The 54,574-nt window shown below is 40.0% G+C and overlaps 2 protein-coding genes across 6 annotated transcripts; both read left to right on the top strand.

Moving 5' to 3' along the window:
* Positions 1-3,467: 3,467 nt before the first annotated feature.
* RAB29 (RAB29, member RAS oncogene family) lies at positions 3,468-22,725 on the top strand. 3 transcript variants are annotated; one of them, XM_044446146.1, is made up of 6 exons: positions 3,468-3,521; positions 4,060-4,286; positions 12,501-12,572; positions 14,141-14,322; positions 18,394-18,515; positions 19,180-22,725. In XM_044446146.1, exons 2-6 carry the CDS (start codon positions 4,160-4,162, stop codon positions 19,304-19,306), a joined length of 630 nt encoding a protein of 209 aa, XP_044302081.1. In that variant the 5' UTR covers positions 3,468-3,521; positions 4,060-4,159; the 3' UTR covers positions 19,307-22,725. The 3 variants fall into 3 exon arrangements, with proteins under 3 accessions (XP_044302081.1, XP_044302064.1, XP_044302075.1); XM_044446129.1 differs by lacking the exon at positions 3,468-3,521 and adding an exon at positions 3,545-3,775; XM_044446140.1 differs by lacking the exon at positions 3,468-3,521 and adding an exon at positions 3,555-3,598.
* Positions 22,726-28,022: 5,297 nt separating this feature from the next.
* Positions 28,023-49,248, top strand: NUCKS1 (nuclear casein kinase and cyclin dependent kinase substrate 1). Of its 3 annotated transcripts, XM_044446109.1 has the most exons (9): positions 28,023-28,268; positions 28,869-28,956; positions 34,864-34,913; positions 36,923-37,028; positions 39,962-40,014; positions 40,750-40,899; positions 41,830-41,982; positions 43,038-43,187; positions 44,174-49,248. In XM_044446109.1, exons 2-9 carry the CDS (start codon positions 28,925-28,927, stop codon positions 44,392-44,394), a joined length of 915 nt encoding a protein of 304 aa, XP_044302044.1. In that variant the 5' UTR covers positions 28,023-28,268; positions 28,869-28,924; the 3' UTR covers positions 44,395-49,248. The 3 variants fall into 3 exon arrangements, with proteins under 3 accessions (XP_044302044.1, XP_044302052.1, XP_044302034.1); XM_044446117.1 differs by lacking the exon at positions 28,869-28,956 and having other exon boundaries at positions 28,024-28,268; XM_044446099.1 differs by lacking the exons at positions 28,023-28,268; positions 28,869-28,956 and adding an exon at positions 28,306-28,525.
* The last annotated feature ends 5,326 nt before the right edge of the window (positions 49,249-54,574 follow it).

Genomic DNA, 54,574 nt, shown 5'->3' with positions numbered 1-54,574 from the left:
GCATATAAAATTTATGCAGATTGACATCTTTTTCTCTCTCAGTGAGTCACATGTAACCATCCCAATAATAAGCAGTTAACTTACTGCTATTTTCCTTTCCTGTTACCTGCAACTAGGCGAAAGTAAGTCTTGGGATTCTTTCGTTGTATTTTAGGTTACGTCCAGTTCCAGACCAAACTACAAATTCTAGAACAGGATTCTTAGTATGACTGTAGGAAGGGCAATTATGAGAAACTCTTGTGAAAAGGGCTCCATTTCACAGCAAAGATGTACTCCATCTTTTCCTTTTCTTTCCCCACAAAGTCTTCCAAAAACACTAGTAAAATAATTCTGTTCATACTGCAGGAACTTTGGTGGTTGATATTTCTAAACAATCCCTGGTTCTTCTAGAAAACTACAGTGGGATGGACTTTGAGGCTTTTAGTAAGAAAAAGAATGCTACTCTTAGAGGTAAAGGCCATTTCAAGGGTGCGATGGTAACTTGAACTGTTCTGTATACTAACAGCTCAATCATATAGTTTGTTTCATTTTGACTATCATTGAAAAGAATGCAACTTTCCATCAAATGGTAGATCTGGTTTCCAGATCTTGCTTTACACTATCGGGCCTACTTGTTGGTCTTTTCCATATAGGTTTAGATTTTCTTCCTCAGTCACTTTTGGAATCTTAATGCCTGGATCCTCTCTCCAAATGGATGCATTAGGTTCCTGATATACTGAAATTGCAGTATATTGCAGTATACTCTTGCAGTTCAAGCAGTAAAGAGGTGTGGTATGGATGATATTTCAAGCTGCATGCTGTCAATGACTCCCTAAACATGGAAGAGAGTTGTTATCCAACTGAGGATAGAAGGAATTGCCTCTGCATTTCTCTCACCCTCCAGAAGATTTAGATGGGCAATTCTGCCCATCTTAAGTCTTTTGCATCTGCTCAGGAAAATAGGCTGAGGCACCACTAGGATACATCATAACCCAGCACAGCGTCAGTCCTTGTCTCCAGACTAGAATGCCCATCCCTCCTACATGCCAGTTCTGAAGTCATTGTTGCAACCTCAGAGCCATAGCCAGCAGACAAAGAATTGCACTGATTGTGAGAGCTTGGGGAAGAGTACTCCAAATTGAGTCCCAGCTCTGACCTTGAAGTCAGAGCTGGGACTCTGAATTCTCCCAAAGACCAGCCAACAGTGTCTACCAACCAATGCATTGCATCCTAGAAAATTCTATGATAATTAAAGCCATAGAATTATGACTTTAATTCTAATTAAAGTGATAGTTCATAGAATCATAAAACAGTAGAGTCAGAAGGGGGCAGCTGGCCAGAGGTCTAACCCGCTGCTCAGTGCAGATCTCCTAGCTAAATCATCCCTCTCAGATGACTGTCTAGTTGCATCTTGAATGCCTCTAGTGTGGGAGAGCCCACAACCTCCTTAGGCCATTGGTTCCATTGTCACAGTACTCTAACAGGAAGTTTTTCCTGACATTCAGCCAGAACCTGTCTTTCTTAACTTGAGCCTGTTATTCTATGTCCTGCATTCTGGGATAATTGAGAAGAGAGCCTGGTCTTCCTCTTTGTGACCACCTTTCAAATACCTGAAGCTCTGTCTTCTCTTCATGAGACTAAAAATGCCCAGTTCTTTCAATCTCTCCTGATAAGGCTTTGCTTCTGTTCCCCATATCATCCTTGTTGCCCTCTTCAACTGGAACTGAGTATATTTTAAATCTTAAATAAAAATCTGAGAATACTACTTGTATAGATATTCTATACTACTTCAAACTCTTTTCCTTTCTCTTCCTTGTGCTACACTTATTCACTGATCTTGTAATCTTAACCTTTACTTATTACTCAAGTGAATGTGTAATGTGGGAAGGGTATAAAGAGACACAGAAAACAATTTTTCCCAATTTAAATCCGTATTTAATGCACTTAATGCATGTTTCCCTCCTTTTCTCAGATAATACATTTTGTATTTCCTGCCCATTTGGCCACAGAGTCTACAATTTTGGAGTGTATGTATGAATGCATCTCTCTATTCCCTGCTAACTGAAGAAAATTTGACAAATGCAGGAACCTTAATCCAGAAAAGTTTGTCCAATATTTGTTAATTCTGAAGGTGCACCTATTTCATGCTGGTTAGCAGTATAAAAGAGGTTCTGTTTGATGGATTATTAAATTGCTTTCTTTCATAATGCTGAAATCAGTAGTTTTGTTATTCTGTCCCCCTGGGCCATGTAGCTCTATGTTGTGATGCTTTAGGTTTGTAATAGGTACAAAGTACTTATCTTGCCAGAAATTATGTTCACCTCATAATGTGTGAAATCTCTTAAGCTACCAAATATGAGTTGCCCTAAAGCCCTCAGAACCCGGAGCTGGTGCTGCTGCTAGGTAAATGAGGATAAATGAAGCCAGGCTGGCAAAATAATAGGAATATCTGAAGTCTAGAATACAGGTCTGTGGCAAATGAAGCACACAAAGGATTTTTTTTTCTAGGCATAGAGTGACTTGGTAAAAGTACATCTGCTCCAGCTGTTCTTTTTTTCCTGCCTTTTACCCTGGTCAGCTGGGCTTCATGGGAATTGGGCCACGGACAACACCTGGAGGACAACAGGTCCCCTCCCCCCATGTAAATATATACACATGTGCAAATGAAGTGCTGTATAACTACCATTTTACCCATGCGTGAAGCTCATTTCGATATCAGATTGTAGTACAAGGTTTGTTTTAGGGCATATTTAACCAAAAGAACAACACCTTGTTAAAAGAAGAAAAATAAAATATGGCATAAGGCAAGCTATTGCAGATAAAGCCGTAAGGAGGAGTTAGATTACAAGCGTTTGCTACTTTGCATCTATGAAAAATGCTGGAGGGAACTATTTTTACCTGCTGCCTCGTATGCACAAGGTACCATTTCTGCACGTCCGTAATGGATGCTATTACTACTTCACTCCTTTAAGCAAAAAACTTAGCTGCATGTCTGCTCACCTAAAACACTAGAAGAAGCAAAGGTAATCGAGTTGATCATAACGATTTTCTGAGTTAAGAGCGGGATTGTTTTAAAGGACGGATAATCAGAGGTCTGCTTTTCTGTCTCCCAGCAGCTCCAAGCGAAACTTGAAACCATCAGATTACTAGCTAGAGCTGTATATGAACATCTGCAGACCATTCCTCTTTATTCTATCTCATGATGATAAGCATGCAGAGAACACCCATGATTTTACTGTCCAAGTCATCTCCCTCCTCTTCTGTAACATCTTGCTTGAGAAAAAGATCTGAAGGTCTTGTAAGCTTGCATACTTTTGTGATGAGGCAAAGATATTACACTAACAGGAATTCTGAAAGGGAGCACCACATTTCCCGTGGGGCAGCTTCAAAGCTATGGAACAACACCCCTCTTCATATGCATGCCGGGTAATGTAGTTCCCCTTAATGGAGCAGAGTAGCCGCCTGGCCCCTCACGTGACAGTCAGGGGAATGCGGAAAGGAGTTGGTGAAACGGAGACGGCGGCGATTGACATGCTTACTGGGTGAGGAAGTGCGTGCCGTATCATCTCGGGAGGAAGCGCAGCCTAAATCTCCTATTTTGCACTTTTCTTGGCACACTGTAAACGCTTTTCTTTGAATCTGAAAGGGACCTGTTGCTTCCACGGAGCGACAACTACGGATACAGATCTGGCTTTTCTGCCAAGCAAGAGTGCTTGATTGAATATTCTTTTGCGCTGTTAACGGGGTGGAGAATTCTACTTGAGACTCGTGTGTTTTAATGAGTAAAGAAGGGCGGGTAGGTACAAATTGCTGAAAACTCTGCATCGTACCCTTTCTCACTTATCGAGAACTATAGTCTCAAGAGAAAGTGCAAAATTGAACATAAAAGCAGGACTGAGTGAGTGTGTATGAGTGAAGGGGCGGGGGGGGGGAGTCCTTGCCCGTCTAAATTTGGGGACTGCTGGCAAGCGCACATGAAAGTGATGCCTGCAGATGGAAAAACCAGGAAGCGTTACGTTCTGCATTTCCTGTTCTTTCGGGGACTAGCGATGAATGCACAGATTTTTTTTTTCTCTGCAGGGAAAAGCGAGGTGTCCCGTTTTCACGTGGATGTCCATTCTGAAAACCGAGGGGAAAAGGCGGAGTGTGCTTTCATTAGTTGATTTGGCCCTTTCAAATCATGGTGGGCCATCACGACCATATGTTCAAGGTGCTGATTATCGGGGATGCCACAGTTGGGAAGACGTCCTTGGTCCAACGGTATGCTAACGATAGTTTCAACAAGCACTACAAATCTACGGTAGGAGGTGAGTGTTTGGTTCTCCTCGTTTCCTCCTCCCCCGTTGCTCTGATAAATATTTCTTTGTAAGAGAAGGCTGATGAGTTCTTCTTAAGAGTTTTTTTAAACAAAGTATTCTATTCTCTTGGTGCTATGAATTGTTTTATTGACTGTAACATTCTTTTCTCTCCTGACATTCTGTCTGATGAAGAGGGCTATATAATTCAAATGTATCAGTGACAGAAGTCAGAATTAAAGAAACTTAGTTAATTATAACTTTCTTATAACTTAAGTTATAAAGATGTTCATTTCTTTTATTTCCTGTTTTTTTGCATGTTGCATATCTCAGTTCCTCTTTCTACCTCCTTTGAGTTCCCACCCTTTGAAATCAAACAGCGTTTTTGTCACCTTGAGAGGCAATGTGCCACAGAGGTGTCCTATTAATATGTCTACATTTAGTCAGTCTACAGTCTCCATCCTGAGATCTTGTCTGAACAGCAGACTTCATGGCCAAACCATCCCATCTATTTTTAAACTTTTCTATTGCTTCCTCCATTCCAGTTTTTTTGGATTTTAAATACAGCTACTCAGTTATATTGTAGTTTCCAGTTCTTAATTACAGTCTGCCACTCTGGTGGTTTAACTTTTTGTTCCATATGAGAAAGTGACTCTGGCAAACAAGCGTTTCCTATGTCAAGGATGAGCTGTGTCTCATGTGATTTCCTTTTTAAAAAAAAAAAAACTAGAACCCCTTTGGGCTATCAGAGTGGAGCATTTACTTCTACTCTCTCCTCCATAAATTATGTCTTTGGACCAAAATAAAGATTGCAATTTCTTTTAGGCAAACCTCTGTTACTGTGAATGGGAAAGAGAATGTTTAAGTCAGTGCAGAGGGGTGTATCTTTTGTGACAGGAAAACAAACTTTTACCACGTCATCAATTTGCATGTGACGAGACTGTTGGCTTCTTGATGGGTAGGGCATCTAAGGACTGGCATGAAGGGTTAGATATGGTCATGTAACATCTAACCTAGTACCTCTTTGAAAGTCTGCTGTGACTTACAGCAGAGTTGCCTTATACAAAGCAAGTAGGGCAACACAGCATTTCATATTACAGGGAATAAACACAGGCTACAGCCAGTTGAGAAGTTGGAATCAACTTACTTGATTCATGCTTTTATATACATAATTTAAGAAAGCTAACACTGTGTAATGACAAGCACCCCCTAAAGGTGGGTATATGAGTGTAAGTCAGCAAAACGTCATGGTTACTTGCTTCCCTCTGGGAGAAAGCACATACTGGTTATTGCAGAGGCAATGAGGGAAGAGGAAGAGTAGGAGAAAAGAACCTACCAAAACTGAAGGAATGACCAAGACACGCAGCCATTGATACAGCAAGTTGTCTATTGTTCTCTGTTGTGTCTGGAAGTATGCAGAGTTCCTTTTATTATCCAACAGTATTGTCACTGGATACTGCAAGATGAGTTGTACATTCCTGAGGAAGTGGTCTGCTTAGTCACTGTCACTCTCAGTTCCAGTTACCTTATAGAGCCTAGGGGTTAAATTTCATTTCCAAGTCCTTAACCCAGTATCAGTCCTGATGTCTACAGCTGCAGGCCAGATAACAATTATGTGGGAAAGTGAGCATCCCACTTTCCAGGGTAGTCCCCCCCTCCCCCCCGCCCAACAATCATCAAGTTAGAAAGGAATGCTGAAGATCATCTAGTCCAACCCTTTGCTTGATGCAGGCTCTGCAATGCAGGATACAGCTACGGCATGTCTGACGGATGGCCATGCAGTCTCTGTTTCAGTACTTTCAGCAAAAGAGAAGCTACCACTGCCTGAGGCTATTTGTTTCTGCCTTCATTGTTACGAAGTTTTTCCAAATGTTTAGCCAGATTCTACTCCGTTGCAACTTCCAGCCATTTGTTCTAGTTCTGCTCTCTAGAACAACCGATTCCAATTATAATGTTGTAGTTTGCCTTTTGAGTGGTGGATTCTGTCTTGAAACAAGACAGCTAACCTGATAGCATGAACATTTTTTCTGTTGTGTCATGGCTTGAAGAATTGATAATTATATTGATAGGCACAGCATGGTTGTAGACAGGGCAAATAGTAGGCTGACCTTCACTGGTGCTTGGCAAACATGTTCAGTGGATGACACCAGCAGTATCTGACCTCTTCGGTTAAGAGTTTGGCAGAGCATAACTTGAAAATACTTGACAGTAAAGCAAAAAAAAAAAAAAAAAAACCCAGCTATAGTATAGAAAGAAAATGTACCGACATAATAGCCAAGTGGCTCTTGAGCCATTAGACTGTAATTTTAACAATACTTAATGTGGAATTGGTACTAAATAAATAGTTCATTGATCAGTTCAGCTTCTTTGCATTGGGTTTTAATGATTTTAGATCAAGAGGTTAAACTTCTTTCATTTTGAGCACCAAATTCAATTTTGGAGAGGCTCTTGGGGCCACATTCCATTGCAGGACAAAGCTGAAAGCAAAATGGGGCAGAAACAAAATACCATAAGCAACAGCCTTTCTAAAGCTTAAAGTTCTTACTGCCAGTCAGTAAACCTTAGAAGAGGCATTTTAGAATCCTCTTAGAATGAGGAAAAGTTGGGAAACTGGGAATCCAACTGATTCGGACCAGGGGAAGGGCCAGATAGGGCCCCAGGGCTGCCAGGTTTTGTCCCAGGCTGGCTGGATGTGGCCTCAGGCCTAAGGTTCTGCACCCCAGTTTTAGACACTTACAAATAAACAAGCTATGCTTTGGAAGCACCACTGAAATAAACTTTACCCACTGATTTCTTTGAAAATTATAGCTTCTTTGGTTGCAGAGCTAAATATAGCTTTATGGTACTTCAGTTGGATTCATGAAAGTATTGTGGTGGTTATTCTTTACACGTATGTTTCCTAAAATATCTTTGACTTTTTTTCTGACTCTGTAAATTGAAGACCATAGCACCAGATGAATTTCTGAGCACTTATGATATGAGAAGTTAATTCAGAAAGCCAGTCTAGTATCATCATCTTAAAATGTGTGGTTCATTTCCATTGCCTATGATTTTGCAAAGACTTTCAGAACCAGCATTGTGTAATATGTGCAGGGATGGGCAGAAAGTTGTTTGATCTACTGAAAGATCTCTGGATGAATTACAGTAGATTCTCAATGCTTAACAATAGCAGCGACACAATCACTTTCTCAACTATATTGGTAAAATAAAGTACCCAGACATGGATTTTTGTGTGAAATAATTCAGTCTGGTGCTAGGACAAAGTTCTGGATTTAGAATTCTTTATTTTAAGTGTGTGCATTTTACATCAGGCACCAGTTTGTGGTTTTCGGTGAAAACAAAAAACAAAGACCCTATGTGCCCACCCCTGACACAGTAGATGGAGCACTAGCCTCAGACCAAAGAGACTTGTTTTCCAGTTCTTGCCCAGCCATGGAATCACTGGAGCGGGGGCAATCACCATCTTTCAACCTAATCTACCTTGGGCGTTTTGCTTGTAAGGATGAAAGGAAAGGGAAGCTTCCCTTTTGCTGCCTTGAGTTCCTTGGAGGATGGATGGGATACAAATATAATAAATATATAGGTAGATATGGTATATTGAATTACATGCCTTATATCATACATTATCTAATGTTGACATGACTGAGATAAAGGAAAACAAAATTAAAGAGGAAGTGGGCATGTTTTGCTGTGATTGGGAAAAGAGCACTTTTGACTCTGCTTGCAAAAAAAACCTGCTGTCTTGTTGTTTCCTTTTATCTGAGAAGCCTGTAGTTACTTTTAATTAATTTGAATGTGGCTGCAGAAGTAGCAACTGCTTTAGCCTTGTATATAATTGTAAGCCATTGTGCTTCTAATGTCTAAAAAGCAAACATGTTATGAAGAGACCCGAGTGGGCCCCAAGGCCGAGATTTGCTGTAGCCCCCACGGTGCAGCTTGTAAGCATTGCTCCATAAGATGTACTTTGAGAGAGGATCTTCTAATTACTATGATCTTCTTCTAATGAAGGGAGGGGAAACTCTTAAATATCCTGTATAGCCACCCCTTTACAAGTCAAGCAGTGGTGGGTGGACAGAAGCAAACAGTGAGGAGATGAGGGGTGGAAAAGTACAATGACCACTTGTCATTTTGAATGGTTTACTGTGTCATGGAGCTTAGGTGCTTCCTGACGTATCTGTTAGTCTTACTTCAGTGGGTCTACTCACACTGGATAATCCAAAGCTTTTGTCTTTCAGTCAATGACCCTTAAACATGGTATGGGGCGGCACAGGAGAAATCATTCTTCACAACTCACCTCCCACCTCTCGTTAGTTTTCCCCACTATTTCAATCTTTAAAAAAACGAACTACCAAAAATCCACTAAGGAAGGAAAGATGGTGTAGCTGCAGGATTGCCTTTTGATAGCTCTAGCACCTGACTGAATGTTCCCATAGCTGATGGGGCACAACCATACAGCAACCCTCAATTTGCCTAGGGTGGGCTTTTGCATCAAACAGAGGACCTTCCTGAGAATAAATCCACTTGGTATTGAAAAGTTCTATTAGAGGCTCCTAAAAGCTTTGCAGTGACTATAGCTGGATAATTTACAGGCTGTAAAGAAGGTAACAGATTTCTGGTTTGGTGTGATATAGAATGGATATGCATAGTTTGTGAGAAAGTTCTTTCCATGGAGCCGATGCCATGGCAGTGAATGGTGAGGGAAATGGCTGCTTCACAGAACTCAGGTGGCCACTCTTGCTGCAGCAAATGCCATGGTGGCAGAGCAGCTGATGTGTTTTTCCGGAGCACCTGTTAGAGGTGGCAGGGCAGTGATGACATGCCTGCCTGGGGCAGAGGACAATTTGCCTCTCCTGCTCTGCCACCTGATGCTGATGCCTCAGTTTACTTTGTGGGATGGCTGGCTCAGCGCTCACTCCAGCAAAGGGCCCACTTTTCTCCTGCTGAAAGGTTTGTCCACATTCCACTTTGATCAGTTTTCACTCTTCTCCTTCCAAGGTGGAGAAAAATCAATTTAATAAAATTGTATTTTTTACTTAATATTTTTTATTTAAATTGGATTTTTTTTAAATAAAATGCTTTTTGACAAAAATCTATCTAAAGATAGTTTTGTCTTTAAGATACATTATAGCCCAAAGGTCATTCATCATGAAATAAGTATTAGTTTTTTATTATGTAGCATGAGGCTGTATATTCATGCAATGTTTATTTTTTTGTTTTGGTAAATGAATTTCATCAATCCATTCAAAATGTCATGCTCTTTCAGGGGTTTCTGTAAGATTATTGGGCAGTTTTTCTATCTAGAAGATATTATCACAGGTGCTTGGTTTTAAAATTCTCAAAACTGTGAATTTATGTCTGCACAGATCACATGCCTCTTCTTCTCAGAAAAAAAAACTTAGATATATACAGAGTTGAGAAAAGGACCTTAATCCCATGGTTCCTTTGCAAATCTATGCACACAGAATCAACCCCTTACCTCTTAAGAACTAAGTTTCAACAAATTAAATGAATAAAAGATTGTTGGGAGTGAAATAGATCTGCACAAGAAGCTAAGAGAAGTGGGGGGGCAATCAGTAAAAATGAAAGTGAAACCCTTTGAGCACCATTCAGCAGATGTCTTTGGCTCTTTTGTGTATAGCCTGAGGTTTATCATATTATTCTTTCCCTGAAGGAGAAAATATATAATGGCAGCAGGCTGTAAAAGAGACCCAGTTCAAGTAAGGCAGGGACATGTGCAAATTATGTAGAAAACCATGATTTAAATCCAGTCTGCCTTTAAAAAAAGGATTCCTAGCTTAAAACATGACTGACCTAGCTAACAGCTATTAACTAGTTTGGATTTTTTTTTTTCCGATTTATATCCTGCATTTTTCCTACGAAGGGTTCAAGGCAGCTTACATCATTCTCCTCCTTCATCTTATCCCCACAACAACAACCCTGTGAGGTAGGTTGGGCTGAGAGTCTGTGACTGGCCCAAAGTCACCCAGTTGGCTCCATGGCTGAGCGGGGACTAGAACCCAGATCGTCTGAGTCCCAGTCCCATGCTCTTAACCACTACATCACACTGGCTCTCACCAGATTTATGTATTTCTATACCCCACCCCACAGGTGGTCAGGGGAAGTGTAATACTTAGGGTGTCCAGCTCACTGACTTGCAGGAAACTTATTTTTATTACTTGGTTGGTGAAAGGGAACTGGTTGCAGTAATATTATTCAAGTAGTGCATACAGGTGGTGGTTGGAAATTAAGGTTCAAGTTGCCCTCCAAACAGAACTTTGATTAGTACTTTTTGCCTAATTATTATTTTTAAAAATCTTCTTGAGCATAATCTTTCAATGTTTTTCTTAGTTTTGCACTAAGTCCATAAGTTGATTAGTTAAAGAACAGAATCAAAGTAGGGCAAGATTAGCAAAGCTAGTTGCCTAGTTCAAATTATCCCCATTGTATAAGGCTGACCCTAATCAAAATTATCTGATTAACTGTAGAGTTTCTAGCGGGTCCAACATTTCAGATATGAAGTTCTAACTCACTTCACTGAAGTCCAGGGTACCTTGAGAGTATATGATGTGACAGTTGTGGTAAGAATTAAAAGAGTCTTTCTGAAAGATTTTCCATTGGGAGGAAAGGTTTTACCTACATGGTATTTTTTAAAATCTGTGTGTATCAACTAAATGTCTGTTGTTACTCATGTGGAACACAGAGTCAACACTCTGCTTGCCCCAGTTTTGCCTCCATTCTGGGATGTTGTGACCTGGTTCTTGTGTAACAGTTGTGTATAAATTGAACATAGTCGGGGAGGCACAGCTGTAAGGAAGTGCAGTACCCTCTGTGCATCCACTGGCATCCATTTTGCTTTGGTTCTTGTGACCTCCAGCTCTGAGATGTTGAGGGACAAACAACCCAAAGTTTCAACCCCACAACAAACCATAAGTTGATATTCCAGCTTGTTTCCTCCACAGCAACCCAGAGTTCCAGGCCCATGCATTAGAATCTTGCTTGCTTAGCAAATTCAAAGCAAGTAGTGTGTGTGTGTGGGAGGGGGAGTCCTGACCCATAGTTAGTCATTATATGAGAACAGGGTCAGTATGTTCTTGGCAGCCACGGCATAGTGTATTATTCCAGAAAAATGTGTTTTGCCCAGTTCATACCGTGATTTGTAAATCAAACATAGATTGAGATTGCACAAGTGTCAAGGACATATAATTTTGAATGTCATCTAAAACTATTTTAATTTTTTAGTGCTCTGTATTATGATAAGCACTTATAAAGCACTTTCAGGTGTTTCACATGGACAGTCACAATAAACTATGGACTTGGACAGGGGTGGACATGTGGCGTCTTCCAGATGTTTTGTGTTACATCTCCCATAATCCCTGGCCATGCTGGATGGGCCCTTTGGGAGGTCTTGTTATGTATTCATTTATTGTATTTATATCCTGCCTTTCTGCCTTCTGAAGAACTCAAGATGGCTGCTGCTAGAGACGATGGTCCTTGTAATAAAGCAGATAAGTACTAAATCTGTAATAAAAGTCAGTAAGATTGCACTGAAGATACCATTGTAGCTTATGGATAAAATAAAAATATTGTTATGCTAAAGATTTCTTGAGAAACATGGGAGGCTTCTTCCTCAGGACAAACTAATTGTCTTCTTATTTCAGGTGCCATAACTTTTTATTCCAGGCAGGTAGATGCAACCACACAGGTTTTAGAAATTGTAAGTGTGTGCATGTGCATTGCGTATGGAAACATGCATGAAATGTGTTCAATTTTCTGATGGAAAGCTTTCTGTGACAGCAACTACTACAGAAATCTAGAGAAGCAAAGGAACTTGGTGTTTAGCTTGTCAAATGGCTGCAGACTCCAAAGACTCACTCTCTATGTGGTTACAACTTTTCAGAGGCCAGGGAGTTTCAAAGCAACATTCACATGCTTAGTAGTTGCCTGTTTCCACCCGTAATCGGTGTGATTTACTGAAGCATGAACGTGTTCCATTTAGCAATGCTAAAATAATGCTGTGGCTTGTGCATCGTGCCCCACACTAGTAGGAAGATGGGGATAAATACTGTCAAGTCTACAGGGCCAAAGCAGCTGCTGTAGTTGCAAATTTCCTGTGGTAGCCTACAGTTGTATATAAAACCTGAAACAGGATTGCTTAGTTGGACAAGTACACATGTGCAGTGTTTTTGCTTAGCTGCTAACCTTCCTTCTCTTTCTGTGATTGCTTAGTTGATTTTGCTCTGAAGGTGGTGCAGTGGACAGAGTCTGAGTCAGTAAGGCTGCAGCTATGGGACATTGCAGGTGAGTTTTGAAATGTTGTGTACTTTCTTTGGTAATGGCATTTTTGATATTTATTGTAGTTACCTTCCTGGTTCATCCTTTTTCAGATAGGCAAAGATCATTTTTAAAAGCAGCACCAAAGGGGAATAAAGTCCCCACATCCCTGTATCATATAACTTTCTATGAGCATATTTTCTGTCTTGGTTTTTTTGTTTTGTTTTTTGTTTGGGTTTTTTTGGGGGGGAGGGGTGATGTGGACTGTGTAATTTCCCGGATAATCTGGCAAGACCTGGGGGTGGAATCCCAGTGATCTGTCATGATTCCATCCCCTGCCAGTTACTGAATCCTGCAGTCTCCCATTTTTTGAGAGTTTTTACTTGAAGGTAGGTGTTTGGCACAACATACATACTTCAGTCTGGGTTAAGGGCTGGTTATGGGAGAGGGACTCCTTTGGTTGTCTTGTAGATGATCTACAGGGGGAACTGAACAGGAGAAGTGTGTCCCTTTTGTTTCTGCTGGACCATGGTATCTTTCTGAGGTATCTGTTGAAGATGGGATTGGGAGGCACTGATCTATGCTGGCTGTTTCTTTTTGGAGAGGCAATTTCAGAAGGCGATGCTGGGACATTCCAGTTTGCTGCTGTAGTCATTGGGCTATGGTGTTCTTCAAGGATCCATCTTATCACCCAAGTGGGCGTTCTCTCTCTCTCTCTCTCTCTCTCTCTCTCTCTCTCTCTCTCTCTCTCTCTCTCTCTCTCTCTCTCTCTCTCTCTCTCTTGCGGACGCGCGCGCACACACACACACACACAGTCCAGGCCTTTAGATCATCAGTAGATGCCGTTTTTTCAAGACTAGCACCTTTGGGAATATGTTTGATGGCAATAAGAAAGTGGTTTTTCTCAGTGGTAATTCCCTGCAAAGGAAGACTAGTTTTGCTGCTTCTTAGGGAAATTTTTTTTATTCAAGCAGGTCTTTGCCATGGAAGTGGGTCTGTTGGGTTGAATGCCCCTTCTTTTTTGGCTAGTGTATTGTTTTACATTGTATTTTAATGCTTTTGTTTTATTGTTGTTTTAATTATTGTGGTCTATCTTGGTGGAAAGGTAGGTTACATATCACATGAATAAAGTAAATATTATTGAAAATACCTTAGGAAGATTGCTAATCTTTCAATTAACACATTAGAGAACTTAGATGTACAAATGCTCAACTCAGTGAACCCTGATCTGATCCAGCATGGCTCTTCTAATGTTGTTATCCTCCCCTTACCTTCCATAGGTGGCTTAAAACTTGAGCCATAAAATATGGTTATGCTACCTATGAGCTTTCACCGCATGCTGTCCTTGACCTACAGATTAATCCTCCAACTTATTAAAATAAACCTTTATTATGGCCCACACTGCTTCTTCCTTTATTTTCACTGTTCTTGCCCAAGTGAGTCTACGAATGAGGCAAGACTCCATTTGTTTTACTTTCTCTTGGATCATATTTTTTTCAATTTGCAAAAATGTAATATTGAAATACAGAAGAGGCAGTTCACACAGTGACCGAATCTGACAATCCCTGCCTTTATTCCCACCTTAACACCTTCAGGACAAGAACGCTTCACATCAATGACTCGGCTGTATTACAAAGAGGCATCAGCCTGTGTGATCATGTTTGATGTCACCAGCATGAGCACGTTCACCAGCTGCCAGAAATGGAAGCAGGATTTGGATAGCAAGCTGAAGCTGCCTGATGGGAGCCCTGTCCCTTGCCTGCTCCTGGCTAATAAAGTGAGTAAATCGACATTTCCTGCCAGGCCATTTGAGATGGTCAGCAGAGCAGCACTTTTGCTCCCATAGAAGATGAAAAGATTTCTGTTTTTCTGTTCCTAATGGGGAGATTCACCCAGATCTTTTAAGTGCATAGTAATGAACTGGCTAAGGATGCTTTGACCTTCCCTTGAAGAACTGGCTCGCTTGCCAGGTTCTCTAGTGTCATTTGTTGTGTGCATGCTCTTTCTGCTGTATACCTGCTGCTCTCTGCCTGTGGATCATGGTAATCTGCACAGTGTACTGGGTAGGCAGTATAGTGACCCTGGGTGTCTGCTGAGGTCCCCTACCTCTCCCTCTTTAAAAAAAAAAATACCAAGGCTTTCTTACTAACAGCTGGGATTGCTTCCAAGTAAAGTGTGAGGCCTCTGTGGCTGCCTTCATTTCCCACGGATACTTCTGGGCTGCACCTGGAATTTCTTAGGAACTGAAGATGCTGGGTGACTATAGATCAGTGCTTTCCCCTTCAGCATGCCTAGCCAAAGGGGTGGGGGGAGGTCTGGGTGGGGTGTGAGGGTGCACAGGGGCTAGGGAGGGCAATAGTAAGCTAGTTGAGGAGGAGGAGGAAACTGTTTCCAGGAGGAAACTGTCAGGGAGAGGAAAGCAGTGGGAAGCTGGCAGCGGTGGTGTGGGGACTGTGCGATTATATGGTGCTGGGGGTGGGTCTGTGTGCATGAGGGAGGGAGGATTTGGGGATATCTTGAAAAGCAGTGAGTGTGTTTTTTATTTGAGGCACATCCGTGCATCTAGATACGATTTCATCCATGATGGATGAACAGGGAGTGTAAATGAATGGTTTGGGTCATGTGGTATCTGTGCACACGCGTGTGAGTGAGAGAGAGCGCGCACACGTGCGCGCACAAGAGTGCCAGGGTGAGAGGAAAAAAACAGACAAATGAATGAATTGACTGGCAGGGGGCAGGGAGGAAAAGGAGTTTGCCTGGTGTGAAATAGGGTTCTGTTGGCAGAGAAAATTGTGGGATCAGAGAATTTGTTTAGTAGGTTGGAGTGTAATTCCCACTTCTACCCTGTACCTAGTCTTTGGATAGGTAATATGACATTTCTGACTACAATGACAGTCATTTTGTGGAGGTGTTCAGGACAATTTCTCAGATAATCACATGGGACTCAAACGTTTGCCTTCTCTTATCTGTGAGGAGTTGTGAGTAGGCTATCTTGCTTTTAATTACTGTGATGGAAACCAGTGTAGTCATGTACCTGTAAAACGTTTGACCTGGACAGGAAGACCTGGGTTCAAATCCTTACTCAGTGGAGTTCACTTAGGATACTCATGTCCTCTCAGTTTCATAGGCGAGATGGGATACTTTGTAAGCTGTCCTGAGGCTTTTTTGCAATGAGGACAGCGCGCGCGCGCATGTGTGTGTATGTATGGTGCAATTTCAGTTGCAAATTAATTCACAACTACCATATCATGCTTCGGCTCATATTACCTTATTATGCAAATATATGACTATTATCTACATTCAGCTTAAAGAGGATTTGGGTATCAAATATTCATTGAAAGTTCATGGGGGAAAGTGGATGATTACATGATGTCAAAGGAGAGACAGTGAACAACACTGGACTTATATTTCCTTCTAGAATCAGTCAAAGGTATTTAAATAGCAGTTCTTAACATAGTTACACTTGCTATCTGAACAGTATAGTGGTACTGTGTATTAATTCCATATGAAGCAAATCCCTCCAAATGCATTGATTTAAATTTTCTTGGTGGAGCCTGATTTGTTCCTGACAGATGAAACCATTTCCCTCCAGGTCTTACTGTCCTGCTTCTAGAAGAACCAAACAGTTTAGGGTACAATCTTATGCAGTCAGGGCTTTTTGCCATCTAAGTAGCCTCTAGTACCCCCAAACCAGCATGACTGTCAGGAACATGCTAGGATTTGTAGGGTCTAAACATGCACAGGATTGTACCATTCAGTATTTTAATTGCTACTATACAAAAACACATGTTTTTCATTATGTTTTCAAATTCCACTTCAACATAGCATCGTATGCAGACTTGCTGTTCTGTGCACAGAAGGACTTCTTCCATTGAAAGGGACCGAGAGCCAGCAGGCACTCGGGCTGGAGGAAATGGGGAGGAAAGTGGTGATTCTCACTGCTTCCCCCTGCAGTCTCCTCCCCAGTTCTCTCACTCTTTCAAAGTGACTACACTAAATTCTCGTGAGCAGATTTCCAGGAGACACAGCAGGCCACAAAAGGAAGGAGGAATTAGTGGTCCCCCTCCTATCTTTGGTGGGGAGTGCATCTTAGGAGTGGAGTTACACCCAGGCATGTTCAGGATTCAGACTGCAATCTTTTGGGTTTGTGGGATGCGGGGGTGGTCCTGAAGGGTGACCTCTCAGACATAATTGTTAAAAAACCTCAGAAGCTGATTTTAGGCTGCAGGGCACTCTGCAGTAACTGAATTAGCCCACAGGGTACACAGCTTAAAGAAGATCCCCAACTTTTATATAATTCCATTTTTGTCTCTGTCTTGTCTGACCAAACTTGAGGAAGCTCTCATCCAATTGGACTAAAGCTTAGGCTGTGTCTTTTTATATATGTTAAGTCCTCCCTTCTTCTGTCCAGTGTGACCGATGTCAAGCTTTGGGCAAAACAGAGAGAGAAAATGCTTTCTGAAAGTGTGCAAAGCTGGAGTGTTGATCCTTTAGCCTGCAGGCTACCCAGTCCTTTTCTCTAACCACCTATAGTCTGGTGGTATCCTGGCTTTTCAACCATTGTAAAAGGTTGAAAAGCTTTTCCTACAATTTAACTACAGGCAGTAAGAGTTTTGAGCTAAAATATGCTTCTATTTTTGCCCCCCACCCCACTTTTACCTTTAACCTTGCTCACAACTGGGATGTAGCTCCTGAGTGTGTCTCCAAAATTAAGTCTGACACTCCTGCTAAAAGAGGTTCACAACTCCTGATGTAAAGGGCCTCTACTTATACAAAGAGAAGAAGCTCCTTCTGTTCTCTGATTGCACAGCTCCCTTGTTCTTTATGGCTAACTCTGGGACTGTAGCCGTAAATACCACAACTACTACTACAACAAAGAGAAACTTTCCCAATCTTTTGCAGTGTGTAGCTACTGGGTAAAAGCTTCTCCTCCAAATGTGCAAATTTTAACTTAGAAATTGGGAAAATTCAGCATAATTCTAGTTCCGTCTAGTTGGGATCTGTCTTTCTGTTAATAGTTGTCTGAAAACTAGATAAGCATGTTGGCTTATTCTAGCAGAAGATTAGTACAGTGGCGGCTTCTTTGTGCACGCTGCTGTCACTGAGCTCCAAACAGGGTATAGAGCGATCCCTAAAGAAGGGAGAATTATGAAAAAAAATCATGCTTAAATAATAAATAAATAGGCCTTTAAGCCATGATTTAGTGAATGGTCTGGGAGAATCTGATGCTGCAGCCCTGTTGAAGTGAAACAGATGTAGGGCTTGTTGGGAGACTGTTGTTATCCTTAGGTAAACACAACATTTAAAGAGCCTGAAACTCCCCTAAATCAGTGGAGACTCGGAATTATGCAGGTGTACTATCACTGATAGCGCTGGTGAACTGGTGGACACTCAAAGCAGTTGGGAATTAGGGTAGGACCTAAAAATGAGGTTGTATGATAAAACTGAGTATGAAGAGTAATCATGTTTACTCACATTCTCTGACCCAGTTGCGTCTTCCCAGAGAATCTTTAAAGGCTTAAAGTTAATGGAAAATTAGTTCAGCAATGCACACACATGTTTAGCACTGAGGTTTCCATCAAAATAGAAAATACTCAGGTGATTTTTCTTTTCCTTTCTTTTTAGCCAGAGATTACAGCCACAAAATGTGTGCCCTCCATCTGTGCTTTACTACAGCCCCCAACATTCCTTGCCACTGCAGCAGCTCAAATAGAATTAGAATATTACCTCATCAGTGTGTTAGAAGTGCTGTCCTACCATGTAAACATCTGCCGCTGAGACGGAAAAAGGATGGGGTTATTAGTGGCTTGACAGTTGAATTTGAACACTCCTAAATTGTTTTTTCCAGTGTGACCTTTATCCATGGGCTGTTACCAGAGAAGAAATTGATCAGTTCAGCAAAGAAAATGGTTTCACAGGATGGACTGAAACATCTGTCAAGGAAAACAAGAATGTTAATGAGTCTATGAGGTAGGCAGGACTATTTTAAAATGTTTCCCAAAGGTAAACTGGAACCTAAGAACTGAATATTGTTAACATGTGGCAAAGTGGTAGCACTACTGATGTGTTTAGAGAGAATTCCAATTTACCACAGTTCAACACTTTCAGGAATATTCCCACTATGTTATGGTGGGGGGACTTAAGATGGGGTCAGACTTGGGGTGGTAAAAGTGGCCTGCTTACTGGTTGACTTCAGTCCAGTTGCTGATTCTCACCTAACCTACCTCACAGAAATACTGTAAGAATAAATTTTGTATTTTCTGTAGGTCAGGCACAGTGGTGCATGCATTCCTTTGTTCACTTGTTTTTGGTTCCTATTGATCCATACTGGTGTTCATTCTCAGCTTTTCAAAACTTCCCATACAACAACTTCAGGTTTACAAACCACATTTTTTACCAAGATGCTCTGATGATACGTCAGAGGTTTTGACGTAAAATGCCACATAAACCGTGCAGTTCAGAATCCCACTGTGCAATGTTCTCGATAGAGCAAGTCCAGAATGGAGCAGCTCTCTTTTGGTTCCAGTCTATCAGTTCTGGACTGCGTATCATTTGGTTCAAGACCTTTCTTGGGCCAAGACTGTGCTGAATGAGTGCTACGATTTCTCAGTAACCAAATTCTGTTTCCTCTTAGAGTCCTTATTGAGAAGATGATGATGACAACATCCTTGAGCATTGGTGACACAGAAAACTCAGTTTCAGGCCATGGAAACTACATCAAGTTAAAAGATGCATCCACACCCAGCTGGGGCTGTTGCTAGTTGCACAAGTTTCTATGTCGGCTCAGAGGTCAAGAATGCCTTTCAAACAAATATATATGGTTGTTTTGTTAAAGTGATAGCATGCCTGCAAGCAATGAGAGGGAGTCCCTCAGCCTAGCAAAGATAACTAAAACCACTGTCTTTGCTCCTTATGGGCCATGAGGGTACACTTGCACTATTCAGTTTGGCATCATGGCTTGAATTAGCTCTGAAATGAAGAATTTTCCACTCATTGCAACCCACTGCAAAGTCTGCAACTCAGCTGGTCAAAGTTGCCATTTCATGAAGAGTGGCTATGGGGGACATTTCAGCGCTCCAAAAGCAAAGCCAAAGCGACTTAGCCATGTGTTGACTAAACCATCCATTGCTCTTAGATTGAAACAAGCTGCCTTTAACGTATCTATGGGAACAGGCTTTGGCCTGTGGTTATCTTGTGACACAGCTGTGGAATTCTCTTCATGCAGCTTTTCTAGAGGTGCCATTTTTGCCATGGGGTACCTTTGTATATATTTGCCAAAGACTGCATGTTTAAGCTGAAGGGGAAAGTACAATGAACTCTGGCCTTTTTTGACCTGTCTTTTATGTGGGATACACAACAGTTAAGTGTTTCCTGATACCTCCCCCCACTTTTTTTGAGAAACCATCAATGAATGGAGGCAAAAGCTGTAAACTGCCTTACATTGATGCACCTTATTAGAGCACCAGCAGTATTCTTTATTTTTATAGCCCTTTCCCTAGCAAGATCTAATTTGCCTCTTTCAAATTCTGATGAATTACTTCCCCTTAGCTGTCCTACTGTGTGGGTGTAGATAGCCATCATTGTAAGGCTTCCTGAAAGGCCACCTACTGGTTTTAGTGATCTGAAGGAGAAAACACAGAATAGGAGACTCAGTTGGACAAAATGCGAGAGTCAAATCTTCCCTGTGGGTTTGTTTGTTCGTTTTTTTTGATACCAAGTACATCCCCTTCATCTTTTTTATGAGATCATAGCTGATATAATTTTATATTTTCCATGAAAAACCAAATTCCAACTTTTTAGGGTTTAAAACTTGCTATAGTTCAGACAAGTTAAAGTTACAAAATAAGAAGATGCATTGAGGTGTTTGAATTTTTAATCTTCCTTTTAAAATAATCAACCAAGGCAATAAGTGTTATGGATAAAAAAATTACATAAATGAATAATATGTCCAAATTCTGGATAATTTAGGAGATGGGTTCAAAGCAGAACTTTGAAGGTCTTAACAGCAAGATTTATTAAAACCCTTCACTGTTTGCTTCCAGCCCCGATTACAGTAAATTTTAAACTATTAGTCCAGGATGAGTTATGGGCACATTCGCCAGGTAAATATGAAAGAGACATTCTAGCTCTTCTCTGAATTATCTAGAAAAGATACTTACTACTAATCTGTTGACCTTCACCTTGTAATGTAGGCATTCCAGGATGACATTTTGAAACAAAGGTTATTAAACAGCTGCTGCTAAGTAATGATATGAATGCTGGATAGATACTAAGCTCTCTTTAAAATTTAGAAACCACTATCTCCAATATTTTTAAAGGTGGTAAAAGCTGTTGATGAATTTCTGTGCTGTATCTGAAAAAAGGTACTGAAGTGCTAAGCACTGTGGAATTCAAACTAAAAATCCCTTTAAAGGGATGCTTTTCAGATATAACAGTTTTAGAACTTGGTTGTTTTGGTGCATTCAGGCACCTCCTTGTAATTTGTGAAATGGGAGACAAGAAAAGTGGCCTAAGGTTGTTACAGTAAAATGAAGTGCAATTTTTTTTTCTGCTTATATCCAGCAGAAACTGATAGGAAAACAAATAAGGGCTGCCAATTCTCCAGATGCTGGAGGTAGTCTTTATGATATGGTCATACACTTTTCATCTGATAATATCACAGTAATTTATGCCCTTAATACTATTTTTGAAAAGCAGTATATAATGAATTGTACAGCAGAAATTAATGTCTAGTAACTGGGTACAAAGACCCTTTCGCCATGTTTTTCACATTATTTCAAGCAGATTCTCTGACATAATTTCTGATCTATATCAGGACAGTAAACCATGGAATTTGTTGTATCATCTTTCACTTTATGTGTTTGTGCACTGGCTTAAAGTTATTTTTATTGTCTATGGTTAGAGCATTTTGGTAGTGATCTATACAGAAACACTTAGTGCTGTGTTGGAAGACAATGCAAATTGATAACCTTGGTTATCTGGCTGTGTGAACACAACTGTATAATTTTACACTTGAAAATCTATGCATGTTATCAATTCCTTTTGTGTATGTGTGACTTTGGGATAATTATTAAGCAAGCTTTTTATTTTATTTTTTAACCACTCAAATTATTATCACAGGGAGCTATTGTAATGGCATGTGAATGTTTAAAGCCCTGGCAGCTTGGAAAACAGCTGACTTTCCTAAGGGTTGTCTTGAGAGGCCCAACTAGAATATGAAGTATATGATTAAAACACAAACACAAAACCACAGGAGTTCTAAAATTAAAATAGTGTTCTTCAAAGCAAGTGTTGGCTCAGTGTTTAAATCCTGTGTGTTTGTGTCTGGATCCAAGTTTCTGCAATACGTTTTCTGCCAACATACTCATATTTGCTATAAAGGACTTACTATGTTTTACTTACTTTGTTTTAAATTATGTCTCTTTAAACATACATCTTTTTACAAGTCATGCTACATACTGATTGCCTCTCATCTAAAACTTCTTTACCATTTTCCCTAACTAGATGCAACCCCAGTGCCAAAAAACTCCCTATTTAATAGAAATAGATTCAAATATTTTACATTGTGCTAAAACAGGTGTTAGTCTACCTCTTTTTAAAAAGTTATTAAAGTAATTAAGCAATAGTTACTACAAGTAAAAGCACTTTAGCACAAATTGAACAATTGATTTATGTAATTAATAATAAAGCATATAACCTTTAAATGAGAGCTTATTTTAAAATACTCAGATTTGTGTCTTCTCCACCCACATGCCAGGTTGCCACTTGGGTAGATAAATAGACAGAAAAAGTCTTGCTTAGCCCAGCTCCTTGAAGTGTGAAAATTCAACTGCAATTTTGCATGTAGTTTTTAGAGGAGGAACAATGAATGGAGAACTCTTATCCTGAAATTGCTTCCAGTAATGAGCCTCGGACAGCTTGGAGTTTACATGATAAGAGTATATGGACCACATTCCATCAATCTGATCAGTACTATTCGAAAACTCTGCTCAGTTAATTGGTTATACAAAATCTCACATTTATATGCTTGCATTATAATTGCATTATTTTAATATGTTAACAGTATTTGCTTTTATATATAGGAACGAATGAGATTTTTGCTGTATCATTCAATAACCAGTGCAGTATTGAAAAAAACTAAAGCCCATCTGAAATAAAAAGTTCTGACATTGCTTTCTCACAGCTATTGCTTTCTCATTGTGACAATCTAAAACATACTTTGATACAGCTGGAGCTGTGCATCCTTCTGCAAACCCCACCATTCACACTCATGTTACTGGCCCATTTGGGCTACTATACTGACATAAATAGCTAGAATTGTACTCTTCAAACCTGTGCATCCTAAACATGATTAGGATTCTATGCTAGTGATTTCAGAAGGATGGACAAAAATCTTCTGGAGAATTGTGGAAACCTTGAAGGCCTGCCTTCTTGTTTTGGGTATCTAGGTACTTTTTATGGCTTGGTAGATATTGGGATGAAGTACTTGTAACAGCTACAGGCAAAATAAATTGTTTGCTAAAATGGCTGGTGGATTTCTATATGTTGTTTTCCCCCAAAGAAATGCCAAAGCTTTGAAAAAATCCCATCAGCCCCCTTGGCTCAGCTCCATCCCAGGGCACACTGCTTCTGCCTGCATCATGTGCCTCTCCCTCACTGGTCCACACAGTCCACTGGGAGTAGCAGCTGTCTCTTTGCTGCTCAGCAAAGCAATTCCTTATTCACTAGAGTAGCGCTAGAGCACTTCTTTCTGCTGCTGCCTTGTTCTGTGCCAACGTGCAAGCACACCCACCCACACCCCACATCTCCCCTGCTATCACTGCACATGTGCCCACCTATGCACACGCATGCGTGCATGTGCATGCATGTGTAGGGCTTATACCCACTGCAGCTGGCCACATGCAAGGCATCAGTGCAGGCACCTAGGGCAGGGATGGAGGCAGTACCTTCTGCTGAGAAGACTTTCCTGAGGGAGAGTGTATGGCCTGCAAATATTTTTTGGCTGGTGACTAGGAACATGTGCTGCAGCTGTGGTGGGGGTCATGGTAGGGGACAGCAGGGCTTGCTGACAGTCCTGAGGATGAGATAGTAGCAGAGTGGAAAACATGAGTTCTCTAGAGGAAGCACCCAGTTGGTGATGCCCGTGTGTAGCTGGTGTGCTCCTCTTTTGTGTAGGCAACTTTTGCAAGAGGAGAGTGCTGGCTGCATGGGTAGACCAGTTTCCAAGTGTCACCCAAGCAACATACAGCAACCAGACAGGAGTGCCAGGAAAGGCTGTTGCTGGGTCAATGCCCTATTGCCACCAAAATTCCAACGCTGCAGGTGGACATCTAAAGGCAACACACAGAAAAATGAAAAAGGGAACACCAAGCCACCAACCAGAGTGCTGCTGGCTGCCAGTTATTGCTAGGCAGAACTGTAACAAGCACAGGCAGGAGCATGTGATGCAACCAGGGCAATTTTATGCTCAAAACTCTGTGAAAGAAACATGAAAATCATATAGAAGTATACTTTCTCTGTTCAGGGGCAAAAACAAGCCATGGTGAAGCATAGAAACAACATAGTTATTGTGTGGTTACTATGCTTCAGCATGGTTGCTGGGTTCAGACATGACCACAAGCCATGCCACCACATTTTCCACCATGGGTTGTATGTATGTATGTGTTCAACTTGTATTCCACAGTTAATTAGTCCCAAGGACTGATTCTGCATAATTCAGACTGATTATGTCTGAACCTGGCCGCATTCAACCCCACCACCCCAATTTAAATGTTCAGGGATGCTTTCATGTACATGTTTCAGTACCTTTTAATTATGGGAGAACTTTTATGTGTCCTATAGCTTATTACATCCCACAACTGCTGCCCTAGTTTTGTCAGTAGCCATTTAAATATTCTTGTTGGGGATCAGTAAGCAACATAGACACTGAAAATGCAATTAGAATTTAGTCATCCTTGGCTCCTAATGCTGTGCTGAGAGCATTTGCTATCCAGAGGTAATGATGTGGGAAGGACATCAACAGTACTACAACAGGGCAAGAACTTGGCCGATGCATGTGACTATGTCATCATTGTCACTAAATCATGATTAATCTATCTAAAAATTAGGTGAGCTATCATGTTGCTTCCTCACTGGTAGCTTTTGGCTAGTGTCACATTCTTCAGTCCAGTAACACAGAACACCAACAATTCCTCTGACAGTAGTTTCCATCTCGAAGTTTAGCATTCCTACAATAAATTGCTCTGCTCCTGTGCAAACTGAAACAGGAATGACACAGGATAGAGCCTTTTTTACTTTGGCGCACACAGTGTATTATAACTGTTTTCCCATGGAAGATTCCTGGTGCTACCTTGTTATTTCAGTTCCTGGAGAGATTTTATTTACTTAGAATGTTTAATTTCAATGATTGTTTCATCTGGCATTTTAATGCTCTTCTGCTGTACCATGTTAATCTTTATGAGACAGTTTTGTTTCCAAATTATGTAAACTACTTTTGGAAGTGTGTTTACTAAAAGCAATATACATTTTCTTTAAAAAAAAAAGTAGTCTAAAGTTTAGAAAGTGAGCTAAATAGGTATCCCATGCGTTGGCTTATGTACTTCCTAGACAGAACTTGGACAGCTGCAGAAGAGGCAGTTGTCAGTATGTTCTAGTTCACACAATTGTGGCTTTGGAAATAACTGACTTATTTTCCTCACCATGCATGCCAGGGGGATTAGCATAATTATCCTCAACAGGATGGCTTGTTATGTCATATGAAAGGGTTGGCTTGTTGCTATGGTAAACAAGCCATCCCGAATCCCTGAGCTGTTGTAGGGGCCTAGGGTGTCTTGTCAACTTTGGCAAGAAGCCATCCTGAATGGATTCACATGACAGGACAACCCATGGGTAATTATGCTAATATCCCTAGCACAAAACCACCACTGTGGCTTATTAAGTGTTCGTGTGAACCAGGTCATGGATTCCAGGAATTTGGTACACAAACTATCTGGACGGAAAACAGTTGTATAAAGGTATCCTAAAGGGAATGGACAGAAATTGTTTAACACTTCCAATGGTGCAATTCAAAACACATTTTACTGGGGAACAATTCCATATTCTGTAACTTTTGAAAAGAGGCCATGGGAAAGAAAATATCCTACCACTTCCAGAATGCCGCAGTGGCAATCAAGGAAATGACTGGGCAAACAAGTGTATTTTCCATTGTCGGCAGAAAGTAGAAGCCTGCCCTATCCCAACTGACAGTTCATTCCACAATTGAAAAGGTCTCCTTCCACACTATAAACATGTGAGGTTAAATAGTCTGTAGCATGGCCAGCAATTCCTCCTTCTTAGAATGCAGCAGGGAAGTGTACAAGGAAAGAAGGCAGTAATAGCAATTACTTTATCTTTTCTTTCTTGTCTTGTCTGTGTACCAAGCCAAGAGGATTCAGTTCACAGTGCCACCGAGAGACAGAGTGCAAGCAGCCGTCTCTGCCTGCTTGCCTCTCCTCCTCTCTGTGTGGTGCAGCACAGCATGGTGTAATGGTTAGAGTACTGGCCCGGGATTCTGGATTCTACCTGCCACTCATCCCTGAAACTCATTGGGGGACTTTCAGTCAATCCTGGATTCTCAGCTTAATCTTCCTCACAAGGTTCTTGTTGTGAGGATAAAGAAGAGAAACTTGTAAGCTGCCTTGAAAGATGGAGTTTAAATGAAAAAGGAGTATAAATGCAATGTGCTGTTGCTGCTGCCGCCACCGCCAACAACTGAATACTGAAGGATCAGACAACTCGTCCTCACCCTAATCCTCCAGCACTATCATTAGGCAGAGTTGAGGCAGGTCAGACTGTGTGCTAAGAGCACACTTCCTTACCACTCCACAGCCATTGCAGGCATTGTGGAAATAACTGCTGGCTGCTTCTTTAAGACTGTAAGAACAATCTTGGAGAAGGTATTTAAGGGCTATTCCAGGGGCTGGGGTGGAGACAGGTGTCATCTAGTTACAAGATATTCTAGCAGCATCATGTCTCCCTCTCGTGTTTAAGTGCCACTACAGAAAGCTGCAGGAGTGAGAGGTGACTTTTGCCTTTATATTCTTCCCACCCTACATAGGATGCTCTTAATCCTCTGAGCTTCAAGAGTTATTTGCAGTCTACTGGATTGCAGCTTTAATATATTATTGTATTTTACTGCCATGGATACAAATGAGGCTTTAATCCTGCAATTGCACTGCCTCAAACACGGAGGGAGCAAGCATTCAGTCTTCAGTTTTTGATCTTTCCATGTTTCCCCACCACTTGACTAGCAATTCTGTCAGGGCAACACATTGAAGTGGATTTTGCAGTTAACCAAATCTTTGCTCCTGTGCCACCCTGAAAAAAAGAAAAATGAAGCAGAGGTAATGCCGGCTCTACATTATCCTTTTTTAGGCAGCAAGGATTGGGAAATGATGGTCATGATTGTCTTTGCTTGCCTGCCATCTCTCCCTGCAACAGCAGCCTGTTCATTCCCCCTCAGAGTGAGTGGGGCAGGGCAGTTGGAGTGAGAAAAAGGTTGCTGCTCTTGGGAAGAGCAGTAGCCAGCGCAACCTGCTCACTCATCTTCTTTTATGAGCGATGTGGAGATCATAGGTGCACAGCCATCCTTCCATGCTGTCTTATCCTGCGAGTAAAGCTGTGTTTGCATTCAAGTGGTATTGTGGGCCCAATCCTCCTTGTGGCGCTCAGAGCAGGTGAGCAACTGCTGCTTTGTCTTACTTGCACACTTCATCAGCCGTGGCAATATTCAAAGGAGGTATCACCACACGGAGGGGGTCTTTCGGGGCTACGCCTTCTCCTCCTCTTCCAGGTTTTGCTCAAGGAGCGAGGCAAGGGAGGAGAGGTTCCTATCTACCGTTTGGCACGTGTAACTATGCCCTGGAGGGGGATGAAAAGAGGCTGAGGATAGTATTTTAGGTAATTCCCTTTTAAAAGGGAAACTATTCTCCCGGGTACCTCCAAAATACTTTAAACTCACTAGAATTCATAACGCATAAGCAGTAATTACGGAAGTATCGCGATACGGTGCCACATATATGGGACGGGACTGAATCCGATTTTTCTTTCCCTCCAAAAACTAGCCCAGCTTTAGTTATCGAATCTGCCGTTTACTTGGGAGCCCACCGTTTCTTGTGTGCCCAGTAAATACACCTCGAGACTCATTCTGTTGTGTACGAAACAAGGCTTGGCTCTTGAACTGGACGAGAGTTCAAGCGGACTCCTTGCGAATCTGCCATCACCAAGTCCCACCAGGTTTTTTTGTTGTTAGCTTCAGCTCTCATATCAGCTTTAACGAGAAGGGGCTCTCCTCCCGCTCTCAGGGAAGGAGGCGGGCTGACGCTTCCGTGATGTTTCGAACGCCCCAATGGGACACAGCAACGCCACCAGATACCCAATGAGAAAAATAGGGAGGAGAGTCCAGCCGAGTAGGTTGCACCGCCCTCTCAGCTAGGCGCATCTCCTCTGCTGGACGAAGTGCGACCATTTTGCAGGGGGGAGCGGCGAGTGGTGGCGATTGACGGTGCCAGAGCCGAGTCTGGGGCGCGGGGCGGCGGACTGAATCGCTGGACCCGGGGCCCGACCCCTCCGCCCGGGAGGGCGAGCAAGAACGCCCCCGTCCCTGCTCGCTTATTTTGCCTTCTGAGCCGCTAGCGCCCGCCTCAGGGCCTCCCTTGAGTCAGCCGAGATGTCTAGGCCTGTCAGGTGAGTCCTTTGCAAATGGAGAAAGGCCTGAGGCTGCTTTGGTTTCTCTTCTTGTAGGCCCTTTGCTGGGAAACGACTGGACTTGGCCTCGTCCCACGCGAGGGAGGGAAGACGGCCAAGAGGGGTATGGCGGGAGAAGCGAAGGGAGGGGCGTGTGCAGGCATGCAGCGTGCTGCTGCTGCTCCTCCTCGCAGTAGGCTGCACGCTGCTGCCGCCGCCCTGCAGGCCCCTTACAGGATGCAATGCTGCCCCTTAAGGTTAGTGCAAGCAAAGTCCGTGTCTCTTCGGGGAAGCGGCGTTTCTCGCCGACGCTCTTTATCTGTACATCGCTGGTGTAGCGTGAGTGAAAGCAAGGCCTGCGCCTCACTAGCTGAGAGAGGCGTGTGTCTTTGCTTGAGATAAGGGGGTGGGGTTGAACACGCGTTGTTAGCCTGCCTTCATTGTGTTATTTCGTATAGCAGTGCTGGTCCATCGGTCTTGGGAGACAGTTTGTTCGTACGAGAGAGGAGTTCGTAGTCGAAGATGCTCTTTTGGGGAAGGGGTGCATATGCGTGTGGTGTTCAGCGTGTTATTTTGCCGGGGACGGGGGTCTTTTTGCAGTAGTGAATTGATTGCGAAGCACTGATGAAGATAAATTTGTTTTCACGAATGAAGGGATGTCTAGTGTCATCTCACTCTTCAAGGAGCAGTAAGTAGATAGTGTGCATTTCTGTGCTTCTTTATAGATGTTCTAGCAACAGTACTGTAGGTTAGCTTAAGATAGGTTCAATCTCTGCAGAAGTATAATTGCTAAGTACGGATTTGAACACGCATCTCTTTGGGCTTTGTGCCCATGACTGTGTCCTTGCCTTGCCAGTTTAACTGAACTTAGTCAAAATGTTGTAGATGCCTTGTTCACACAACAATCGAGGAAGGCTCCCCTGCCCCTGTTCCTGCAGGAAAAGGAAGTGAAAAGCGTATTGGCTTAGCTGAGGCACTCCAGGCCCAAAGTTATTGACTGGAATGCTTCCGGTCTCAATTTCTGCAGCAAAGTGGGACAAGGGGCTTCTGTTCATACTACTGTTCCGGCCACACCATCGTATTCTCCACCTACAGTGGTAGAAGCACAGTAGCCAGGCAGTTTCTTGCCACTCTGGCTGTTGGTGATTACAATGTTGCTACTAACCACAGTTTTTAGTTTTATTACTAAAGCCAGGCAGAAGTTGTGAACCTACTTAATGCATTTCTATCCTTTCTGGATATTTTAAATTATTTTTGTAACTATAACCTCTTTTAGAGTAGACTGAAGTAATGACTTGGCCTAGTCTCTCATTTTAGGGGCTGGAGAGTCTGCTCCAGTCATAGTCCACTGCAACACTGACCTTTGAATCACACTGGTTTTATGCAGTCTTTGAAGCAGTGTTTTGCAAAGACTTCTTTGGTTTCCTATTATGATTCTGAACTGTCACAAAATAAATATCTGTTTTGTTTGCTTAGATCAGTTACACCTGCAAGTTTTAAAACATAGGACTGTTTAAGCTTGATTAGTAACTGTAATTACAGTAAGATTCCTGCCCCAACTTGTTCACCAGTACCTTAATTGTGTAGTTCTTCAAGGGACTGTTATTTAAGACAGAATAAGTTGAAGTATAGTAACACATCTGCTGGGAACTATAAACCAATATTAAACATATCTTTGCAAGGAGAACAACTGAGATGCTGATGAAAAGAAAATGGAATTATAATTTGTGTACCTGTTAAAATGCTGCATAAGTACTGCATACAAAGGTGTCCTATTTATATTGTCATCGGGTGGTTCTAAAGATGCTTTGGTCTTAAATCAGCATTAATAAATGCAAACTAAGATAACATAGCATAGATTCTAAAGTGGGGCTGGCAGTCCTTGGAGTTACCCAGACCTGCAGAGAAGTAAACCTTTTAACTCACAAATGCATCCTAAATAGCAGATCATATCACTTAGCATTCAGTAGAAAACTATATTTCCATTGGCCTGGATAGTTATCTTCGTAAAGTGTGCTTCAGTGTCCCATTTAAAATAAATTTATAGTACCATTTCCATTCTTAATTAATGTATATATTAGTATTAGCATCTTAATTAGAAAGTGTGCACACTCATCCCTTCTTGGAGATAGAGTTTATGAATGTGAAATGTAAATTTAATTTATAGCTGAATAGATTGATTTGAGTGGTTACTTGTGACATAGAATGCAAAAGTTACCTGTCATTGTGATCAGTTTGAGACTTGGGTTATGATAGGCAATGAGATTCATTCATCTTCAGTAACATGTGAAAGGAATTATTCTGTTGAAAATATATGCATCAGACTAAAGTACAAGCTAACATGGTAAAAGTGGAGCAGCTTGTTTCATTCTGTACAAACTTTCAATCCTTTTCTGCTTTTGATTAGAGAAAAATAAAGATAGCAGTATATTCTGTTCAAATAATATTTCGTGGGCTTGGGGGAGCTATTTTATCCATAATTACTGTAATACCATGTGGTGGTGATGGTGGTTATACTAGTAAAGATTTTAAAGGATATCTCCATCCTACTGTGATTTGTTAGGGGTATTTTTCAGAGTTGGAAGCAGTTTGAAAGGGATCATTGCTTCTAGTTGTACACTCATGCATTGTTATTTCCACGTAGATAGGTGTTGCAGGTTTTTATATTGTGTTTCTGGCTGTATTGTATAGAAAAGAGCCTATTTTTCAACAACAGTTAATTAAAACTTTCATTGGGTAATTATAGTGTTAATTTCTCAACTTTTATTTAATATTTTTAATTTTTTTACTAGAATATGTAGCTTAAGGATGCAGCAGCTTTCTGCTACATGTTAACCATCTTGATTCATATTTTTAAATTGTATGGATCAGATAGTTCAATTTGTATGATGTATGTTCTTAATGTAGTCAAGATCATTTTAATAACTGGTATGCAATACTTTTTAAATAGCTGCCAATGTCAAATTTTCTCTTTAAATAACGCACCCCATCCACCCCCAGTAGATTCCAAACTTCTGGGCATTTACATTTCTACTTTCAGGTGAACTTGTGGGTATTGTAGTGGTGGTGGTGGTGGATGAGTTGAATGAGCCAACTAGGAATAGTGTGTTTCTAGGTTATTTAACTTAATGGGAACCAAAACACACTCTTGCTGCTGTTCATTCATGGAGTAAACATTTAAATCCTGCATGGCTGTGACATCTGAAGTGAACCAGTGTCTGTGCTTCCACCCACACGCTCCCTATGCAGTGTTTCTAGTTATATACTACATGGTGATAGCTTTATGCTAAAATCATGATTAAACATAATATCTCTATTTAGCTCATGGATTTGCCCTATGCTGATCAATTATGTAATGAAATTTGATAAATCATGAACAGTGGGGATCCCCACTCACACATCTGGAAATCTTAAGGAATTACAGGTTAAATTCCCCATTCATATTTGCTCTCATTAAGTTGATTATCAACATCCTAGATTATATAATCTAAAGATTTAAAAGCCATGCATGTTAAATACAACATACATTTAGTGTTATTTGGAGGTAGGTCCTTTGCAAGATATCAGACATTATCCATAAGAACAGAATCTAATGACTTTTTCAGCAAAATTTAATCCATTTTTTTTTCAAAACAGATGATTTTGATGCCCATTATATGCTAGGCAGGCTCTTCTGATAGAAGTTACTGAAGAAGCTGAATAAGATAATGTTCAGCGCTAATTCGTATACAGGATCTTGTCTAAGGAAACAGCAGAAGGAAGAAATAAATAGTAAAGGAAGTGGACTGGATTGTATTCTGTACCAAGCTACAATCAAAGGATTTTGTGCACTTATTCCACAAGGCAGACCATAGCTAAGAAGAGGACTGCCATGTAAAATAAACATATAAACAGCCGAATTCCAGTGGGTGTTGACAGGTGTTGCAACTAGCCAGATTTCATGACTTTAACAAGGCTGATCTTCAGACAATCCAGAGAAGGGAGGTAGGTTTACATGGTGAGCATTGACCAAACTAGCAAGGGACTTTGGCAACCACAGGTTTTTGCTTCACTGTGAAGATCAGCCAAAAATTGTGGGTCCCTGTTGGACTTAAAAGGTTTTTGTCTGAAACTGCTTTCAAATACATCAAGCTGTAAGGAAGATACTATTGGCTGATGCACAGATGCAGTAGAATTAAGTCATCTAAAAAAAACCAACAACAGCAGATGTAACTCCCTTTAAATCAGTTCGTAAAGAGGCAGATTGGGTGGATGTAACACCCTGGCATTTATGTCTGAGAGATACCAATGGCCTTGTGTTCTTGGCATCTGTTTTCATTGTGCATGGAGAGGAACCTTCTAGATAATATCTGGGATGTTACAAAATAGATGTTAGATACTCATTGAAGAAGTATTTATCAAATTATAAAAAGTTTCAGCAACAGCATTTATATTGTTTCCACAGATTAATTGGTATTTAAACAGCTTGCTTCAACTGGGGGGTTGGGCTGTGTTGTGGAGCTCCTCCCCCCACCATGTGACATTTTCCCTGGTCTCCATGCAGAGTGCCAATGTCTGGAGGGGAAGAGCCAATACACATAGAGCTGTAGCTGTAGGATTGAGTGGAATGAGACATTCATACTAGTTGCTGAAATTTCTTTCCAGACTTGAAAAAGGGACGTGCTCTGATCCTACAGGAAATGGATTGTTTCCTGTTTAGAGCATTGCCTTTCTTGTAGCCTGGGAAAAGTCTTCAGAAGCCTTTGAAGAACTCATAGGAGCAATCACTCTGAACACTCACCTATCTGCCCTGTAATAAATCCAGCATGTCAACTGTGGATGAAAAAAATGCATCAAATTGAAGATGGCAGGTTTTAGTATCCTGTTATATTGGTTTATCTCAAAAATAATTTTTTTTTTGTGATTAAAGTTTACTCCTTTTTGCTATCTTACTGGACTAAAAGAATAGAACCATCATAATGCAGTGCCACTAACCCAGTCAGTCCAGAAAGATATACTTTATTGCATTGCATTTGGGGAGACTTAATAGGCTACATGCTCACAGTCTCTAAAAGCATTCATCAGCTGGCATGATCAAGACATGTACTATTCCTAAGAGTCTTGGATTATTGATGTTTCGAAGTGATTGAAATACTATTCAGTTTGTGTCAGCTTTTAGGGAGGATGCATTTTAGTTTAACTGCTACCATAGCACCCCATAAAAGATAGATTGAACTTCAGAGCAGATTTGAAGTTTCTCTCATTTTGTCTAAATACAGAAATTGTGGTTTTTGCAAGTCATTTTTGTTAACAAACTTGGTATTTGGGCAAAACAGGGAACTGCATTTTCCCCCCCAAGCTACAAAGTAAAGCTTGCAGTTTCCTCACCTAAGGGGAAAGAAGGCAAAGTATGACCTGAGACTTGTTGCAGCACATCCACATCATAACAAACCAGTTGTTTGTTGTGATCTCTGAATGTAGCCATTGTGTATGTGCCTAAAATGTAGAAAAATGTATGTGGAAAAGACATTGCACTTGCAGCTTTGTATAAACATCACTATTTTGAGATATTTGCATTCCTCAACTGTGCATATGCAGTGGTATGAGATAAAAATGCATCTTCATTCATTTAATCTATCAGGATTTGGGACACTATTTTAATGAAGACTTCCTTTATCAGTAATGGAAAGACGGTTTCCACAATTCACTTTTTTTTTTTTTTTAAGAAAGTTTTCTTTTACACTTTACTAAATCCTTAACCAGTTTACAAAAAAGGGAAAAAATAGAAACACTGCTAAAATAGTGGCTTCTTTACAGCAAGTACCTGAACTGGATTATTCCAAATTATTAATGAAAACGCCAGTGTTTGCAGAACATTGTGTCTCCAGCTATTGTTGTTTGACTATTTCTTGATTGTGCACAAGCAAGTATTCCACAAAGCCAAGTTCTACACAGTGCCATTCCTGACCTTGTGGAATACACTGTAGATGACAGTTTACATTTGTATAGTTTAAGTTAAGTGAAATCTCAAGTGAGAGCTCTTTGCCTACAGCATCAGGAGCAAACCTAGCAGCATTGCAAAATTGCTTCTGCTGGCCCCTTTCTCTGAAAGCGAACACACACAGTCATCGCTGCCCCTGACTACTTGGTTGCAAGGAACCTCCCATGTAATCTGGGTTTCTGTTCACAAAGCTCCTAAAGCAGAGTGAAAGGACTAAAAGAACCCACTATTGAAAGTACTGAAATTGCGAATTGAAGTAAAATGCATGTGATAGCCTACTGAGAGACATTACATCATGGTAGGTTGGGGAAAGCCAAAATCTGTTTTGTTGTTCTGATACAATTAGTACTTTAAAATTCTTGACCATTATTTAACTGGTCAATAATTGAATCTTTATAGAATTGTCAAATTTTCCAGTATTTCAGGAGAATGGGGCAGTTCCTTTTGGTATCTGCCTCTGTCTGTACATTGTGTATATAGTGAAGCTGCAAAATCAGGACAGCCTTACTTAGAATCTATAGGTGAAGAAGTAGTTTGTCTTTGTGTTGTAAAACTGATTGTAGATGCTATAAAATTTAACTCTATTCAAATGAATATCTTTTTCTGCCCTTTTAGGAATAGAAAAGTGGTAGACTACTCACAGTTTCAGGAATCCGATGATGCAGGTAACTATCATTCCTAGGCCAAAATATAGACACTGTTCAGTAGCTACTAAAAGACGAGGAAACAAATGCTTGAAAGACTAGAGGTGCTTCTATTTTGTATGTATGCTTTCAACTGCATAGTAAAATAGACATTTTAATAGGAGGGTGATACTGAGGTGCTATTTGGAATAGATCTGATGGAATTACTAGTATGTACAGCTTGTTTTAGTACAAGACTTCCATGATTTTGAAAAACTTTTGTTTTGGCCTCCTCCAAGTGAAATATATTAAGGTTTCCTGGGGGTGTAGGGTTGTTGTCTGCCCCCTTCTTGGAAAGCAGTCATGCTGTTGTTACTGTCTGATGAATGCACCAACAAAATATGGTGCATTCCTATGTTATTTCCAATTTTATTTTGTTGGCTTAATCTATAACTTCAAAAAGATCTGTGTCAAAGTAGAATCTGCAGGTCTTTCCAACATTTTCTTCTTTGTATGTTGTTTGAGTTCAAATTGTTGTAATTTCGGCCTTCTAAACTATCTATGTACCAGATATAGGTAGGGTGTGTATAAAATACTGAGTGTGACATAGAGGCTATAGCAGAGGACCACTGTGGAGTGCAGCATCTTTGAAAAAAATTAAGCCTTGCATTTTAATTATTATCTATACTGCAGCCTTTAACAGGCTTCTAGGGTGGCTTTAGGTTTTACACCAAGCATTGAATACCTGGCTTTTCCCCCAGGAAACACTTTGTCATCTTCCATTCAGAGGGCATGTTAGCTTGTATCATGAACTGTCTTCCTTGCTTGTGTCACAGAAAAGACTCAGAAACTCCCACAGGTAGTTACCTACCTTTTTAAGAGAACACTGCCTTGTCTTTCATTGAATCCTTGTGCAATGAATGGATCCTGAGATATTCAGTTGATTCACAAGGAACTAACGAAGTCTCTTGTATCTCACCATCGCGTTGTAAAAACGATGTATGTCCTAGAGCAAGCCCAGCAATCCACCATGGTCTCCAGCTACAGGTGATTGGCTTTGGTGGGCAAAACACTGGGAAAGCTTGTACATGGTCATTGATCTTCATATGTTGGAAACACTTCTACTTTTCCAAGGGATCTCTGTTGTAGGACACTACTCTTCACAAAAGTGTTTTTAAAAATATGGAGAGAACCAGCCACTGCTGCTTTCTACAGCATGGGATATAAACTAAATAGCAAAAGGCAATTTCCTAATCCCAGGTGTATATATACTTCTATTCAACTGATCACATAACCCTGCTGACCCTGTGAGCCTTCATCTAGCATCTTAAACAGCCGGATTTAACTTTCATACTTAATCAGACACATTTGAAACATTTAATATATCTCCTACCACCACCATCACATACTCACCCACACACTTGCTTTTTGGCAATGCCTTCTAATTGACTTATAAATGTTAACACACCTTACAGACAACAATAAAACATAATAGAGCACAACCAGTTTATTGAAACAAATCTTGATAACAAACTATACATCTGCATCTGGGAAAGCATTGATCTTTCAACACTTTTCAAGCATTCCATTGCTTATTTAAAACATTTATAACCCATCTATACCAGCAGGTCTCATGACAGCTTACAGTATAGCAACATAATTAAAGAACAATACAAAAACATATAATAAAATCCTACTATTAAAATACCATTAGACCTAAAAATACCGGGTAGATAAAATGTTTTTGGCCTGGTGAGCATTGGCATCAGGTGCACCGCTCTGGGAAGCAAGTTCCAGATTTGGGGCACTGCCACAGAAAAGGCCCTTCTCCAAGTAGCCAGTCTTCTGCTCTCCCTCAAGGAGTGCTCCTGAAGAAGGACCTCAGAGAAAAATCTTAAGATTCAGGCCAGGTGTATAGGGAAGGAGATGCTGTTTTCATGCAGATTTAGCAGAATGCTATACTTGGTGCTAACTTTTCAATGTTATATCATTTAATATTTTAAATTGACAAGCTTTCCCATTAAGCTTGTTTTATCCTGTTTGTTATGTAGATGAGGAATATGGCAGAGATTCAGCTCCACCAGCCAAGAAAATCCGTTCCTCACCAAGGGAAGCAAAAAATAAAAGGCGTTCTGGAAAGAATTCTCAGGAGGACAGGTAAGTTGGAAATTGACTCCTGAGTAGTTAGTCTTTTACATACAGGTTCATAGATTAGAGCTTCTGTATTTAAAGAAAATTCTCTTCCTGTGTATAGCGATCCATGCCCTAAGACTGTCAATAGCAGTTCTTCTCCCAGTGACCCCTCCGCATCATTTGAAGTAAAATAGTTGAGTTGATATCAAACAGTGCCCCCCTCCTTAGCTATGGAACATCCTCTCTGGGAGAAGCTTGCCTTCACTAATACCTTTCTTGAATCAAGCAAATACCTTTCTCTTTCCCCAAACATTTTAATATAATAATACATTTACATATTAACATTAAGATTTCACTTTTTGTTTTTATGGTGGCTTGGATGTGTTTTGCTCTTTTAAATTATTTTAACTGTCACTGGGTAATTTTCTTTAGCTTCTGGCTTCCATATTTGGGCTTCTGCCTTTGTCTAGTGCACGTTGCGATTATGTGTTGTGGATTTCATATAGTGTTGTCTTCCACTTGTAACCCTTCTGGGGTTTCCCATGCTTCTTTTTCCTTTTCACAAAACAAACAAACAAAAAACCCTCAAGGAGAAAAAGATGTAATAGTAGACTTCCTAACTTTTTAAGTCAGCGAGCAGAATTGGAATTTGAGAATACCATGGCACTCTCACAAAATGGCTGTCAAGGGGGAGTGTCATATTTATAAAACACTTGCTTTATGGGTATGAGCACTCACAAAGCATTATTTTCCCAGGAGGCAAACTAGTGAGAGCTGTAACTTGCCCAAGAACTAAGTACAAGTTGGAGATGGAAACTGAGCTTCGAAAGGCATTCACTCCCTTCCATCCAAATAAAGATACTGCTGAAGCACAACACTTTTGCAGCATACCATTTTTTAAAAATGCTTTTACTTTTTAAAGAAACTTAAATATCTGCCTATCCCAGAGCTAAATGATGTCTTTTGTTAGTGAAAGGAGTTCTCTGTTTGGAAGGAGCCCTAGATATAAGTAAATTAGAAAATTATCTTGGAATTAATAATAAATATAGGGTTCCTTGGAAAAGCACTTTGCTGCTTTTGAAGAACTCCTCTGTCCCCTCTCCACTGACTTCTGCAGGCAGGAAAGCTGGCAATCTAAAACAACCACCACTCTAACAACAGAAATGCTGCTTCCTAGTCTTTTTAACTTTTGCATTACTGTGTCCTTCCCTGCTGATTGGTGCACAATGAGATAGGAGAATTGAAAACCCCATGTGGCTTGGAGTACTTCATGAATGAGATAGGGCTATAAAACCATTGTTCCCTGGTTTTGGCTCACCAATGTAACAGTTCTAAGTTACTCCGTAGGTTTCTGTGTTCTCCCCTGCTTTGTAACTAGAGACATATGCTAGAATGTTCTGCACTGCAATTTTCTGACAATAATGGCAGGCGCTTGGTCTGAAAAAGACAACCAGTGAGACAGCCTGTGTAATACACGTTATGGACTTCAAACTAAAAGTCTTTAGTACCAGGAGTACTATTCAAGGCATTGTTCCTTCCACTGAAGTACATTGCTTCTGAAAGTGTCACTTGCTGGACAAGCTTACTTAACTAATTGAACATGAAACTTCTCTTCCCTTAGTCTGGTTACAGAGAATATAGACATAAAATATTTTGTCACTGCTATCTAGATATGAAACTATATCAAAGTTCTCAGTAATATCTTCTGTAGGGAGTTAAGCAGGACTGTCTTTTTTCATTGAGAAGTGCCATTATCGCAGGACTAATATGTCAGGGGCTTTATGCTGGCTGTGATCTGGGCCCAAGCCAGCCCATACTCTTTCTCAGGACCATCACTACACATTCTTTATCTCCATCCATCACACACAAACACACACATACCTCTACCACTCTTTTCTCATTCTCCTCCGGAACTGAGAAATGGTGTGAAGGCTTTTAGCTAAATATAGTGGAAGCTCCCTCCACATTATTCTGGCATGTTGTACAAGGCTTTTCCTGTTCCCTTCCCTATGAGAATGGATTAAGGAGATCTGAGAAGTATGAGGGAAAGGGAATGAGAGCATTTGTTTGTAGAAAATGCATAATATGATAGGAACCATTAATAGAACACACTTTTTCCACTCCTTCCCCTTCCATCAGGAAGGATGAGAGGGAAGCACTCAGTTAGGGGGAAGCATTGTAAGTTGCATGGCAGACTAAAGAAGCTGCATAGGACCATGGGGGTGAGGCTGCTGACTGAATCTGGCCAGATTCCCAGCCCCTGTGTAAAGTATAGAAGGGTTTGTGAAATACTGTGAGTGTAAGTTTTACATTATCCTTAAATGGGTATGATGTTTGATAAGATGATTTATTCCTTTTTACCATATCAGTGCTTGAAGAAGTAGATTCCTTTTCCCTTAACAGCCCAAGAAGGAAAAGGACAAAAGTTAAAGTTGCACACAAGCTGCACATTATAATTTGTGCAGTGTGTTTTTTATTTGTTACGGTCTAATGTTAAATTCCTTGCAACTCTTGTTTCACAGTTATTTTGCCTAAATGTTTAAATGTTCACCTTGTAAATCAGTTTTTACAGTGTTGCTCCAGTTCTGAACAACATAGGGTGTTATTAAACTTGGTGTGCAGACTTTATAGTTAAACTGCAGTTTGTCTCCCTTAGCATCCTGTGTAACACCTTGGGAAGTATTATCATTGTTTTAGCAATTAAGTGAAATGGATCGTTGTCCTTAGAATAATATCATTTAAAAGTACTTTGGAAGATGATGTTTCAGAGAGAATAGTAAAACTCCACAGAATTAAGAACAGGTATAGTCAATTCCTTTTGTTCAGGTGATGCAATCTAACTGCTTTCGTCCTTTTCCTACCATAGAGATATCTTCTACTCTCAGAAGACACTATACTTAAATAATCTGTGACAGTACATAAAGTAGAACTGTTGAAATTTGTTTTCCTTTTTACAGTGAGGACTCAGAAAAGGATATAAAGACAAAGAGAGACGATTCACATTCAGCAGGTAGTCATGTGTATCATACAGTAGAGGTGGAGAACATCAGGTCTGGGGACCACACACAGCCCTCTTGGGGGGGGGGTGTTTCGATTTGGTTCCCCAAGAGTCCTCAAATGGCCATGATCCTTTGCCCAGCCCCACTCCCTCCCTTTCCCCCAGTCACCAATGGTTTGGTGATTTCCTGGATTTTATCAAGCTTTTTCTTAACTCTAAGAAGTTGAAATACAACTTCTATGCTAAGGCTATAATTACTAACTGTAAGAGCTTTAACACTGGCATTTTTGGTATTTTGGTCCTGTACCTTTAGCTTTTGGCCCTTTTCCCATTGCTTCCACTACTGGAATGCCCCCCTCCCCCCACCCAACCTTCTGCAGGATGGAATTCAGCTTGAGCTGAAAGATTTTGTATCCCATCAGTTAACCAACTGAAGGAGAATGTATTTTATAGTTTCAGTTGTTGTGAACCATCCAGAAAGCTTCAGCTATTGGGTGCTGTAAGAATGTAACAAATAAAATAATGGCATCTGTATCAGAATATGCAGTTTACTGCCGTACCATTACTTCAGCCTGAAAAGTCTTAATGCACCCTGCCTGAAATCATAATAGGATTGAACTCATTTTGTTTTTGTTCTGCACTTGCTCACTGTTTATTTAGCACCAACTCCTGACACAGAGCCTTATTATGTGTTTCCCTGTAGTAGATAGACATCTAAAAGTCATTTTCCCCATTGTTTTCTCTCAGATGAAGATTTTGGTAGTGAAGATGACTTAGGAGCAGATGATGGCAAAGCTGATAGTGACTATGAGAGTTCACAAAAGAATAAAAAAGGAAAAAAAGTCAAACCTGAGAAGAACAAAAGAGCATCTTCCAAATCCAGGAAAAGAGCTGCAGGTAATGAATATGTAAATGAAGTTCTTTACTCTCTGAAAGTTGAGTTTTCCTATTTGAATAGGGAAACAATGCAAATAGCATACTAAATACATGTTAACAGCTACTAAGATATTGTATAGACATATTCAGATATCTTGGATTCAGTGATGCCACTTGTGGAATGGAAGCTGCTGGTGGAATTCTCTCTCCCCATACCCAGCAACCTGCCAGCACCACCTGCTGCCCAGTCTGTTGTATAGGGTTGGGGGAGCCTGTAGAACAGATTTGGAAGGTTGCAGTGGGACGAGAGGACACAGAGGTCCTGTTGTATGTCATGCAAAACTGGATTTAAACCAATTTATTTTAGGAAAAAACTGAGGAAAATAAGCAACTCGGCTTATATAAGCAAACATTCATATTAACTGTGAGGATGGATATGCAAAGTGAGACTTGAACTACTTCTAAATAAGTTGTTTGAGACATTGTGGAGACTGAAGGCATTTTATTCTCACACACAGGGTAGATTGGAGGTTAAAAGTGGATCTAGCCAATTGCCATTACCCCAGTATTCTTAGTCTCAGTTTTAACTCTCAGTTTTTGTTCATATTTTTCATATGTGTATATCCCACATATCTTTACTAAGATGAGAGAGCCATAGAAAGGACAGGAACAGTGTGCTCTGAGTGAAGATATGTCACAATAATTAGTTTGCCTTCTGACTTACAAGCTGGAAAGCAGCATGTTAACCAATGCTGGATGTTCTATTAACTTTACAGATTGGTATCTTGGATTGAGACATCACAAATTAGACGCTTTCAAATATTTGGTGTACAACAAATCTCAGTTACATCATAGACAGACTTTTATTTCTGCCTAGTATTTTCCTTGTTGCTAGTTGGGAATGTCTGCTAAACTGTCCATTTTCATTGCTTTCTGGTGACTTTGTAACAGAGGACAGTGAGGATGAGAAAGAAGACCACAAAAATGTGCGTCAGCAGCGACAGGCAGCATCTAAGGCTGCTTCCAAGCAACGAGAAATGCTCATGGATGATGTGGGCAGTGAGGAGGAAGATCAGGAAGAAGAAGAGGCAGCATTCCAAGAAAGTAAGTGGCATTAAATGGTGCACACACACATGGAGAATAGGAATAAGCTTGATAAACTACACTGTGTTTGATACTGTGTCCTGGTTAAGTTGCCCAGACAAGTAAACCTGCTGTTTCAGCTTCTTGGACATTGAGTGCTACCCATTTTTAATGTATCAGTTTTGTCTGTTAGCAATAGAGAGAGAAGAAGAAAGCCCATCCCTTCAGTCAAGACCTTTTAGATGTAAGAGAAGTTTTTGAGCAGTATTTCCATCATCAAAGACAAACTTACCATAATAGCCACTGTTCTATCTTCAACCTTGGACAACAGACTAAACAGACCAATATTCTGTCCTATGTTAAAGGGCTTCAGATACCCTCATGTTCTTATTTAGTTAACCCCAAAGTTTCAAAGTATGTGTTAAAATATCTGCATTTTAAATATTGCTCTCTAGTTTGACTGTTGGATGAATGACAGGTATTTGTTATGAATGACAAAAGACGGGGACTCATGAAATTTGCCATGTTCAAATAGAAACCCAGTGAATCAGTGAACTAGAATCATGGACACCAGAATTCAAAACCTGGAACTCCTATTATAGGAAGCAGTAAGGTATCGCTATGCCATACATAATACACCACTGGCATTGGCACCAGAGAGTGCTTTTACAGTTTTCTGCAAGATAAAAGACCATATTAAATAAGAGCAATCATAACAGGCTGGGAAGGGTGTTGATACAGAATCTGCAACAGCTGGTATAGGGAAATGTTAGTCTGATTCTGGGCAATTTGTGGGAGGAGAAATTTGCCTCTGTGTGTGTGTGTGTGTGTGTGTGTGTTTATTTTAAATAATATGCCACTTTTCACAAGTCATTACATTTATGTAAGGAAATACAGAGACATAGAAGTCATGATTTCTCCAGATTCTAGCAAATTCTGTTCAAGATGCAGAAGCCAAGTATGCTGACTCCTATCCCTTGATCAACCTACCAGACTCTCTCCCTCATTCTGTCTCTCTTCCAAGTGAACAAGGACAACCCTTCTTAGAGACATTTCATTCCTCTCTCTCTGCACAGAAGATTCTGGCAGCGATGAAGATTTCCTTGTAGATGATGATGATGATAGTGACTATGGCAGTTCAAAAAAGAAGAACAAAAAAGTGGCTAAGAAATCCAAACCAGAAAGGAAAGAAAAGAAAATGCCTAAACCAAGGCTAAAGGCTACAGGTGAGCTCAGATAACCTTAAAAGTGCTTCTGCTAGGAATGACATAATGGAGTTTGATTTGCAAGTGTATGTTTTCTCAGCTTTTCATACCTTGTGCTTAAAATAATATGAATCAAATTACTTCAGTCAAGCCATTTTCAATTTCACATCATTGCATGCCTTTTAATATTGTAGAGCTGTATGGTTATCAGTGTTTTGGAATAGGTCTTTTTTCCAAATTTTCAAAGAAAGGAGTAATCTGGAATATCTGCTTGGTTGCCATTGTTGTGTTCGAAATGCTTGCTTGGTGATGTCTGTGCCCTACCATATTTCCTTTCATTCCATTACAAATGAAACTGAGACGGTGAATTCTGACTTAAGTCCAGATTTACCCACTGCTATGCACATCTTGAAAAACTGTACTAATTTGGTTAAACATTGTCTTTAGAAAACTGGGTAGAAATGTCTATTTGAATACTTGGTTTTAATTACTGTTTTGGAAAGAATTGCTTGAAACACAGGTATATTTGATTAACATATTGAGAGGGAGGGAGATGAAACAATGTTTCTAACTTTAAGCCCCTTATGTGTTTAAGAGTTAATCCTTACAGTAGAAGCAGAAGTCATTCTGTATGAAAACTGCTTTTATCATAATTTTTGGCGCTCATACTTGTTGAGAAGACTTGAAAGGCAAGCCTCAGTTCTAAGAGTCTTGATGCCACTTTGAAGGTAGAATGCAAGCAAGAGCACACTGGGTTGCTGAAACACAACAGACAAGGAGCTCAAATATATTGCATACTTTTGTGTTAACCCTGTTACAAATTCTTCTGCATAAGGATTTCACACCAGTGCATGCTTTGTTCAGTAGCAGTATTGCAGTCTTGTTCCTAGATTACTAGACAGCAGTTTTAAGAAATAGGGAAAAACCTACTTATGTATGGATTGTGTGCCCAGGACTTGATCTTATTTATTAATTGTAAGATGCTTTGTTACCTTTTCTTCCTTCAGTTACACCTAGTCCAGTGAAGGGTAAAGGGAAGGGAGGCCGATCCACAGCTTCAAAGACATCGAAAGAAAAGACACCATCCCCAAAAGATGATGAAGAGGATGAAGATGAGGATGAATATGAGCCTGAAAGTCCTCCACGAAAGAAGAAATCTGCTAGTACTCGTCCAGACAAATCTGAGGATGAAGGGTCTGAAGATGAAGTCCCATCTGGTGAAGATTAAACGGTGGTATGGGAGAGAAACTTTTTTGAGAGAGAGTAAGAAAAAGAGAATATACTTAGGGGGTAGAACATGGATTTGGTTGTGGCTTGACTCATGGGCTGTGAATGCCACCTTTACTTTAGCTGTTTAAATAGTACAGTTCTTTCTTCTTTTTTTAAAAAAGAACATTTACACAATAATGTTTTGATGTCGCAGTCTGTTGGCCATTCTGTTCACCCCAACCAAATCTGAAAGCCATTTAGATTTAAATTAACAACTTACTAAAGATATATTTTTGAAGGCTTACTGCAGTTGTAAAAGCAATAAGGTTGAGGCTGACACTTGGAGGATCAGAGTTAACAAATAGCATAGGTTTTCCAAATTGGGAAACTGTCTAAGGCAACTTGCTTAATTGAATCCAAAACAAACATATTCTTGCACATAGAAGTTCTGTTGACATAAATTCATCTGTAGAATATGAATTATTTTGAATTGTATCAAGGGTTTTACGTTCCAATATTCTGAATGTTTGGGGTTCCACAATTTATTTCTAATGGCCAAGGTAATTTTAATGACCACTGGGTCTTTTCTGTATTTCAGTCTTTAGAAAGGCCCTATCTGTTCATGCCATTGATAGTCCTTCCTTTTCCTGGTTAGGATAGCATTCCAGCTGGCCAAAATACATTTTTTCCTTCCAACTCTTGCTTTGAATTTTTCATATTTCTATGCTGCTTTGAATCTTTGTGTAAAATGTATAGTCTGGTTTCAGGGAGACATTGGAAGCTGAAATTACTATTTTAAGTTTGGGGAGGGGGCTGATGTAGGTTTTTCTTTACAAATTTAACCATTTATACAATTTCTATAATTTTGCAGTCTCTGTTTCAACAAGTGTTACTTTACCTTGATAAACATCAAAATATGAGTCACTTCTACCAGCAAAGGATATAATTTGCCCTTATCCATCAGTCCATTACTGATTTTAGTTCCCTTTCTTCCTTCAGAACAAATGCTGCTTCACTGTCAGGTGTTATCATCTGATTATCAGAAGCCATTGTATCGAGATTAGGCAAAGAACAGGGTATGAACTGGAAGACATAAGGGATGTAGCAGATAATTGGTGCATTGTGAAATAGGATATCCTGCCAGTGCACAGTATATTTGAGAGAGGGGCATGTCCTTGCATCATTATGGCTATTGTAAATAAAAAAAATAGCTTTAAATTTCTGCCCTTGATAAAGAAACTGCAGTATTTAATGTAAGTTGGAGTGCCACCTACATTATGCTTTAATCTTGTACTGTTGTATTAAACACTTTCAGTTGTAATCTCATTCAAATTGAAGTTGAATATTACTGTTCTGAAGCCAGATCATTTGACATCTGTATATTACACTGAAAGGTTAATTAGACTAGTGGGTGCAATTCATAAGTATTGGTTTCAAGGACCGGGGTTGCCTGATTAGTATTGGAAAGCCAAAGTGAAGGATGAGTAAGTAATGACATTTTTTTTTACACATGCTTGCCCACAAACATAGATATGCATTTTTAAGCCTGGGCCTCCCCCCCCCCCATTAATAGTATATTCATGTCTAATTAATTTCCCTTATAAATCTGTTTCTGATTTATCAGAGGAATGCAAATTCATCCTGGTTTGAAGTGACAGTTTTGATCTAGACAATGGTTCATGTATATTGAACAGTACCTACAACATGAAAACAACCTGAATTGTTCTTGGACAGAAGTAAATCCATGTTGAATCACTTTTACCAATTTAAGGCTGAATAATTTTGACACTTCAGGCATGAAGATGGTATTCTCCTTTCAGGGTGTTGAGTCCAAAATGGTCTTACACCATTCTATAAGTGAAATATTTGGTGATAACTTGTTCACCTTCTCCAGATGTAGAACTGTTGGCATGGTTTCCTCTAATCTTTGTAGTCAGCCAGTTGTTTATTAGTGTCTGAATATATATCTGCTAATCCAGAATTGTTTTGTAGAATATCCATTTTCCTTAGTATCCTTTGTTCAACAAATACAACTGTGTATAATAGTTATTGAAGAAGTCATTAAGACTTTGTTATTATCGACTATTTGAAACAGTTATAGCCTTTAATTTTGTGAAATAATTCTATCAGATATTATATATGATGGCAAACAGATTTCTTTACCTTGATCCTGTGAAACCCAAACTCTGGCTAAGAACTATGCTTTTACTGGAGTTTGCTAATGTCCATCTTAGAACCAAACATTTTAGAAGGCCCTGAAAATACTAATGTAGTTAATAACTGCTTGTAATAGCAGTAAAATAATGTCTATATTAAAACATTTTACTCTTTTACAGAATTCAGTTTTATACTCTGTCTCTCTGTGCATATTGCTTTTGAATGCAGTATTTTAGGGATGCAATAGCAGTATCAGTTCATTACTTTGTTCCATGAAATAAGCATTGCCAGAAAACAAACAGGCATACTCTAGTGTGCATTACTCACCCTACATCATTTGCTTTTTGGGAACGGGAGGTTATTTAATATCCTAGTATAAGCATTTATTGCAAATTTGATGGAAAATCAAAAGCAAATGTGTTTAGTGTATCTTAAGTTTCACAAGTAATTGGGAGAACAAGAAGAGTATAAACAAACATTCAGTGAGGTTTTTAAAGGGTATTTGAAGCTTACCTTTTGGATATGACTAGATGGTTGTCATAGTGCTGAAGAGAAAGCCTGGACACCTGGAAAGTGAATATCCAATATTCTTTTTGTAATGGCTTTTCTGTTCAGTCCATTGTGTTAAGACAAATCAAAGCAGCTTAAGCACAGTGATTGGTTTTATTTACATAAAATTTATGTTTTAGACATTTTGGAAGATAGGGGAAATTTTATATACTTTCAGGTGGTCTGTAAACCCTTCTCAACTCATTAGACATGTCATAAAGTTGCTGAATATACTCCATAATATGTCTGCACCAAGAACCAAAACTGTTAATTAGATGGATTGAAATACTTTTAAAATAGATTTTAAATGGATTACCCCCAAGTACAACAAACAGCTAAACTAAGGAGTGGAACTTGGCAAGGGGAAAAGCTGTAACATGCTGGAAGCTTATGAGCTGTAGAAATCGGTGCTTTTGCTTTATGTAATTTTTCTGTGGAGTGTTTATTTTTTTATAACAAATCATAATGTTGGCACATGATTTTATAAAATAAAAGGAAATTGATTCCCATGATTTAGGTATTTGGGAAGTTATATTAGTACTTTGTGAGGGAGAATGACTTTCCCTCCCACCTCTTCAAGTAGGCACTCTATGAGGCCTGCATTCACCCATTACTGAAACCTGGTAGCTCCTCTCATCTCCCCCCCCCCCCCCACATTGATCCACTGCATTCAAAGAAACTACTTGTGGAATTTGGGGCCCAACGCAAACTGGATAGTGAATCCCTCTTGTGTTTGTCTGTGATAGTTTACCACAAGGCAGTTTCTGGGTATGGACATACTGGTAATGTTTTTAAAGACTGATAATTAAACTAAACTGACACTTGCCTTGGGTATTCCTCCTTCTCTTCATAGTCATTTCAGTTTTCTGCTTCACCTTTTGTTGATCTCTATTCAAGTCTCTATTAACTCTTAAAGCAGAAGTTTCCCCTTTTCAAGTCAGTTCAAACATTTGCTGCATGCTGACTTAATGTGTTGGCCACTTTGAACGCTTTGGTTGCCCCATCTGCCCCTGTACAAAACTGTAGACAATGAAATGGTTCCATCAGTTTGAGCATGCTTGGTGTGACTGCAAGATTTGTGCATATGCTTTGTATATCTGGGGAGGGATTTTTTTAACAAGGGGGGGACAGGGGTTTGGGGCAGAACAGTACACAAACTTGCTTAAGCCACAATTAATGAAAACCCCTTCAAGTATCTTGTGTGAGTGGGAGTGAGTGCGCATGTGTGTGTGCATGCGTGGATGTTCGTCTGACAATTTATGTGTGTTAGAAATTTGTGAATTTTACTTTTCCTGCAGAAACAATTATTACAAAAGTGTATATAAGAGAATTACATAATTTGTTTACTAGGAACAAGTCACCATGTAAAACCCTGAACTATTCTCAAACATAAGAGATAAAAGGACTCTAAGTGGGGCAAACATCCTTAGCATCAGCTAGGAGTTGCTGATAAGGAATGCAGTGGATATTTGTCTTGGGTATTCACTACCCTGTTGGATTCTCAGCTTCCCCTGGGATTTTTCATGAATGGCTGTGAAAGACAGATTGATGACTTAAGGAATATTCTTAAACCCAGGTGCCAAGGTCAACAGTCATGATAATAGCCAGTAGGGTTGTCATTCCCTTGACAATGAAATCTGCAGCATGGTACTAGGAGTTCAGTTTGAATGTAACATTAATGCTTTATTTAAAAATGCATTTTTTAAAGGGGGGGTTGAAGTGAACATGACGTTGTTGACCATGTTCGTGAATTATAGATGCAACATGCATTGGTAGAATTGTGTGATGGTCTTTTGTGCTACTTAATTTTACATATTCCAGTCTCTGTATGTACTTGCAATTTAAAAAAAATAACAATCCCTGCTTTGCTTTTTATTGAAGGGTTCCCAGGACTGCATATCTGCTCCTGAGCTCTGTTTTAAGTATGTGTATCCTTGGCTTGTATTTTGTATTAAAAGAAAACATGGAAAAGAACCCTTTATTGTTCAGCATGTTGGAATTGTGTCCCCCTCATTTTTCTTTCTCTCTCTCTCCCTCTCTCTCTCTTCCCCCCCTCTTTTTTGTTTTGAATATATTAAGCATCTTATTCTTCTGTATCTTATTTTCTTTTGTAAACTTTTTGGTTTTGTTTAAAAATGGCTTTATAAAAGGGCTTTTATAACCCATACACATGCCTTCTGTGGTTTTTCCAGTCCTTATGTGCCTAGTATAAATCCTGCATTTGCTTTTTAAAAAAATCACGTGTGCAAGTAAACTGACAAATTCTGTGCAAGACCATTTATCTTTAAAGATTCACATTCAGAGTCAGCTACTGTTTCAGACCTTAAAATGTGTATGCTTTGCAGAATCCTGTGCGTATTTACTCAAGTGGGATCTGCTGGTGCTTGCTTGCTAGTGATGTCTTAAGAATTGCATTCTGAGATAATGCCCTTCAAACTACAGCCATATTAAGGAGATTCTCCAGGTTTTGAGATTTTGATGGAACTTTTCCTGCGTGACCTTTTGAGCTACTGAATTCAAAGGGTACTGTTCAGTATTGAGCAGAAAACATGACACTGACATCAGCTATTTAAGAGCCTGCTCTTGTAACCACACGGTTAAATCACCTTTGAATGAAAGCTAATAACAATTATTCCAGACATGATAGAAGCTTGACTTGAAAAAAATCACAATTTGTTATAAAACTATAGACCAGCCTTCTGGTATGCTGCAAAGATGGAAATGCAATAATCCAAAGTGGCTGCCAAAGTAACTACATCTCAAAATGTGTAACAGTCCAACATCCAGTTCCCCATTGCTGGCAACTCCATACAACAGTGCAAAATTTCTTTTATGTTCTGGGAACCGCTATACCATTCACAAATTTTAACTGAGCTGCTCAATTTTGTACAAGCTAAAAAAATGTAAAAAACTTATTTTAGACTTTATCATAGTTAAAATTAGATTGCTCACTTTGTAATGGGGTGGTGCACTATCCTTAAGAAAGTCACATTAGATCCATAGCTGCTTAATAACTATTGCCCCAGTGCTAATCTTTCCTAGGGAAGGTGCCTGAAAGAGTGATGGCTGCACAGCTTTGGTCTCTGTTGGGGAAAAAAAATTCTAGACCAAAGGTGTTCAACCTTTTGGCTTCTCTGGGCCACATTGGAAGAAAAAAACTTTCTTGGGCTGCACATTAAGTACACAAACACTAATGAAAGCTGATGAGTAAAAAAAGAAAAGTGCATAATTTTTGTGATATTTGCCACCACAGATAAGCAAAAAGCTCCTCACATAATCCTAATTATGCGGCACCCCATTCAGAGAGTCTTAAAATCATTGCACGGTTCCAAGTTTGCTATCACTAATATGGAAAATGAACATATCGAAGTAATATAACCAATGATTTTTAAATATTTTTATTATAAAACTAAAAAAGGGCAACATAAAACTAGTGGGATATTTCACATATTTGAGAAACGAATGCATCAATAGTTAAATGGAAGTAGTTGCAATTCTTGTTCTCAAGGTTCAGTGAGTTCTCAAATATATTTTGGTTCTAATTTTACTCTTGGTGTGCCTCATTCTTGAAAATAGTTGCTCACAAATGTAGGTGTGAAAACGAATAAGGTGTAATTGTGAAGTGAGAGATCTTTGTCTCTGGCAAGATAGGACCTATAAAAGTCCATGATCAAATTTTTCTTTACGTTGAATGTCGGATTGCAGTTCTATGCATTTCATTTGAAAATTGGTAGGTAACATATTTATGTCAACTGAAAATGGAGTTGCAAATATACCAAAAATAGTGATTATTTTCCTGAAAATCTTGAAATCTCTTCAAATTCTTGTATCAAATTAAAAAGCAAGGCTGCATATTTTTGTTGTTTTTTGTTGTTTTGTTGGACTGTGTTTAGCCAACATGTTGAAATGTATAAAAGTGCAACAGTAGCTTGAAATAATATAATAGCTATGTTTCGCCAAGTCACCATGAGCACATGTACAGTGTGGTGTAGTGGTTAAGAGCATGGGACTGGGACTCAGACGATCTGGGTTCGAGTCCCCGCTCAGCCATGGAGCCAACTGGGTGACTTTGGGCCAGTCACAGACTCTCAGCCCCACCTACCTCACAGGGTTGTTGTTGTGGGGATAAGATGGAGGAGGAGATGTAAGCTGCCTTGAGCCCTTTGTGGGAAAAAGGCAGGATATAAATCTATAAATAAATAAATGTATCATCTGATGGTGACAATTTGTCTGCGCTTGGAAGATAACACACTAGAAGCCACACACTGCTGTAAAACTGAAGACACGTCTACAAATAGTGAGAGCATACATATGTTTATTTTACATGACATCTACAAAGTTCACGCTCGAGAACTGCACAATTGAGTTACAAAAAAAACAAAATCCCATAACGATTTAAGTAAGTTTATGATTTTGTGTTGGGCTGCATTCATAGTCATCCTGGGCCACATGCGGCCCATGGGCTGCGGGTTGGACATCTCTGTTCTAGAATGTTTTTATTGTGAATTCAGGCCTAGTTTTGGGACCAGGTGTAATTGCACCGTCGTCATTATTGTGAAAGAGACAGAAGGAAGCTGATCTCTCAGAAACTTGATTGACCACAATATTCTGGACTGACTTAGGGGGTTGGTAACATGGCGTTGGTAACAGTGGCTCTGTTCTTACTTGCAGGGTCATGTCCAGTGGATATAGCATCAAGTGGCTATGGTGGAGTCCCCTGCTGCAGCATTCTGCCCTTGATGCCATTTGCTCATGCACACGCACACACACCAAGGGTACAGAACCTCAGGGCTGGGGGACAAACCCAGTCTGTGTGTGGTCCAAATCTGGTCCTCTGGCATTCCCTTGTAAGCTGTACCCCTTTTCCTGGAATCCTAGCTTTTGTGAAAACATTCTGAACTCTAAAAGGTTGAAATATATTTTATACAGCTTAGTTATTAACAGTAAGATCTTTTAAGCTAAGACAGAGGCAGTGAGACTGGGTGATTCCTAGAACTCGGAATTAGGAAGCTACCTGTTCAAGAAAATAGGTCTGTTTTCTAAAGGAACGGGTGTGTAGATTCAGAGTACTCCTAGGTAGATAAATCATTCTCTGTGGAAGCACATGTGGTCTCTACAGAAAGGATTTTTTTTCCCACCAACTTTGGTTGGGACACCAGCTACTGCCATTCTTGGATGGGAATAACTTGGCCAGAGTGATCCATGCACTGATAACCTCAAGGCTGGTCTATTGCAATGGGGCTGCCTGTGATATTGGCCTGGAGGATGCAGCTCCTGAATGGGAACATTCACTGGAAGAAAGTTTGTTACAGTTTAATGAAGAAATGGCTGAGATTCTGCACATATGAAGTCACACACACACACACACACACACACACATCCCCACACACCCACCCCCAGTGTAGTTTCCACTTGCTTGTCCATAAAATAAAAGGAGATTTACAGGCAAAGATAGAAGTCTGGCCTCTACTTTGGACACAGAAGCCTCCACTGTCCTTTTCTTGCCAACATTGGTGTTCTAGTGGCAAGATCTCCAAAAGCAACATGCCAAAGATGATCCATAGATTGCATCTGGAAGATCCCGGGTTTTCCATTCTTCAGTATGCCCCTTAGTAGTTAGTGGCAGCCATCTTGGCTTCCACGCCTGGTTTGAAGGGTCAGTGCTAATGTGTAAGTTTATAAATACACATTTGGATTCTGTGGGTTAGAGAAGAAATAGTTAGCAAACAAATTTCTCTAGAAAAGCCTCGGAACTTTGGACAACTCCCTGCTATATCATAATTATTATTCCAGTTTGAAAAACATTTAGAAACATAAGATGAATTTAGCTTGCTATGTCACTTACCATTGAACTCTTACTGCAAATAATGTCCTACCAGTGGCCATGTTTGAGTGATCTATTTCTGATGTCCGGGCTTGAGTGCTGATGCTTATGGGGCCAAAACAGCAATGACAATGAACAAGAGAACAATTTTGAATGATCCCTGAAACTTGCAGAAGTGCAACATTCAGGGGAGAAATAATGGCAACCTGAAAAGGAACCCAGTGAAGGCTCGGGTATGCTGACCCACTGTTGGGAGGAAAAATACAGAAAGCCAGGTGGGAAAAATAGAATAGAGGGTCCTGGAAACGGGCATTAAATAGGAACACTTCTCAGTGTAACATTTGTTGCAGGTTCTGCTTGTGTGACCTTTAGGATGACCATCTGTAGAGAATTGTGGGCAAATTATGTGTGTGTAAGTTTCTACTTCTATTTGCTTCAAAGTGTGTTCATGTATCTGTTATAGGTTAGCAATAGGTAATCTTTTTGGGCTGTGGACATTTTTGGCAATTTGGGAAAAAGACTTGGGTGCTACATAAACAAGTTGCTATGAGAGGCTTGGTCCAGTCGCCCACCCAAAAGACTGCATACAAGGTAAAGCTAGACTCTGAGCCTCAACACACTGAACAACCCCACTGAACCCCTTTTCAACACCAAGAGAAATCTACTCCATAGCAATCCCAACTACAAGTAAGAGAATGAGATACTTTTTTTTTTAAGTGGGAGGCAGGTTCCAATTAGTACACATGGGCACCACCACATTGCCAACCCATGAGCTGCTCTTGACTTTCTATGAAACAGTGCAATAGATGGGAGAAGATAACTACCTAGTTAACAAACCAAATTCTAAATTCCCCTTCTAATACTAGTAGAAAGAGCGTATAGCCAAGTGCTAATCAATAGTGAAGGCGACTTGCAGCCTTAGCAGTATACTTCATCCTTTGGAGCAGCAGAGGGCGCAGCTGCCCCTTAGAAGTGCACTTTGTTCCTGCAGGAAGGAGCATCATGAATTATGTCGCAGTTCTCTTGTATTACAACAAGGGATTTGGTGTTCATCTTGTTGGGTTGAAATGGCAGCTGTTATAGCTAATATTCTGTGGCTATTTCAGGCAACCTAGAACTAGTCATACTCCAGTATTTTTGCTATTTAGACTCATAATTTGAGCATGTTAATCCAACATGATTTGGCAATAGGAATGTTGCTTGGACTGCATTAAATGTCCATTTTGAGCCACAGTATTTTTTGGGCCAAAGGTTCCATGAAAACATTGAAATTGGGTCAGAAATATAGGTCAGAAACCTCAGAAGAGAAGAAAACTTTAGATTGTTTCTCACTATGATTAAAGGTAGCTTTAGGAGGTGCTCTTCTGGATATTTTGAATCTATTAAACTAATATTTTTGTTGCTGTTTTCATCATCGATTCAGACACATTTCACAAAATTTGCTTGGATAGAACTGTGCTACCCTTTCTTTTGAAACAGTAATTATCATGAAATTAAACTAATTTATCTTACAGAGATAGATCTGTGTTATAGTCCTACTGTGGCAAACTTTTGGTGACTTAGAATTCTCAAGTATAGTAAAAACTGGTCCCTTATATAACTAAGTCCACTTCCGGTTGAACAAGAATTCAGGCAAAATATTCAAGAGGAATATAGACAGTCGCAATCC

The sequence above is a fragment of the Varanus komodoensis genome, unplaced genomic scaffold (assembly GCF_004798865.1).
Source record: "Varanus komodoensis strain SLA01 unplaced genomic scaffold, ASM479886v1 scaffold1, whole genome shotgun sequence".
In the NCBI taxonomy this organism is placed as follows: Eukaryota; Metazoa; Chordata; class Lepidosauria; order Squamata; family Varanidae; genus Varanus; species Varanus komodoensis.
Note: the sequence above shows the minus strand (reverse complement) of the source record. Positions and strands in the feature narration are given on the sequence as shown.

What these genes read in the sequence shown, in the direction of transcription:
- RAB29 (XM_044446146.1), top strand. Translation starts at nt 4,160, where the DNA reads ATGGTGGGCCATCACGACCATATGTTCAAGGTGCTGATTATCGGGGAT. An exon ending in CTACAAATCTACGGTAGGAG is followed by an intron (nt 4,287 to 12,500) that starts GTGAGTGTTTGG and finishes GTGATTGCTTAG; the next exon opens with TTGATTTTGCTCTGAAGGTG. An exon ending in GCCTGCTCCTGGCTAATAAA is followed by an intron (nt 14,323 to 18,393) that starts GTGAGTAAATCG and finishes TGTTTTTTCCAG; the next exon opens with TGTGACCTTTATCCATGGGC.
- NUCKS1 (XM_044446099.1), top strand. Translation starts at nt 28,395, where the DNA reads ATGGCGGGAGAAGCGAAGGGAGGGGCGTGTGCAGGCATGCAGCGTGCT. An exon ending in ATGCAATGCTGCCCCTTAAG is followed by an intron (nt 28,526 to 34,863) that starts GTTAGTGCAAGC and finishes CTGCCCTTTTAG; the next exon opens with GAATAGAAAAGTGGTAGACT. An exon ending in AAGAATTCTCAGGAGGACAG is followed by an intron (nt 37,029 to 39,961) that starts GTAAGTTGGAAA and finishes TCCTTTTTACAG; the next exon opens with TGAGGACTCAGAAAAGGATA.